The 72,089-nt window shown below is 36.8% G+C and overlaps 1 protein-coding gene across 1 annotated transcript; it reads right to left on the bottom strand.

The window, feature by feature from the left end:
• Window positions 1-37,958: 37,958 nt before the first annotated feature.
• On the bottom strand, window positions 37,959-43,314 carry LOC105031957 (uncharacterized). Its single transcript, XM_010906260.4, has 8 exons — window positions 42,464-43,314; window positions 41,210-41,954; window positions 40,948-41,070; window positions 40,567-40,638; window positions 40,417-40,482; window positions 39,921-39,959; window positions 39,191-39,842; window positions 37,959-38,339 (listed from the first exon to the last, which is right to left on the bottom strand). The coding sequence occupies exons 1-7, from the start codon at window positions 42,739-42,741 to the stop codon at window positions 39,672-39,674; spliced, it is 1,494 nt and encodes a 497-aa protein (XP_010904562.1). The 5' UTR covers window positions 42,742-43,314; the 3' UTR covers window positions 37,959-38,339; window positions 39,191-39,671.
• Between the last annotated feature and the right edge of the window lie 28,775 nt (window positions 43,315-72,089).

The raw sequence follows: 72,089 nt of genomic DNA, 5'->3' as shown, positions 1-72,089 counted from the left end.
CCTATGCATGGGGTAAAAATACGTTCTTCACTTAGAGATGTACTTAATCATTGTGCTTTTGTATCTCAACTTGAACCTAAAACTTTTGAAGAGGCTGAAAATGATCATAACTGGATTAATGCTATGCAAGAGGAACTTAATCAATTTGAAAGAAATAATGTTTGGACCTTAGTATCAAGACATAAAGATTATTCAATAATTGGAACAAAATGGGTCTTTAGAAACAAATTAGATGAGCATGGAAATGTAATTAGAAATAAAGCAAGACTGGTTGCTAAGGGATATAATCAAGAAGAAGGAATTGATTTTGATGAAACCTTTGCACCTGTTGCTAGATTAGAAGCTATTAGACTTCTACTTGCATATGCTTGCTTTATGAAATTCAAATTATTTCAAATGGATGTTAAAAGTGCATTTTTAAATGGATATATCGCTGAAGAAGTATATGTAGAACAACCCCCTGGATTTGAAAATCATGCATTTCCTAATCATGTCTTTAGATTAAATAAAGCTTTATATGGATTAAAACAAGCACCTAGAGCATGGTATGAAAGGCTAAGCAAATTTCTACTAAATAAGGATTTTTAAGAGGTAATGTAGTTACAACCCTATTCATTAAAAGAAACCAAAATGATATGCTAATTATACAAATTTATGTTGATGACATAATTTTTGGGTCTACTAATGAATACCTTTGTCAAGACTTTGCTAAGCTTATGCAGGGAGAGATCGAGATGAGCATGATGGGAGAACTCACCTTCTTCCTCGGACTCCAAATCAAACAATCAAAAGAGGGAATCTCCATCACCCAAAGCAAGTACACCAAGGAACTACTCAAAAGATTTGGAATGGAGAACTGCAAACCAATTGGCACACCAATGAGTCCCTCATGTAAGCTTGACAAGGATGATGAAGGTAAAAGCGTAGACTTAAAATACTATAGAGGTATGATTGGCTCATTATTATATCTAACTGCAAGTAGGCCTGATATCATGTTTAGTGTTTGTTCATGTGCTAGATATCAATCTAATCCTAAAGAATCTCATTTGAATGCTGTTAAAAGAATCCTTAGATACTTAAATGGTACTCAAACTCTAGGGTTATGGTACTCTAAGGACTCACAAATTAATTTATTAGGATATTCAGATGCTGATTTTGCTGGATGTAAATTAGATAGAAAAAGCACAAGTGGAACTTGCCAATTTCTTGGAGTAAATCTAATCTCATGGTTTAGCAAGAAACAAAATTCGGTGGCACTGTCTACGGCTGAGGCCGAATACATTACAGCCGGAAGTTGTTGTGCTCAAATCTTGTGGATTAAGCAACAACTCGAAGACTTTGGAATCAAACTTAATGAAACACCAATAAGATGTGACAACACAAGTGCCATAAATCTATCTAAAAATCCAATTCAACATTCAAAATCCAAACATATTGAAATAAGACATCATTTCATAAGAGAACATGCTCAAAATAAAAATATAATTCTTGAATATGTTTGCACTGAGAATCAATTAGCTGATATCTTTACAAAGGCCCTTAGTGAGGATAGATTCTGTAAAATTAGGAGAAATCTAGGAATTCTAGATCTATTTGCCTAAAATTTCTCAATTTCCAAAGAATTGATTAGAGCTCAAGTTTCAACATCTATCCTGGTCCCAAAAGATCAAATTTATCATTCTAAAAACTTATCATTGAGCAAAATTCCTTCACTCAAAATTTCAAATTTTTCTGGAATTTATTCACATTTTTCCTGATTTTTTGAACTTCATGAGTCGACCCCCATGAGTCGACTCAATGGCAAACTTGTAAATCCCACAAACTTCCCACGGGCTCATTGTTTTTAAACGGGAACCCTGTTTGTGAGACGACTCATCTTCTCATCGTCTTCCTTCCGAAAGCCATTCTTTCCAACTCTTTTTTTTGCTCCAAATCCAAGGATTTATCTCGAGGCAATTCTCCCTCCTCCTCTCCACCAAAAATTGCCTCCTTCAAAAGGATTTTCTGTGCTTTCTCGCTTTGCTTGGCGCGGTTGGAACGTGCCCTAGCACTTCACCGAACTTCCAAAATCCACTTCTTTTTTCCACTAAAATTTCTCTTTACTCTCTTGTGATCTCTCCTCCACTCAATTCAAGTCTTCTTGTCTGCTACTATAGTGGATATGGCTCCGAAGATGAAACTTCCCCAAAGAAGGAAATCAATCCGTGAGCTTGAGGAATTTGTCCGAAAGAAAAGGCATGCTCAGTCTTCCAGTGTTCCCGATCCAGTTTCAGTACCTGCTCAAGGTCCCTCTCAATCCTCCATAAGCCCCAGTGTGAATCCTCTTTCTGATAGAAAAGTAGAAACTGGGAAAAATATAGATTTTCGGTTCTTTGAGAAAGAAGGCTTTACTTTTACAAGTAAGATCAAAAATCAAGGATGGAAACTTTACTGCTCCCTTAAGGAAGTCACCTATGTTGATCTAGTTAGAGAGTTCTACCAGAACCTAAATTATGGAAATGGGTCAGTGACTTCAACTGTAAAGGGGATTGACATATGCTTGGATTCTAGGATATTGGGAGAAATACTTCAGTTGCCTAGTGAAGGATACTCATATATGGAACTCCCAATTAAAGAAGAAGGGATCAGAATTATCTTAGGAGAAGCTTTTTCAGGAAGTTTAAACAAATTGGAAGCAAAGCTATTATCCATTGAGATGAGGGTCCTGCATCAGATTGTAACAAAACTCTTCTTTCCTAGGAGTGGTAGACATGATTTACTGTCTGACAGAGATGTATGTGTCATGTTTCATATCATCACTCAGACCCCCCTAAACCTCCCTGCACTTATGATAGAGGCCATGAGAGAAATTTTGAACAGATCCAAGGCACACTTGCCTTATGGTATGGCCCTTACTAGAGTATTTAGGAGGTTTGGAGTTAGCTGTGAGGGGGAGGCACCTACCAAACTCTCACATGTGGATACTTTCAACCAACACAGCCTGCACCGAATGGGAATTACAAAGACTGTTGGTGGTTGGATCAAGGGCTCTGAAGAAAGAACTGAGGATAGAGCTGAAACAAGAGCTGAAGACAGAACTGAAGGCAGAGTAGAAGAAGAAGGTCCATCTTCTCCTGTACATGACTTCAGGGCAGCTTCACCAGATACCTAGTTCATTCCTGATACTGAGGCTGGCCCTTCTGAGTTTACTAGGATGCCCACACCAGTGTATCAGCCAGAGAGCAGAGCACCTCATTCAGAGTTCAGACTGGCTGACGATCAGATCGAGCATATTTCACAGCGTGTGGCTTCTTTGCTGTCTAGCCAGTGAAGTAGTACTTCTTTTGCACCTGGAGCTACCTCTTCTGATCAGACCATTACTCCCCACATCTCCACTGTGTTTCAAATGATATCAGATCAGTCCATCAGGATCCAGCAGCTTGAGGACACAGTCTGGAGACTTACTGGCAGAGTTCTTGACTTGCAGGGGCAAGTCCTTGCATTGGCCCATCCCCAGCCACAGGAGTCTACTATTGAGGTCACAGACCTCACTGCAGAGGCTGACAGGCTCAGAGGAGCACTAAAAGGTGGATATGAATTACTGAGGAAAGAAATCCGAGGATCGAGTGAGCATGCTACCACCCAGTTCACTGCTCTACTTCAATCTGTTTCCAGAGCACTGAACGTACTTGATTCTATCAGACTCATGGTATCAGCCCTAGCATCTCAGTGTTCTCAGCCACCCAGTTCATCTCGTTCTCCTGCTCGTGCCAGAGGCAGACAGGGTAGAGGACGCACTTCTGATCCATCATCTCCTCACCCTATATCTGATGACTCCGATCATTGACTTATCTTGATCTTTACTAGATCCTAGGTGTTAGTGTCTTGTTCTAGGATCTATACCTTGGGGCCATGTATTGACAATTAGCTGGTTGAATTTTATTTTTAAGAACTATGTATTGAAACAATTATGATATTAATGGAATCATCTTTTACCTATATTTCTACCTCTTTGTAATGATCATATTTTGGTTATATATTTTCTTCTTATTGAAATATTGTCTTCTCCTTGTTGTTGTTTGCTGTTGATAATTGCTATATTAAGGGGGAGCAAACATCTGTGAAAAACTCTAAAGAAAAAAAAAATTAAAGAATGTTTCAGAAAAAGGAAGAGTTAACTATGTTTGATAATGTCAAAAAGGGGGAGAAATTAAACAAAAATAAAAATTGAAATTAAACAAAAAGCAAAACCCTAAATTATGAGAAAAAGGGGGAGAAATTAAACAAAAACAAAGATTGAGAAATTAAACCAAACTTGAGAAATTAAACCAAACTTGAGAAATTAAACAAAAACAAGAATTGGAAGATTAAACCAAACTTGAGAAATTAAACCAAACTTGAGAAATTAAACAAAAATTGGAAGATTAAAAAAAAAAAAATTATTGAGAAACAAATATTGGAGAAATTAAACAAAACTTTAAGAAATTTGGTATCGAAATTTGGTATCAGACAGAACTTAAACAAAAAACCATCCATCAAAAGCAAAATCATAAGTACAATGCAAATAAGTATTTTTTTTATATGCTCTGATATATTTCAAAATTCAAACTTGCTCTGATACATCTTTTAAAATTTTATTCACCTTGATACATCTTAAGAAATTTGTTTTACTCTGATACACCCTACAATTTCTTTTAACTTGCTCTGATACATGATAAAATTTGATCTGATACAGTGTGAAAGTTTCTCTGATATATTATAACATTTGCTCTGATACAGTGTAAAATTTTCTCTGACATTTGCTCTAATACAGTGTGAAATTTTCTCTGATATATTATAAAATTTTCTTGCTCCGATACATTGTAAAATCTTTTCTGATAACATTATAAAAAATTATTTTTCTTGCTCTGATACATTGCAAAATTTATTTCTCTTCTCTTGCTCTGATATATCTTAAACTCAAAATGATCTAATACCCTTTTCAAATCTTTAAGAAAATGGACAAACTATTTTTGCATTTATATTACATGCCAAAAGAATCATACTCTTTCCAAGCATATACACCTATAATGGATTCTTTTGAAATTAATGCATTAACATAAATATTTTTATTCAAATATTTTATCATCATCAAAAAGGGGGAGATTGTTGCTCCTAGATTGATTTTGATGATTACAAAGCAGATTGAAGGGATACAAATAATTTTAAAATGAAAAAGTCCTTATGCTCTTCAAGGGCAAAATCGTAATTTTACTAAAATCCTGATTTGATAGTACCATTTGGTAGAACAAATGATTTATAAACTATTGGTGAAAATTTTATTGTATTTGGACTTATATTTTTGAAGTTATGAAGGTTTGAAGTGCATGAGTCGACTCATGAGTCAACTCATGGCACTATGAGCTGAATGGCACGCAAAAAATTCCCATGGCACGCTGGATTTTTGACTTGACACGACCTGTGAGTCGACTCATGAGTCGACCCACAAGGCATGAGTCGACTCATGAGTCGACCTCTGCTGATTTGAGCCGAAAAATCCAGAAATCAGACCTTCTGGTCTGTGCAACAGAAGTCGACTCATGAGTCGACTCCTGATGCATGAGTCGACCCCTACGACGGAAAATATCAGCAACGGCTATTTTTTTGCCCATTTTAATTGCCATTTATGCTTTCTAAAATTGCTCTAACGGCTCTTTATCTACCTAAATTATTTTCTCTTGCTTCTAATGCTACAAAATGCTTAAAATGGTGAAAGAAATTGCAAATTAAATAGCGGATCAAACGTGAAATCAAAAACGAGAAGAACAGAAGAGAGGATCCGAAATCTGCAAGAAAAAGCCTGAGATCAACGAAAAATCCAAAAAGAAAAAGAGAGAGGATCCACAATATACCAGAGAGATTGTGAAAGAGAAAAGCAAGATCTTTCAAGGAGAGGATCTTTCAAGCCTATTGTTCAAACTTGATCTAGAGATCTTTCAAAGCTTTCAAGAGATCTTCAATCAACAATCAACCTCTTCTCAAGCATTCAAGCGTTCATCCACTTTGAGAAAATCTGAAAAAGGGGTTCTTCATTTGAGTAAAGCTTTTATTGTTATATTCGCTCATTTAAGGAGCTGTTATTGTATTAATCTATGCTCAAAATTTTCTAACTCTTTGTGAGTTTTTGTTCTTGTTTTTGGAGGATTTTCAAAACAAGGAAAGGTTGATCCGAACCTGAAATCGGAGTGTTTTGGGTTTAATTGTACCCGGAAACAAGTGATCTAGCTTGGGATAGCTAGTGTCGGAGTATCCGACGTTTTATATTCGGGTTGAATACAAAGGATAGTGGATTGAAATTCTCAAGTAGGATCTTGGGGAGTGGATGTAGGTGCAAGGTTAGCACCGAACCACTATAAATCCTTGTGTTTGTGGTGTGCTTTATCACTTTATCTTATTTCTTTATTATATCCTTGCAATACTGCTTTAGGTAATTAATATTGATTTAAAGTCTTAGTTTTGTTCTTCATAAGTAATCTGTTGGGCTTAAAATTTTTTAGAAACCCAATTCACCCCCCCTCTTGGGTTGCATAGCTGGGCAACAGTCAATTTATTGTAAATTATCATATGAACAAGTTGGACTGTACTCTACTCAAATTGCTCAACATGTTGGTTACTAAAGAGGAGACCTTGAAGAGTTCAAGGAGCTTTACTTTTACTGTAGAGCAAGCATCTTCCTCCAAGAGAAAGTCTTCTTGAAAGAAGAAGAATAAGCCTGTAAAGAAGCAGAAGAAGAAGAACAAGCCAAAAAAGAATACTCTGAAGAAGACTGTAGATAAAGAAAAATATTTTTACCGTAATACTGATAGCCACTAAAAGAAAAATTATCTACTATACTTAGAAAGGCTGAAGACCAAGAAAAGAAACACACCTTCAGAAGGTATATCTAGTTTGCTCGTTATTGAATCTAACCTAACAATTTTCTCTACTTCTAGTTGGATATTAGACTCTGATTTAAGTGTTGGATATATATACTTGTATGAAGGGTCTGGTAGAAAGTAGAGAGTTGAGGCATGGTGAGATGATCTTTTGGATCGATAATGGAGAAAGAGTTACTATTGAAGCTATTGGAACTTACCCTATTCGATTACCATCAAGGTTTAGATTAGTTTTCAAAGATTGTTATAATGTACCTGTAGCTAGCCAGAATTTGATTTTCGTATTTATACTAGCACAGGATGAATTTGATTTCAATTTTAATAAAGACTTCTATTCAATTTATTTTTAAAATAAATTGGTTGCACATGGTCTATTAATTAATAATCTATATCACTTGTATGTTGATGCATATGTGAATGTAAACGAGCAAATAGTGAGTGCTGTAGGTCATAAAAGATCTAGAGATGATGTTAACCACAAATATATGTGGTATCTTAGGTTTGGCCATATTGAAGAGGATAGGTAAATAAATTGAAAAAGGATGGTATCCTTGGCTCATTGAATTCTGAGTCGTATCCAGTTTGTGAATCCTATCTTCAAAAAAAATGATCAAGTTATCCTTTGTAGGATATGAAAAAAGAACCACCCTTGGTACACACTGATGACATATGTGACCTATTTGATGTGCAGGTCAGGAATGGTTACCACTACTTTATTATCTTTATCGATGACTACTCACGGTATGGGTATGTATTTCTTATGAGATATAAATCTGAAGTCTTTAAAAAGTTTAAGAAATTCAAAAATGAAGTAGAAAAATAGACAGAAAAATCTTTTAAGGTTCTTCGATAAGATCGAGAAGGAAAATACCTTAGCAGAAAATTTTTAAGTTATCTCAAAAAAAATGATATAGTCTTGCAATAGACTCCTCCTAGTATACCTCAACTCAACAAAATATCTGAAAGGAAAAATAGGATCCTATTAGATATGGTCTGATCTATGATAAGCTTCACTGACTTATTCATGAATTTTTGGGGATATACCTTACCAACTACAATATAGTTATTAAATAAGATTTCATCTAAATTCATTCTTACCACACCATATAAGATATGGTATGGTAAGAAATTGAATCTCGATCATTTCAAGATTTGGAGATGTCCAGTCTATATCAAAAGATAAATGATAGACAAGTTAGAGACTAGGTCTATAAAAGCTCGCTTCATAGGATATCCTAAAGAATCAATAAGATACTATTTTTACTTTTCAGACAATCACAATGTGATTGTAAGTTGACACGTCACGTTCCTTGAAAAATAGTTTATTCAGGATGGTGGTAATGGGAGGTTGATTGAGCTCAAAGAGAAAGTCTTTAAAGAGCAACGTGCTATAAATCCTATCGAACCCATTAATACTGAGCCAGTAGATATAGTACCTCCTCCACCTCATAAGTCTAGTAGGATCTCCCATCCTCTTGAAAGGTACTTGGATATGCTTATAGAGAATGTAGAGAAAATGTTCCTTGTAGAAGATAAAGGTCATGGAGATGATCCCAAAATCTATGACGAGACAATATCTGATATCGATTTCAAGAAATGATTGAATGCTATGAAGTCAGAAATTGACTCAATGCACTCAAACCAAGTATAGAGCTTAGTGGATCGATCAGAGGATATAGTATCCATTGGGTGTAAATAGATCTACAAAAGAAAAATAGATGCAGATGGTAAGATAGAGACCTATAAAGCTAGGCTCATGGTAAGAGGTTATAGTCAGCGTCAAGGCATTGACTATCAAAATATCTTTTCACCTATGGCCATGTTTAAATCCATCCACACATTGCTTGCAATTGCAGCTTTTTATGATCATGAGATATGGCAGATGGATGTGAAAGCTGCATTCTTAAATAGATATCTTGAGAAAAATATCTATATGGAGCAGCTTTTGGGTTTCAGTTTCAGTGATGGAGATCACAAAGTCTGCAAGCTGCAAAGATCCATATATGGATTAAAGCAAGCTTCTCAGAGTTAGAACATATGTTTTAACGATGTGATCAAATCGTTTGATTTCATCAAAAATAAGGAGAAATCTTGTGTATATAAAAAAGTCAGTGCGAGTGCTGTCATATTCCTCATACTGTATGTGGATGACATCTTCTTTATTGGGAATGACATTTCTATACTGACCTCGATCAAAAGATGGTTGTCTAAAAAATTCTCCATAAAAGATCTAGATCTATAAAGATAGATCTAAAAAGATGCTTGATCTTTTATAGAAAATATACATAGAAGAAGTATCGAAGAGGTTCAGCATGAATAACTCTAAAAAGGGACTCCTACCCCTTAGGCATGGTATCAGTCTCTCCAAAAAAATATGCCCAAGCACATCTGAGGAGATTCAACGCATGAGCAGGATTCTTATGCTTCAACAATATGAAACTTCATATATGCCATATTATGTACTTGACCTGATATTGCCCTTGCTGTGAGCGTCATGAACAGATATCAGTCAAATCCAGGTGAAGAGTACTGGATAGCTATGAAGAACATCCTTAAATACTTAAGAAGAACTAAGGATTTATTCTTGATATTTGAAGAAGGATCTGAGTTGCGGATTGAAGGATACACTGATTCAGACTTTATATCTGATCCTGATGATAGAAAGTCTACATCAGGGTGTGTGTTTGTATGCAATGATGGTGATACTAATTGAAACAGTTTCAAGTAATCTATCATTGCATATTCGACAACGAAAGCTGAGTATATCACTGCCTCAGATGTTGCAAAGAAAGTCTTCTAGTATAAGAAGTTCATCGTAGAACTTGATGTAATGTCATCAAATGCCATTGCACTGTACTATAATAATAACGGTACCATAGTACTTGCTAAGAAGCTCAGGTCTCATCAGAAGTCTAAGCACATCAAGCGATGATTTCATATTATATACGATTACTTCGAGAAAAAATATATCGAGATGTGAAGAGTAGACTCTGCGGATAATATGACAGACCCACTAATAAAGTAGTTGAGCCAGCAAATGACTGAAGTCCACTTTGAGAAGATAGAACTTAGGTTGGTGGCCAATTGACTTTAGTGCAAATGAAAGATTGTTAGATGTATGTCCTAAAAATCAATATGGTAGATACATTATAATTTTTAAGATATAAATTTATACTTAAAATATTAATTTATTAATAAAATAGATAATTTTATTTTCATTCTTATGTAATATGTCTTTGAATCGTTCAAAAATTAATAACTTAAAGACACATATTCTCAAGAGTTGAGAATTTGAGATATGTATGATTAATTTCTAAATTACTCTCGATCGATGGATCATCATGAAAATAGTTATTGATCTAGTTAGATCAACATACAGATCGCTTCTTTCGAGATAGATGAGTTTTGAATCTACAGTATGGAGATACTGAATAAGAGTGCGGATGGTTGTTAGAGAACATCGATACCAAACGTGATCATACGAGAGATCATATGGATGTCTACTCACTCATCAGTTGATCTTCTCGATATTATAGTAGTGTGAATAATTTTTTGACCTACAGTGCCTCGACTGCTCATAGTGAGGTTGCTGTAGTTTGATTGTACAAAAATATGATCTCTTAACTGTTTGGATCCTTATAGTATATATTGACTATAGTATGTTCATTGTAGGAGTAGGATGTGCATCTAGATAGGATCTATCGATCTTAGTAGATAAGGAGTAGTCATATGAGATTTAAGAAGCTGAGTTCTTAAGTCTGTGGTCATAACAAGGTGATTGATGGAAAAAATTTTTATGAGTTTCACGATTTGGACTCAAGCTAATTAAATCTTGTATATGATAGATGTTGGGATTCAATGAGTTTTTCATAATCTCCATCTTATTAGAACTCACGATAGAGAAACTGAATCATATGATAACTACACCTAAAGATTCTATTTATCTATTCTATTGAATTACCATCATATGTTGCTAGGCATCACTAGTAGATTGTGAGAATTTATTAGGATTATTCTGAACTGATGATCTTTGATAGGTGTGAGTTGGAATGGTTCCAACTTATTGAAAGATATTTCAATAATATTATGATGGAGATCATGATATGTCTCACTATCAGACAGAAGAGAATATATGGATCACACATAATAGAGATTTGATTAGATCAAACGGTTGGATCATGATTAAATTATCAATATGATTGATAATTTGGATCAATTTGTAAAGTTACAAGTAGAGGATCTGCTAATAATTAGCAAGGAAGACTTAATTGCAATTGTTGCAATGCATTTTAATGAGATCAAATTAAGGTTCAAGTCCTAATTAAATTAAATCAAATTTAATTTGATTAGACTTGACCTAATTAAGTTTAATTGGATATTTGAATTTCAGATTTGTGTCCTAATTAAATTAGGATTGAGTTTGGCTCAAATTTGGCTCGAACCGTGTTCAAATTCGATTTGAATTGAACTTGAAATGAGCTGAATTGGATTAGATACTAGAGTCCCAGATTTATTGAAACTCCCTCTCCTCTCTCATGCCAGAAAGGAGGGGTGCACATGGGGATGCGCATCCCCTTCTTTGGCGCACATAATTAAGAGAGAGGACACCCAAGGTTGGCACCCCTCTTCCCTGATCTTCTCTCTCCTCCAAATAAGGCTTTATCCTTATCTAGATATGAATTTGATTTAAGAATAAGGATAATCTTATCTGGGTTGGTTAGAGGTTATGGGACACCTCTATTTAGCAGGTGTGGAAGAGAGAACGAATAAGATTTTTTCTACATAGAATTTTTCATATGTAGAAATAATTTTCTAGTGCACCCCATCTGCTTCTGTGCCTTACCCTTCTAGTACCCACCCTTTGATGCACCAATAGAGAGAGAGAAAAGTGAGAAAGAGAGAAGGTGTTCTCTCATCAAAGCCGAAATGATGGCTGGCAATGGGTTTAAGGCTCTAATTGGATCCCTGATTGATGTTGAAGATCGGTAGATCTTTTTTTGTATTTTGTTTTTGTTCCACTTCACTCTTCAAGGTCCTATAGAAATTTTTCAAAGAAATAATGATTTTACTTGTTGGAGTTCGATCTCCTTGTTTTGAAGCCAACTTCAATCTGTGTGGTCTTGAAATCTTCCCAAGTCAAAAGCTCTCACGAGCCTATGATCTTCTGGCATGTTCTATAATTTTACTATGTTTATCTTCTTGTTCAAAGTTTGAAGACCCGATCTATTGGGTTCTAAAGTAATTCTCCAAGGCTTTTCTAGTCAGATACTTCGATCGTGTCCTCGGACTTGTTTTAAGGGTTTCATTTATGGGGTCTTAGCATGGGCCAAGATGTCCCCCAGTTGTTGTTGCCTTACCCAAAGCCTTTTCGGACAGGGGCTACTCTTGGAGTCCTACTCTTTGTCAACATCAATTTTCAAAGTTTATTCTGACTTACTTGGTTAGAATCTGCCCAATTGATGTCCTCAAATCAACTCCGAGGATCTCATTTATGGAGATCCTAACTTAAGTCAGGATATCTCTGTTAGATGTATATCCTAGAAGTCAATATGACAGACACATTATAATTTTTAAGAATATAAATTTGTACTTAAAATATTGATGTATCAATAAAATGGATAATTTCATTTTTATTCTTATATAATATGTCCTTGAATTATTTAATAAATTAATACATTAAAGACACATATTCTCAAGAGTTGAGAATTTGAGACGAGTAATTAATTCTTAAATTACTTTCGATCAATGAATCATCATAGAGATGGTGATTGATCTAGTTAGATCGATGCATGGATCACTTTCTATGGTATAGACGAGTCTCGAGTCTATAGTATGGAGACATTGAGCAAGAGTGCGGGTGGTTGTTGGAGAACATCGGTACTAAGCATGATTATACGAGAGATCACTAAATGTCTACTCATTTATCAATTGATCTTCTCAATGCTGCAGTAGTGTGAATGATTGTTTGACTTATGGTGTCTCGTCTGTTCACAGTGGAGTTACTGTCGTTTGACTATACATAAACATGTTCTTTTAGCCATTTTGATCTATATAGTATATGTTGGCCGTAATAGGTTCATTGTATGAGTAGGATGCGCACCTAGATGAGATCTTTCAATTTTAGTAGATAAGTAGTCCTATGAGATTTGAGAAGTTGAGTCCTTAAGTCTATGGCCACAATAAGATGATTGATGGAAAAGAGTTTTCATGAGTTTCATAATTTAGACTCAAGCTAATTGAATCTTGCATATGATAGATGTTGGAATTTGATGAGTTTTTCATAATCTTCATCTTATCGGACCTCACGATAGCGAGACTGAATCACATGGTAACTACATCTAGAGATTTTATTTATTTTATTCTGCTGGATTACCATCACATGCTGCTAGGCATTACTAGTGGATTGTAAGAACTTACTAGGATCATTCTAGATTGATGATCCTTGATGGATGTGAATTGGAATTATTCCAATACATTAAAAAGTATTTTGATGATACTATGATAGAGATCATAGTATGTCTCACTATCAGATAGAAGAGAACTTATAGGGTCACACACAATAAGGGTTTGATTAGATCAAATAATTGGATCATGATCAAATTATTAATATAATTGATAATTTGAATCAATTTATAAAAGTTACAAGTAGAAGATCTGCTAATAGTTAGCAAAAAGGACTTAATTGTAATTGTTGCAATGCAATTTGATGAGATCAAATTGAGATTCAAGTCCTATTGAGTTAAATTAAATTTAATTTGATTAGACTTGATCTAATTAAGTTTAATTGGGTATTTGAATTTTAGATTTGAGTCCTAATTAAATTAGGATTGAATTTAGCTCGAATTTGGCTCTAATCAGATTTGAATTGGATTCGAATTGAATCTAAAATAAGCTGAATTGGATTAGATGTCAGAGTCACAGATTTACTGAAACTCTCTCTCCTCTCTCATGCTAGAAAGGAAGGGCATGCATGGGGATGCACGTCCCCTTCTTTGGCATGCATAATTGAGAGAAAAGGCACCTAAGGTGGGTGCCCCTCTTTCCTGATCTTCTCTCTCCTTTGGATAAGGCTTTATCCTTATCTAGATTTGAATTTGATTCAAAGATAAAGACAATCTTACCTGGGCAGTTAGTTGTTGGATACCTCTATTTAGCAAGTGTGGAAGAGAGTTGGAATGAGATTTTTTCTATGTAGAATTTTTTCTATGCAGAAATAATTTCTCATGTAACCCATCTACTTTTGCACCTCATCTTTCTGGCGCCCACCTCCTGGTGTGCCAACATAGAGAGAGAAAAATTAGAGTAAGAGAAAAGTGAGAAAGAGAGAAGGTGTTCTCTCATCTCGGAGTTCTTCCTCCCTTCTATTTTGCGTGAAAGGCGTTCACCCACAACTTTTCTTGTTATATCTTCTTCCTTCGATCTTATAAAGAGTCGAAGAAGGAGATTAGATCTAAGTTCAAAGAGCGAGATCTGAAAGAGAGCTAAGACCTCGATGATCTCGGACACTTCTAATCTACATCAGCCCTGTGTGAATACCTGTAGAGGTCAGATGCGTGTACGGCTTCATCAGAACTTGTAGACATCTTCAGATCTAGATCTCAAAGAAGAAAAGTAGTGCTACAGGTAGGTGGTTCAATCACTGAATTTATTTTCATATTGAAATCAGATGCATGCTTATTTTATTTTTATCATATGAACTAGATCTGTAGATGTTTAAACTAGATCTATGCATGCTTAGATTAAAAATATTTTAATCTAATCTTTTGCTATTTGTTAAGAAAAATTTTTGAAATCTGTATGTACAAAACACCTAAACCTAACAAACTCCTTATCATTGTTGGGTCATTTCCGACTGATATTTGAAGGTCTTAGTGTAAGCTAAGATATCTCCTTGATGTTTGCTTTTGAAAGTTTTAACTTGGGTCAGGATATCCCCAGTCATTGATGCCTTGCCAACTATTGTTTGAAGGTCTTAGCTTAAATCGAGATATCTTGGAGGGATCAGTCCGTTGATCTAATCATCGGGCTTCAATTTGGTGTCTGAATATCCCAGAGTCTTCGTTGCCATCGATGATTCATTTGGCTGGTGTCCGAGGTCTTGAACAAATCTGAGGTAGCTCGAAGGATCATACACCGAAGGGTCATGTCCCTTAGGATTTTGTGGAGTATTTAATGTCATTACTTCCCAATAATCATAGTTTGCTGGGATGGCTGGTTGGGAGTTTGACTGCCAGAGGGCGTGGCCCTCAAGGCCACTCCCATGGTGACACCCGTCGCACGATAATGCTTAGTTGAAGATACCTTGGCCTAGCTCCTCTATAAATGAAGCCCCTCTACTATTTGATATTGGTGTCGGTCCAACATTTTTGATGATGTGGTGGTGCTGTCTTGTCCACCATCTAGAAATCATTAGTACTTTTCTTCAAGTGGGGGAACCCCACTGTTGCTTGCTCAGCCACTGAGTGCCTCGGAGGAGCAGGTAGGCAAGAGGTTCTCTTTGGCATGGAAGATATTGAAAAAATCCATCGCTCCAGTGAGGGAGTCAGACTGGTGGTCATGGGAAGCTGCTTTGGCATTGTGCTTCATAGAAAGGTCTTAGATCTTACTAGGGGGTTGCTCCTCCTCCAGTGAGGTGGCCTCCCATCTATCCTTAGCGAAATATCCTAGAGGTGGATAGACTTTTGAGAGGGCACCTGCTACACCATCATCAATATCCTCTTCCACGGTCCATCGGCCATTGTGGGGGTTACTGCAAATTTCGTTGAGGGTTGGTCAGTCCGAGGGTATCATCGGAGCTCCCACCTTGTAGCTTTTTCTTATTGTAGCCTTTGTGTGGATGAGGTTACCTTATAATAGGCATTCTTTTCTGAATAAAATATTTTTATATTTTTCTTTCTTTGTCGTATGACTTTTGGAACCATACTTACAAGGTTTTTGTTATCATCTTTGGCCCCTGCTCAACTCACCCATAGGCGAAGAGTGCCAAATGGTCACATGGGGCCCTTGGAGGGTTGTCCACCTTCATCAATGCTGGCTACTTAGCCTTTGGTTTGTATCATACCTATAGGGCTTTGACAGAGTTAATCTGTTAATAGAATTAAACAACTTACATTAAAAAATCTTCGGAGTTCCTCATCCGAGAAACAAGTTGTTGCGTCATGGTCCTCAATTGGCTTTTCGGTAAGAGTTTCTGCTCGCCCCCATCCCCCCCCCTCCACCTCTGGGACCTTAGATCGTATTGAGGATGCCAGCCATCGGGCGGTTGTCATTGTTGTCTTCATCGGATTGACATCGGGGTGGCTCCTCAGGGGTTCGATTTTGCTACTCCCAACATACTTTTCAAGGTAGCCTCAACGAATGAGAGCCTCGATCTTATCCTTCAGCTGGAGATACTTTCCGATGTCATGACCGTGGTCATAGTGGAAGCAATAGTACTTTCATTTATTCTATTGAGTTGATAGAGTCTTCATTGATAAAAGTACTCCTTACCCTCAATCTCCATGAGGATCTGAGCTTGAGGGGCGGTCAACGGGGCATAGCTATTGTAGCACCAAGGTAGACTCTTCTCCCTTAGTGCCTTCGGCAATAGGGAGATCCTGTTTTAGTTTGGGTCGGGCACACATCCTCCTGCACACGTGCACACGTTTCCTTTTGTTGAAGGCCCGACCCTTCTTCTGCACGATCCGATCCTCTTTAGCCTACATATATTTATGAGCTCAAGCTAGGAGGTAGGCATAATCCCTCAGATATATCTTGTAGAAGGAGAAGATGAGGTGCTCGCTATGGAGGTCTCGCTTTTGAGCCGACATAGCGACGGCTTCATCCAGATGGTGTACTTCCAGTGTGGCTGTGTTGAAGCACATCACGTAGTCGCATAACGATTCTCCCTCTTCTTGGTGGAGGAAGAAGAGGCTATCTGAGATCCTCGGCTGGACTTGACTATTCCCAAAGTGAGCCATGAATTGACTTTCAAGTTGCTCGAAAGAGGAGATGGACTCTGGTTGAAATCCAGAGTACCAAGTCCACACTGCCTTCTTTAAAGTTGCTAGGAAGGTGAGATAAAGGAGGACATTTGAAGCATCTTGGAACATCATGTGGGCTTTGTAGCCCTCCAGGTGGTCGAGAGGGTCAGTGGAGCCATCGTACAGTTCCACCATCGATATTCTGAACTGACTTGGGATCGATTCTTGGAGGATGGGGCGGATAAAGGATGGCCAAGGACTGAAGTCGAAGACTTTGTTGTTCCCTCCGCCGCCCATTTGGACCTCAACGAGTCAGTGTTCGATCTCATGGATCTTCCTCTCAAGATCTCCATCCCGACGAGACTGTTCTAGTCGGAGAGTATAGCTTGATGTTGAGTCCCCACCAGAAGAAGTAGGAGATCATTACTATTATCGGCCATGGATGGACCCACAGTGGGAGGGTGGTCACCAATCGGGGGAGATCAATCGGTGCATCCCTTGAGGAGGATTCTTCAAGACTGGAGATTAGTCCTGGCACTGTGTCGAGATAGCATCGCTTGGGAAGTAAGCTAAGGTAGTTACCGATCCTTCATGGTGTGCTGTAAATATTGGACGGCATTCGTCAGGGCTTGGACCTGGCAGACCAAGTCATCAAATCATTTAGACTCTATCGTCACAGATGGCTGCTCTAATTTTGCCAATCTGTGGGAGGTGGATGATTGGATGGATCCACCACAACCACACCAAGTCAATGGTCTACAAGAAGCGATGGAGTGGCACAATATACTCTCTCAAATTGGGTTGTCAGGCCCTTCCTCTAGCACCATATCTATTATGTCAAGGCTCCAGAGATGCTGATATGATCGAAGATGGAGGGAGATCCAACATCGAAACACCAGGACAGACTCACTAAAGAAGTCTGCTCACGCTGGAGGTGGGGGCCTCTGATGGGGTACCCAGAGCTTGAGCACAGATAGAGAGAGTATGAGGGCTAAGAGTGGCTTGGATTGACTTACCAGAGCTTTTCTAAGAGTCCCCTCATTGCCTTCTTATATAGGGAGGTGGGGAGTTTGTTATTCCTAAGCCCATAGGCTGTCAAGCTCAGGCTCATAGGTGGTTAGTCGGGGGTGTTTATTACACCCACATGGCCATATTCCGAAAGTTGGTTAGAAGATTCCAACAGATTGCCCACATGATCCGATCAGTTGATGGATTGGGGCCAACCCATGGTCGAGGTGCCGTCTCGATCAAATCTATATTAGTGTGGGTCACGGGACCCTATCCTTGGCGATCGATGGGATCTTGACCTGGAGGTCGGAGTTGACTGCGGACCTCATCCCCACTTACAATGGGATATTGACCTAGAGGTCGACAGAGTCCCGACCCCAAGATCGGCTGATGTTCAAGCTGATGCGGCTATTTTGGCTTGGCTTCATGTGATGGATCCGATGGTGCCCATGGCCACCCCAGTATTTCTGTTGGCCAGAATTTTTGGAGATGAGTCTCAAGGTTCATAGCTAAGGTGGCATGACACCACAACACCTCTCTTGATAAATTCATGAGTATTCATGTTGGAATCCATGATTCCAAGACTTAGAAAGTTGAGAAGAATAATTTTTTTAAGAATCAGTAGGTTTTTACCTTCATTCCGGTGGTTGGTGACTACGATTTCCTACAGCACATGGTCAAGGACATCCGAAAGAAGAAGGTGGTGAACTAATGGCTGATGATGGCGAAGCTTGAAGGGGGAATGTTGGTCTTTAAATAGTGGAAGTGGGCTATGGGAGTCCTTCTCGACCTTGGATGCCCACCGGAGGAGTCAGGTGGAAGAATACTCCCAATGTAAGTTTTCTTCCCATCATATTCTCTCTCTCTCTCTCTCTTTGTCATGCTTTAAAATCCATGCAAATCCTTTTGGGCCCTTTTTCCTTTGTGGCTAGTTGGTCAAGTGAACCAAGCCTAGTTCAATATCGGCCCATTTGGTCTAGGGTATTACATTCTCCCTCTCTAAAAAAAAATTCATCCTCAAAATTTGTCACCTATATTTTCAAAAAGCCAGGGATTCATAGTTCTGATCTCATCCTCAAACTTTTAAATATTCTAATTATTGATGTGATTTCATCATTAAATTATTTTATAAGAAAAAGGTCAATACCACGAGAGTTGGTCTAAATCACAATCATTCTTCTCTTATAATCAAATCAATATCTTAATTTTAGATAAGAATATTAAGTTTCTTACCAAAAATATTAACTACTTTTGATTTAATTACCAAAGATTATAATCAAACTCTAATCTACTCTCAGTAGATGAACATTGAATATATATATAAAAGATCAATAAACAATCTTACAGTCATTCTAAGAGATAAAGGAGTATAGCTTCAAGGAGAAAGAAATCTACACCAAAATACTCAAAGTCCAAAATCAAGAATTTGATAGTCCACTAGCCCTAAACTCAAGATGCAAAAATTTTCTTAGCATGGTAAACAGGGGATTTGCTAGTGAAAATCACATAACGATATCAAAAATAATCGAGAATCAAAAATAATTATCTTTTGCATTATTAATGAAATTCTCTACAAAAAAATGGAATCAGATTATCTATCATAAACTTTCTAATTCAAATAATTAATATTGTTGATCAGCTCAAAATAATTATATCATCATATTTTTTGCTACGCACTCTAATTTAAGCAATCAAAGTTTATGGATTTACAAAATAACTTCAACCAAATACTGCTTTATATTGCAGACAGAAAAGATCCAAATTTCAAATTTCAAGTAAATTAAAGATAAACTTTTAATTCTCATCCCTAATTTGCCTTGAGCACATCCATCTTGATTAACCCTTGAGCTAATTGCCATATTTGTAACCATTATATAAGATAGCTATTATAACATAAATATGAATTAAGTCTTGATTTCTTATCAATCAATTGGACAATTCCAATCAAAAACCTTCCATGATAATCATGCAAGCCTCTCAAAATCAAATTCCTCATACAATATTAGATTTTAACAATGATCTCAATAATAATGCCAAAAGAATCTTTAAATCAACTCATAAAACCAAAACTATGAATTAAAGTTTCATACACCACAATCATTGATAGACATAAATAAAATCTATTATTTGGATCCAAAGATGGTAATTAAAATTATTACTGGTTCCATAAAGATGAATACTATACAACCTCAAAACAAAATCAATTTCTTCAATGAGAAACATACTTATTTGCAACATTTCTAAATATATTTTCCTCCTACGTATGTGCCTATTTATACATGATCCGCATATCAGGTTTAACCTTGAAAAATATTCCAGTCAGATGTCAACAAATATTTTGTTAGTTCAAACCCTAAACAACCTTTTATGAATGAACCTTACCTTACCACTTAATAATAAATTTCAAAACTAAGCATACTATGATATCATATTTAGGCTTCCAAACCCATCTACATGAATACATGATCACATCATACAATAATCTCTTGCATTTTATGAAGAGCAAAATCCAACTAATCATAACATGACCCATAGAATGCCCATCATATATCAAATCCTATGAATCATAATTTCCTAATGAACTTTTCATACATAATCACACGGGTTAACTAAAAATAATAAAAAAAACTTATACTACAATCATCATAATTCTGCATCCCAATATCCGTGGTGTCTACCCACCTATACTTATTCTATATTTACTTCTATATATCCTAATTTATCCACTTATACTCTAGTATCATATTTATGGTCATGCTCCCAATTTAAGATCATATGCCAAGGGTTGCAATGACCACCACATACTCATAAGAAACTCTCTCCATAAGCATGCAAGATAGCTCATCATGACATCATAAAATAAAAAATAAAATAAATAATTAACTAAATTTAAAATTTAACTAACCAAAATTAACTTTAATCTCTTACAAAAGTTTAATGATAATCAAAAGATCTAACATCAATTAAATCTCAAATAATAATTCTATAAAATATAATAATAAATATAAATCTAAACTATATTGATATTATCAAATCTTGCTTCTAAACTTATTTTCAAAGTAGTTACCATGTTCGAAACTAAGTATCTATTTTTGAATCTAAAAAAAAAAGAGATAATGAGCTTGACAGTCTGATAAATAATGAATATCTTAACTAGATATTTCATATAATAACATAAGATATAATAATCAAGTACAAAAAAATATTAATTAGGATATTACATAATCAATTTTGTTTCAAAATACAACTCTAGTAAAACTAATATCTTCTAATATATATATATATATATATATATATATATATATATATATATATATATATATATATATATATATATATATATATATATATATATATGTATAATCATAAATCCAATCTAGAACGAATCCAATATGACTCAATAGTCTTTAATTATGACCACACTTATATCATATGACCAGATCGAAATAGAAATAATAAGCTCAATAATAATCAGAGTACCAATATATAACTATCATTAGCAGCATCTAGAATATTAATGCATAACCTCCATTGGTAGGATCCAAAAAATCATTGCATAATTCTTACTGGTAGGGTCCAGAAAATTAATTTCTAATCTTTATTTGTAGGGTTCAAAATATAGCTAGACTGAAAGCTCAAACATGATGCATACAAAAATACTTTTGCAAGATAACATATATATAATAATCTCAATCAATATATATGTAATAAATAAAAAATCTCAAAATTGCAAGTTACTCTCCATTCAAAATATAATTTCATAATTCACACATAAATCAATAACTAATATGCTGTTAAAATAAAAGTATTTAAATAAAAAATCTTGAAAAGATACTTCATTACTTATCTTTGTAGATATAATAAACGGACAATTCAATTAATCTTCAGAGGTCTTTCAGAATCTAATATCCAAAATTATATTTTTATCACAATTTAGCCATCAATATTTTAAGAATAACAATCATAAGTTTCAATACCATCACAAGACCGATTATTCCGATCGATTCGACCATGCTAATATCATCTAATCATACTTGAACTAGGGTACAGATGATTCAATAGAAAATATGAATGATCAAATCTAGTAATATTCGGTCTGCCAATATGGGTATCGCATGTTCTGTTCGATGGCCATGGGTTAGAATCTTTTCATTAGAATCTATCAAATCATTGAAAAAAATCTTTTACTAGATCCAAGAGAAACAATCCAGAGACAAACTATATACAAACAGAGAAAGTGGAGAGAACCTAGAGAGAGAAGAGGGCAGAAGAGAAGAGAGAGAATATTTTTTTTTTTTTATTGTTCTTCTTTCTTTTCTTTTGTTTTCTTTTCTTTCTTCCTAGTTTCTTGGCCAATAAAATAGGGTATCTATGTTCGATCCTCTCAAGGACAGAGGAGAAGGCTTGGTCGGTGGTGCTGGGGCTTCACTATCTAAAGATCGGTGGCCAAGCATGGTGACAGTACAGTGGTGGAACGGCGGTTGGATGGTGCTCGAATAATAGGAAAAGAAGAAGAAAACATGACTCGACCTTTTAACTTGTGAAATAATGATATCCGGTGACCAACGACTTCGACCACGACTGCAAGCCAATGTGGGTGATTGGTCAAGTATTTCGGTGACAAAAACTGGTGATGGAAATGGTTGGAAAAAGGAGACACGAAGCCAAAAATTAGATTAGAAAACAAGGGAAATAGACGACCCCTCTCTTCGTGAAATCCAATGACCAATCATGCCGAAATCCATGATTCAAGACTTAGAAAGTTGGGAAGAAGAATCAATTTAAGAATCAGTAGGTCCATACCTTCATCTCAATGGTTGGTGACCATGATTTCCAGTGGTACATGGTGAAGAATGTCCGGAAGAAGAAGGAAAGGGAGGTTTTTCCGGTGATGAACTGACAACCAATGATGGCAAAGCTTAAAGGGGGGACGGTGGTCTTTGAATAGGAGGAAGGAGGCTTTGGGAACCCTTCTCGGCCTTGGATTCCCACTGAAGAAGTCGGGAAATGGGAGTCTTCTTCCCACTATATTCTCTTTCTCTCTCCTTTTTTTTTTTTTTTGTTCATGCTTTAAAATCCATGCAAATTCTTTGGGGCCCTTTTCCTTGGTTGTTGGCCAGTCAAGTGGACCAGACCCAATTCAATGTCGGCCTGTTTGATCCAAGGTATTACAAAATAACTCCCAAAATACTTGCGATAACAATTATCATTCTAAGTTTTAAATGGGATACTTTCACAAATACCTACTAGAGTACATCATTCACGAGCATAAATGAGAATAGACTTCTTTTTAGGCTTAATCCACGGACACCCAGTGTTACATGAAGCCAACTTTTATTTTTAAAAAAGATTTTAATAAAATTCTGGTAACTAGAAAGATGCTAGAGATGTTGTTTCATCTATTTTGTCCTTCTAAATTTTTAATTAAGCTCCACATATGAAAAATAGAAAGGTAATTTTTTCAAGATTTTGTAGGTGGAAAACTTCTCAACAAAAACATACAAGGGACTTGTAGTACTTGGGACAACATTTGAGCAACTCATCAATGTGCATCAAAATTAATACACATTATTGAGTTCTGTGAATCCTAACCAGCAAGTCTTTGGTACTGAATTCAGCTTAATTGTGCCTTAATTTCAAAGTAGTTGGAGCTAGCTACGTGAATTTTTTTCTTTCATTCTGCTTGGTTTAGGGCTATACTTTCTAAAGGTATTAAAATATCAAGTTCTTGCTTATCATTCATCTCATATGACTTTTAATCTATCTTTATCTCTTTATTATTTTGCATATATCAAATCACTCCATGCTAGTGCATCTCTTACTCTATATTTAGACATGGACAATGGATCGAACCATCCATTACATGGCTCGGCTTAGCACGAAACGGGTCATGCCAGGCATGGCCCGTTAGCTACAATAACGAGTCATGCCAGGCACTACCCATTGAAAGAGGCTGGGCTGGGCTGGACTGAGGACTTACGACCGACGGCCTAGGCCCAGCATGGCCCATTAGGGCTGGGCTGGCATGGCTCACGGGCCATCACGGCATGACCCAGCCCGCGTGCTAGGCCCGATCCAAGTCCGGCCCGGTCCTTTTTTTTTAATTTAAAAAATATAATTTTTTTATAAATGATAAAAGAGTTAAGGAGTAAAATTAAAAATAGATATGAAATTTTTTTTGTAAAATAAAAAATCATCTTGTAATGGTGGAAATTTTGGTGCGGACCCTATCAATTTATTAATAATAATCAAAATGATACAAGGGAGGGAGGGGGCCTAGGCCTGAGCTCTGAATACAATGAGGAAGAGAGAAGAAATTGAGATAACTCACCTCAATAATTAAAAATAAATCTAAAAAATATAAATATAAAAAATTAATAATTAAAAATCTTACTGATCGTTAGTAGTGTTTGTGTCATCGTCATCATCGGATGTTGTATTATGTTTATCTTTATCTTGAAGTCTAGTATCAAATTAGTTTTTGAAGTAGAGCAGTATCTCAATTATTTTACCGATCATCCTACTCTTTTCATCCAGAACTTGTCGACCTGCACTAAAACAGATTCCAATGCTACTTTGGATATCGGCACAACTAAGATATCACGTGCAATGACGGATATTATAGGATATTAATTTTTAATATTTTTCCACCATGCTAACATATCAAGATTTTTTATTTGATTTTCATCATATGCAGATTGAAGATCATTTTGTAAATAAAATTCAAGTTCACTACTTAAAAATGAAGATGAAGATGAACTTGAAGAAGTATGTGTATATCTCTCATGTACAATGAATGAGAAAACAGATGATGAACGAGAAGTACTAGAAGAAGAGATAGAGGTTTGTGAATGAGAAGCACTAGATCCATGAATCTTATCATCATATAAAGCATAAATATCATAAAAAAGTTAGTTTACTTCTGCTTTAGCGGGTTCAATATTTTGATTCATATTACAATATGCATCAAATAAAATCAAAACATCACTTAATTTAATACGTAGATCAAATACAGTAGCTAAGTTATATATAGAATATATTCTGTCTCAATACTCATTCTATTTAGATTCTATTTTATTAATAATAGGCTCTAAAATATCATCATATCTATGTTATACAAATTTTTAGCTAATAAGATATGCTTATTGTAAAAATGAACAAGAGGTTGGATAATAAATATCAGAAAAAATTTTAGTGGCATTATAAAAATTAATTAATTTTTTTAAAAAATTTATTTTTATTCCAATCAGTTTCAGTCAATGAAAAACCTAATCCATGATCATTAATATATGTACCTAATAAATTTTTATATAGATATGCATCATATATTATTGTATATGTTAGTTCCAACGAGTAACTACATCAATTTAAATTTTTTAAAATATTTATCATTATCTATATATATTTACTTAAATTTTTAAAATCTTGCTCTTAAAATTTGAATAAAAAAACTATATTTCAAATTTTCAGAATAACATCTTGAACCATATATATGCTAGATTGAATAGAGAGGTTTAAAATATGATATACACATCTAATATATAATAAATTCTTATTTAGAATGGGATGCAATGAGGCTTTCAATAATCTAACAACAGAATTATTATTAAATATATTATCAAAAATAATAAATATAATTTTATTATTAATACCATATGTACATACAATTTGATAAATAATATTATAAATTTATTATTTAGAATGTGAAAAATCACAAGCATGAAAAGCAAAAAATATATTTATTTAATAACCAATTGTTATCAACATAATGAGCAGTAACAGTAATAAAATAATAATTATCAACAGATGCTGTCCAAAAATTAGAAGTTAATGATACTTTAGAATTTAGGACAGAGAGAGTTCCAATTAAACTTTATTTCATTGCGAAAAAAAATAGTCATAGCTACTTTTCTAAATATACGTCTACTAGTTCTTCTGTAAGCGAGTTGTAGGGCTAACTAAACATACTCTTCAAAATTAAAAGACTTACACAAGTTAAAAGGTAATTCATCTTTTAACTATCTATTGGATCAATACTTTTTTTTTTATTTTCATGATTATATGCAAAACTATCTACAAGACTACCCTCTTGTAAATTAAGGATGCTTTGAAGACGAGCTTCACTCATCATATGGCTCTCTTGACGTCTCTTCTGTTGGAAAATGTGTCTCAAAATCAATCGTTAGACGATTGTGCTCATCTTATAAATTATATATAAATTTTTATTAATAAAAATTATTTGATATTTTTATTATAAATTGACCATCTTTGAACTTCTGTATTGTAATTAAGTCCTTAGGACTATTATTAATCGACAAAAGAAGATTTATCATTAAGTCCTTAAAAATATTCGTGACCAAACGATATGCGAATAGGATGATAGTGATATCAATGTAGGTCATTGTGTGCCATATGAGTTGTTATCCTCTTACCAAGGAGTGTGGAAAACTATTATGCATGCAGATGGAATGTAGGAGTAATTCGCATCGAACGTGACCATGTGCCAATACTCTGCTATCAAGAGTAGCTTATGAAGGGTATGGGTATAAGTGTCCTTCTGATCTGAGACCACTACGATGACTTATAAGCAACTCACTGTACTTTAGTACTGGACCATCTGAGTTTTTAACTTAGTAATGGAAGGATACTGGGTGTAGTTAAGTACTTATCAAATCGGTGTGTGAGTCAAGATGAAATTGACTCCTCTAAATTGATAGGAGATATGTATCAGTGTATTTCAATTTAGCAAAATCATAACCAGGATAATCCATGAGATGGATTTGAAAAATTGAAATACAATGTGGTCAACTTAATTAGAGTTGACAGTTAAACCCTAAGTCACCTTGAGCATTTGGGTCAAAGGGATGAATTATACAGTAACCATACGCCAGTAGGTTCTAGAAGGTTGCTTTGCAACACTTCGATCCATCCGATCGTTGGTCATCATTGCTAGATGATTACATCGATTGGTATAGAAAGTTATTTCTATCTACCGACTTAGGTTCGAACCTATAGGATCACACACATTAGAAGATTTGATCAGATCTGATGGCTGAAGAGTCCAATTAGATTGTGACTCTGGTAAAGAGTTCTACTTGGACTAGAACTCTGTGGGAGAGTCTCACTGGGACTGAGACTCTACCATTTATGAAGAATTAATTAGTAATTAGATTACTCATTGACTCAATTTGATTAAGTAAAGAGCTTTGAAATAAGTCTAATTGAATTAGATTCAGTTTGACTCAGATTGAGATTGATATGATCAAACTCGATTATAAAAAAAATTTGATCATGATTCGATCAGCATTTGGACTCGACTAATTCCTAATTGGGTTAGAAATTTGATGAGATATTTAGATTTTTAATTAGATTAGGTTCATTTCTATCAGTGATTTCAATCCAAATTTGATTTGGATTAGAATTGAATAGAAATAAGAGTCCAAGTCAGACTAGGACTCTATCCTTATCTTTTGCACACATCTGGATCCATGCCAATTTCTCCATACCTAATTGGATTTGGGTTATGATTTTTGGTGTCATGAGAGAAGATCCAATAAGGGTGGTCAGCTATAGTGGATGAGTCATAATATTTTCTCTTTCCTAATTCGAATGCGATCCGAATTAGAGATAAGATGTAGACTAGAAAAAAAATTTTGTATATAGTATATTGTTGGAGTTATATTATTTTTTTTTATTTTTTTAAAGAATTTTTGGCATGTGAGACTCTAAATTCCTTCTCCATGTCATACTAATTTTTTTAGAATTTTTTGGGACACCAAAAGAAGGTTTTGGTGTTGATTCATGGCTCCCTTTCTTGAAAAGTCTCAATTCCTAGTCTATAAAAAGGGGACCCCTCTCTTGGACGTCCCATAATCAATTCTCTTATGGATTTTTTATTTTTAGAGCCTCTTCTCCTCCTCCTTGCTTCCTCCTCTAGATCTCCTATCACTTTGGAGTATCCAAGATGCTTGTAGAAGAAGGAAGAGATCAGTTGTCGAAGTTGTTCGCAAACTAGTATCTCCGAGCCCCTGATCTGCACCAGTCTTTGCATAGATTTTTCTATTGAGGCCAGATGACTTCGTGTGGCTGCGAGTGACCTGAGGAACACCTTCTCCAACCATTGGATTAGAGGAGATCAAGATCAAATTTGTTTGGTAACAATCTTTAACTTGTTTTGATTCCTATGGTAGATCTAATAGTTAGATCTAGAATTTCAGCATCGATGAGATCGATTTAATTTTTATTTTCAGATCTAAAATATATATTTTTCATATCAAAGATCTGGATGTGGTAGTCTAAAATTAGATCTTATACATATGATTAAGATTAAATTATTTAATCTATTATTTTTACTGCATAAAATTTTAAAATTGCATGTACTGCACTATCGTAAATTTTTTTTAACTGGTATCAGAGCCAGGTTGTTTTGATATGAATTAATATGACTTTAGATCTAATTTTTTATTATTAGATCTAATTATTTATAATTTAGATTAGATTTAAATTAGTTTATTTTTAGATCTGATTATTATTTATTTAGATTAGATGTTCTGAGTAGCAAAGTACTCATATTGGATAATCACCAGGTTGTCCAGTCATAGGAGCAAGTAGAGTTTCATGACCCTCTCCTCTCATTTAATGGAGTGCTCTTTATGGTGTGTAGGGGTGCCATTGTGAGGTCCCATGAAGAAAAAAGTGAAAAGAGAAAACTTACTTTTTTATAAAATCCTAGATCTTGAAACCCTAGATGTTGTTGTATGTGATGCAAGTTGCGAAGATAGTTAGTTACATCTAATCTTATTTAGTCAAAATTATTTTGATCTAAAATTATAAAAAATTTAGATTTGATCTAAAAGATTTTATGACTTGATGTAAAAAGTTTACATGAAAAATTATTTTCGAAATATTAACCATGTTGATACAAAACTTAATTGAGAATTAAGTATCAAACTGATTAAATCTAGAATTGTGATTTAGATTTAATGAACATGGAAGCTCATAGGTCTTCTTTATTAGGTTAGACCTAAGGTTAGAATCAAAGAATTGATTGACCATGTAGAAAAATTGATTAAGTCTAACTAAATATTGAATTAGATTAATCAAAATTTTGCTAGTACAATAGTTGTAGATGGTCAAGTTCATGTCTTTGATTAAACCAAATGGATCTTGATTGTGGCTCAGTGGTTGAATCTGAATCATTAGGTTGGTCAAATTGAAACTAGTTAACTAATTGGTGTCTAAGGTAAGTTTAACATTTCGATCGATGATTTTTAATTGGGAGCGGCTTACCTGACCATTTTGATGGTGTCTAAAACAAGCTTAGCAGACCTTCCCACCGATCTCACTTATTTGGCCAATTTGGTGAACTAGATTTTGATTAGATCACTAAGTGATTCGAATTAGCCCATGCCATTAAGGTTGATCAGTGTGACTGATCTAGGTGCCAGTTCAATCAGCATGACCTAATCTGATTCAGTGACTTGGTGAAGTCAGTGAGAGGATTATGGTCTACTGATTGATTTTTTCTTCTCTTCTCTTTTCTCTGAATCGATTAAATCATCTATATTATTAGGTCCTTAAAATGAGCTGGTTATGGTGATAACTAAATCATAGCCTCCCATTAAGGTGAGTGATAATGGGTTTATTATTTCTGATTAACATTGCAGGTGCCATCCATCTGATGTTCTTTCTAAATGATGAAATTATCATTCATCATATATGACTCTGATAAACTATCTGATAATAGTTTGGTTGATCGAGCCATCCTCGAGCCTGATCACTCATTAGGTAGAATCACTGAGTAGGTTCATGTTAATGATTTGATGAAATCAAAACTTTCAGTGGAGGCCCATCGCCTACTGAAATAAAATATGGGGCTAAATTAAATACTAGAAGTTGTTTGGAGAAATAATTGGTTGAGAACCTACCCATAGATGCATATGGGTTGACCAAGCCATCCTCGGGCCTATATGTAGTCTGTGTGGATTCTAGTATCTGCTAAAAAATTAAGGTAATTCTTCGAATTGGAGATAGAGGCTATCAATTCGCATAAAATAATGGGAGGACCTTTAGACTAAAGTTCAAATCTTTAGGATTAATAAATTTATATACTAATTAGGCTTCGTACTTTCTTTGTATGTACAGATATGGCCTCAAACTTGTCGCTTCGATCATTATTAGACAGTGAGAAGCTTACCGGACTAAATTTCGATAATTGACATCGAAAGTTAAAGATTGTCCTAGAGTACGAGTGGATCTTTTATGTGATAACGGATTTGGCATCTGAGGAGCCTGCTCCTAACATCTGAGGAGCAGTCTGAGGTACTTATTTGAAGTGGCTCAACAATCGTACCATAGTTCGTTGCATCATGTAGGCCTCCATGAACGATGAGTTCAGCTAAAAGTTTGAAGAAGCTCAGCCAGAGGAAATACTTTAAGTGTTGAGGGATTCCTTTGGTACTCCTGATGACGTTGAGCGGCATAAGACTAGTTGTGCCATTTTCAATATCCAGATGAGGGAGGGTGCATCTGTTACCGATCATATATTATACATAATCGAGCAGATTGAAAAATTGAGCAAATTCGGCTTTCCTTTTCATGAACAGCTAGAAAAAGATGTGATCCTGAACTCTCTATCCAAGTCCTACCTGCCATTCCTCAGTCATTTCAGAATGATGAAGTCTGTAGTCAACTACCATGGTCTGTTGGGGTTGCTACAGACTTTTGAAAAAAATCATCAGCTCTATAAGGAGACAGTGAATCTAGTGGAAGAATCTTCTTCGGATAGTTGTCATCTCTTTAAGAAAGAAAAAAAGAAGAAGAATAAGAAGGTGCCTGGTGTTAGGAGTCAGTCTCAAAAATTCAAATTCAAGGCTGATCAAAGTCAGACAGAGTGCTTCTTTTGCAAGAAGCAAGGTCACTGGAAGAAGAACTGTCCTTAGTATATCGCTTTTCTTGACCCGAACAGGCCAAAGAAGAAGAAGCAATCAGTTGCTGGACAAGGTACTTATGTAATAACACCTTGTAACTTTTCTCTTATAGATACAATGACCTGTGTATTGGATACTAAAAGTCCTATTCATATTTGCAATTCATTGGAGGATCTTCAGGTCACTAGGAGATTTGGAGATAGCGAGAGATTCCTAAATGATGGAAATGGAAGATCAGTTTCAGTTCTAGCTTTAGGAATCATCAAGCTTGTATTCGAGTCTCAGTATATTATTCTTAATGAGTGTCATTACTGTCCTAGTTTTCTTTTAAATATTATTTCTGTAGACCTTTTGGCCAATTCAAATTATAAAATATCAATAAAAAAAATTTTGGAATATCATTTTGAATAGTGTTATAATTTTACGTGGACGTTGAACAATGGTATCTATATTGTATCTAGGCCTAATGTAATGTACATTTCAAATAAACATCCTAGAATAGATGATATCATAGATGCCTACCTTTGGCATTATAGGTTAGGTCATATCAACAAGAACAGGATAAACAGGTTGGTTCAAAAAAAAATTCTTGATAAACACGATTATGAATCGTTACCTACCTGTGAGTCATGTTTGTTTGAAAAGATGACCAAGTCACCTTTTACTGAAAAAGATGAATGAGCCAGTGATGTGCTGGGCCTGATACATACCGATGTATGTGGACCCATGAGCACATATGCTAGAGGAGGGTATAGCTACTTCATCATGTTCACAGACGACCTATCTAGATATGGGTACATCTACTTGATGAAATACAAATCTGAATCATTTGAAATGTTCAAACAGTTTCGTAATGAAATAGAGAAATAAATTTAAAAAAATATTAAAATTCTTCGGTCTGACCGAGGAGGTGAATACCTTTTCAATAAATTTCTGGCATATGTAGGAGAGAATGAGATTCTCTCTCAATGGACCCCTCTAGGGATACACAGCATAATGGTATCTCAGAAAGAAGGAATCGAACCTTGTTGGACGTAGTTCGGTCCATGATGGGGTTTACAACTCTGTCGATCTTCTTTTGGAGATATGTACTTGAAATAGCCTATTTTGTGCTCAATAATATTTCAAGCAAGTCAGTTAGTAAGACAGCATATGAGATATGGTCAGGATGTAGGCCGAACCACTCTTACTTTAGGGTCTGGAGGTGTCCAGCTTATGTTAAATGATTATAAACTGACAAGCTCAGTCCTAAGTCCGATAAGTATAATTTCGTAGGGTACCCCAAGAAAATGAAGGGATATTACTTTTATCTGCCTGCTGAACAAAAGATGTTTGTCAGCAGTAAGGCATATTTTTTGAAAAAAAAAATCTTAGTGAAGGAATAAGTGCCTCTAAAATCGAGCTTGACAAAGTTCGACAGGTAGAAGAATCGACACCAATGATTGAATCTGAACTAGATTTGATGAGATCAAACCTGGAGCCTAATGAACAAACATCCTTAAAGTGATCCGATAGAGTACCACGTTAGCCGGACAGATACTTAGGTTTCTTAGTCCGGGACAGAGATCCTGTCATCTCGATGAGAACGATGAGGATCCGATCACCTACATGGATGCAATACAGAGATCCGACTCTGATAAATGGCTTGAAGCCATGAGATCTGAAATGGAGTTTATGAAGGTCAACAATGTACGGACATTAGTTGAGCCAACTGAAGGGATAAAGCCCATAGGGTGTAAGTGGGTCTTCAAGAGGAAGAAGGACGCAGACAGGAAGGTGGAGACCTATAAAGCCCATTTGGTTGCCAAGGGTTATCATCAGCGTTATGGTATTGACTATGACAAGATATTTTCTCCTGTGGTAATGCTCAAATCCATTCAGATCATGCTTGCAATAGCAATATATCTGGACTATAAAGTCTGATAAATGGATGTGAAGATAGCTTTCCTAAATGGAGAGCTGAACGAAGAGGTGTATATAATACAATCTGAAGGGTTCATATCCACAGATGAGTCCAAGGTGTGCAAGCTTCAGAGATCCATTTATGGATTGAAGTAAGCATCTCAGAGTTGGAACATACGTTTTGATAAGGTGATCAGAACGTATGACTTTGTTAGGAATGGAGAGAAATCCTGCATATATAAGTGGGCAAATGGTTTGATAATTATATTTCTTGTGTTGTATGTGGATGATATTCTCTTAATCGGAAATGATATCTCTGTATTACAGGGAATAAAAGTTTGACTGTCATCACAATTCTCCATGAAGGATCTAAGAAAAGCTGCCTACATCCTAGAATAAAGATCTATAAAGATAGATCTAAAAGGCTGCTCAGACTTTTTCAATCCACGTACATAGATACCATGCTGAAATGGTTCAGCATGGAAAATTTAAAAAAGACTATCTTTCGATAGATCAAAAAATTTCTCTTTCGAAAGGAGAATGTCTGACAACTCCTCAAGAGAGAGAGCGCATGAGTAGAGTTCCATATGCTTTAGTAATGGGTTCTATTATGTACGTCATGACATGTACGAGACCAGATGTGACATACTCATTAGGGGTAGTAAGTAGATACCAGTCTGATCTAGGAGAAAACTACTGGAAGATCGTAAAGATCATTCTTAAGTATTTAAGAAATACTAGGGACCAATGACTTGTGTATGATGAAACTGACTTGAAACTTGTAGGGTTCACCGACTCCAGCTTTCAGTCAGACCATGATGATAGTAAGAGTATGTCGAATTATATTTTTATCTTAAATAGTGAAGCAATCTGCTAGAAAATTTCAAACAGAATACTATAGCAGACTCTGTTTGCGAAGCAGAGTATATCACGTATCCGATGCTGCCAAGGAAGCTGTATGGTTGCAGAAGTTCATCAGTGAGCTCGGAGTGGCACCCTCCATTGATAGTCCTATCTTGTTATACTGCGACAATACTGGAGCCATTGCTCAAGCTAAGGAGTCAAGATCCTATCAGCGCATCAAACATATTCTACGTCTTATCACTTTATTGAGAGATTGTGGATCGAGGTGACGTCGACCTTCAAAAAATCGATGGAAGGGAGAATCTGGCGACCCATTTATTAAAGCTCTCAGAATCAAGAAGTTCGATGATCATAAATCGAAGATGGATATACGATACTGTACCGATTGGCTTTAGTCCAAGTGAGAGTTGTTGAAAAATATGTCCCAAAGCCAATCGTTAGACGATTGTGCTCATCTTGTAAATTGTGTATGAATTTTTATTAATAAAAATTATTTGATATTTTCATTATAAATTGATCATTTTTGAACTCCTGTGTTGAAATGAAGTCCTTAGGACTATTATTTATCGACAAAAGAGGATTTGTCGTTAAGTCCTTAAAAATATTCACGACCAAACGATATGCTATTACTAGAACAATAGCGATATCAAGTATAGGTCTTGTGTGTCATACAAATTGATTGTCCTCTTACCTAAAGAGTATGGAGACACTGTTATGGCATGCAGATGGAATGTAGGAGTCCATTCGCATCGAACGTGATCATGTACCGAGCACTCTGCTGTCAAGAGTAGCTTGTGAAGGGTACGGTTATAAGTGTCCCTCCGACTTAAGACCATTATGGTGACTTGTAAGAAACTCATTGTACTTTACTATTGGACCATCTGAGTTTTTAACTTAGTGACAGAAGGATACTGGGTGCAGTCAAGTACTTATAAAGTTGGTATGTGAGTCAAGATGGAATTGATCCCTCTGAATTGATAAGAGATATGCATCATGTATTTTAATTTAGCAAAACCTTGGCCAGGATTATCCATGAGATAGATTTGAAAGGTTGAAATACAATGTGGTCGACTTAATTAGGGTTGACAGTTAAATCCTAAGTCACCTTGAGCATTTGGATCAAAGAGATGAATTATACGGTAACCATACATCAGTAGGTTCTAGAAGGTTGCTTTGCAACACTTCGACCCATCCGGTCATCGGGTTATCATTGTTAGATGGTTACATCGATTGGTATAGGAAGTTATTTCTATGCTACTAATTTAGGTTCGAACCTATGGGGTCACATACATTAGAAGATTTGATCAGATCTAATGGCTGAAGAGTCCAATTGGATCGTGACTCTAGTAAAGAGTTCTACTTAGACTAGGACTTTATGGGAGAGTCTCACTGGGACTGGGACTCTACCATTTATGGAGAATTAATTAGTAATTTAATTATTAATTGACTCAATTTGATTGAATAAAGAGCTTTGGAACAAGTTTAATTGAATTAGATTCAGTTCGACTCAGATTGTGATTGATATGATCAAATCCGATTATAAGAAAAATTTGATCCTGATTCGATCAGGGTCTGGACTCGACTAATTTCTAATTGGATTAAAAATTTGATGAGATATTTAAATTTTTAATTAGATTAGGTTCATTTCTATCAGTGGTTTCAATCCAAATTTGATTTGGATTAGAATTGAATTAGAAATGAAGATGCCAAGTCAGACTAGGACTCTATCCTTATCTTTTGCGCCACATCTGGATCCATGCCAATTTCTCCATGCCTAATTGAATTTGGATTATGATTTTTGATGTCATGAGAGAGGATCCAATAAGGGTGGTCAGCTATAGCTGATGAGTCATAATATTATCTCTTGCCTAATTCGAATGCGATCCGAATTAGAGATAAGATGCAGACTAGGAAAGGATTTTTCATATATGGTATATTGTTGGAGCCATATTATTATTTTTTCTATTTTTTTTGAAGAATTCTTTGGTGTGTGAGACTTTAAATTCTTCTCCATATCCTAATGATTTTTTTGAATTTTTTGGAATGCCAAAAGGAGGTTTTGGTACTGATTCATGGCTCCCTTTCTTGGAAAGTCCCAATTCCTAGTCTATAAAAAGGGAACCCCTCTCTTGGATATCCCATAATCAATTCTCTTGTAAATTTTTTATTTTCAAAGCCTCTTTTCCTCCTTCTCTCTTCCTCCTCCAGATCTTCTATCACTTTGAAGTGTTCAAGATGCTTGTAGAACAAGAAAGAGATCAGTTGTCAAAGTTGTTCGCAGACTAGCATCTCCGAGCCCCTGATCTGCGCCAGTCTTCGCGTGGATTTTTCTATAGAGGTCAGACGACTTCGTGTGGCTGCGAGTAACTTGAGGAACATCTTCTCCAATCATTGGACTAGAAGAGATCAAGATCAAAATTTGTTTGGTAATAATCTCTAACTTGTTTTGATTCCTATGATAGATCTAATAGTTAGATCTAGAATTTTAGCATCGATGAGATCGATGTGATTTTTATTTTTAGATCTAAAATATATATTTTTCATATCAAAAATCCTGATGTGGTAGTTTAAGATTAGATCTTATATATATAATTAGGATTAAATTATTTAATCTATTATTTCCACTGCACAAAATTTTAAAATTATATGTACTGCACTACCGTAAATTTTTTTCATCTTCAAATGGCCAGTTCCTCCACTACTAGCACAACTATACAATTTGGTACATTTTTTACATTTTGCTTTTAAAACTCCATCTACCATAACTCTTTCAAAGTCATTCCATACGGCACTAGTCCTCTTACGGGAAGAAGAAGCAGAACCTTTATCTTCAATATTGGTTGCAGAGGGAGCAGAAATAGTAATTTTTTCTCCCTCTAAAATCGAGGGAATGCCTAAATGACTCTCATCAAAAATACTATGTCTAAATATGAGTTATGCAAATAAAAAAAATTATCGAACAAAGAAATTGAGTAAAGGTAGGTCGTAGACGGAGACTTATGAGCTTTCTCTTGTGCTTCTCACTCCTCCTCAAGACCTCAACAATTACTTTAAGGCTCCAATAGATGGACTAATCCTTCTTTTGTATAACCTTGAACACTTGCTAATTGCTAAATATTGAACACTTGCTAAATATTGCTAGAAAAAAATAGTAGTAGTGGAGAAAGAGCGGCGAGTTGATTTGATGTGATGAAAATAGAAGAGGAGGGGTGTATTTATAAGAATCCAATATTTTTATTTTTCCAAAATACCCTCAAAGTAGCCATTTTATGACTGTTGGGGAGGTTAAAATGGTAAAAAATCCAAAAATAACCGTTATCAATCCAAAAAAAAAAAAAATTAGCCATTACGGCTAGGCGTGGTCCGTAACAGCATTAAAAGATCGTGCCAGGCATGGCCCGTAATGGTGCTAAACGGGCCATATCTGGTATGGCTCGTTTGGACTGATTTTTTTTTTTTTAAATGGACCGCCCATTAGGCCCGCTGGCCTGATAGGCCACGGATCGTGCCTAGCACTGGCCGCCAGACTCCGGGCCTAGGGCCGTGCTAGGCCGAGGTTCGAGGTAAATGGGCCATGTCTAGCACAGTTTATTTGGACCGTGACCCGATGAGCCTGAGCCAGGCATACCAGGCACGGCCCAGTACCCATATCTATCTATATTGTATATATATGTCCAGACTATCTAAGTCATCATTTTCTTAAATTATTCTATATTGGTGCTACTTTCATCAAGTGAATTCATTTCTTCTTCTATCAATTTGTTATGTTACCACACATCTATCTAAACATTCTTAATTCAGCCATACTCATCTTTTGTACATATTATTGTCCAGCTATTCAATATTCTACATAAAACATTATTGGTCGTATAATTGTCCTATAATATTTTTTTCAACTTGGAATGTATTCTACAATCATATTATCATATTTTAGTTGCACTTCTCCATTTTATTTTACTCAACTACTGTATATGGATAACCATCTCTTCAATCTTCCCATTTTTATGAATAATTGATTCTAAATACTGAAAATAATATAAATTATCAATTAGATGAAGTTTCATGAGCTTTGATCTATGGAAAAGAATAATAAGAATGAAATTTCCATCATCTCTCCTTCAGAAAGACAACTAATGGATAATGAAAATATAGAGATTGGAAACTTGGGAATTTGGATTCTTGCAAATATTTGACACAAAGGTTAAAATCAATGTGTTCCATTTTTTCTTTTTCTTTCTTTTTTTTTTTTGTTGGAAAATAGTAGGAAAACATACAACATATTTCATTATGATACATGAAATGAGCAAGAGGGAAATTTCATTATGATATATGAACAGTAGGTAGGCCGGGAGGGAGGGAGGGGGGGTTGGGTGTGGGTGGGGTGGTGGAGAAAGAGAGGAAGAGAAGAGGAACAACCCTCAGCCCATACCCTCTGCAACAAACAAGAACCAGGATCTCTCCTGAACCCTACATTCTCGTAGCCAAAGGAGAAAACAAGAAAAATACAAGGATATTTGAAAAACATCAGCTGGTGGCTGCCTGAATGTTGTCGTTGTGAGAGCCTGCTGGGAGCAGTTGAACTGCTAGTGAATTTTGTTTCTTGTTTAGAGGAATAGCTAAAGAAATATAGACCCATAGTTAGATTGGGTTTTCATGGAATCTTTGGGATATTCTGATTAGACTTTATTAAGCTGTGCATGAACTGTGCTGAAGCTCTTTTACTTGAACTGACCACCACAAGCGTATTCCACATAATTATACGTGCTTTGTCTGAGAAAACCCTGCAGGCGTCAAAGACCTTAATTTCTCAAACAGATAATGACTAGGAATAAACTTGTAATGATGATAACTAAGATGCCTTATCATGAACAATTAATTCCAGAACCGGATGGAATGTTGTTGCTGCAATTATAAGGTATGTGAATGACTTCTAATTTCATTCTATAATATAAAAAGTTTCCATGAAATGAACACCAATAACCTACAAAAACAAAGTACACATTCACTAGGGTTTGCAAGATAGAAAAAAATCCTTAATCAAGACTTAATTCACCCATCAATGGGTTTGCATTACTATTAATGCATTGTACATAGAAGCAACCTAACAAACTATCAAAAGGGAGAATATTGTAATCGTAACCTAGGATAAGGTTTTTTTTTTTTTTTTTCTTTTCCTTTTTTGCATCGCTAGCACTTCAAGCAAAGAGAAGGAGAAGAATATTAAAGGGCACAGCTAGGAGGGGCAGTTGAAGAGACTTGCAATTGTTGGGCGTGGCAAATCCATCAACATGACAACCTTCTTAATGGATGATATAGTGACAGACGAGAAAGAATTGGTGTTAGCCAACTTACGCCGAAAATCATCACTGTTACTAAAAGATATTTATCCAAAAACTTATTAGGCCATCGATAATAATTTTTTTGAGTGGCTAGGATTCATCAATGTATGGATAAAACCACAGAAATTTTAGATATCGTTGTGATGGTGGTTGACAAATATATCATTAACCTGATGGCATTTTCTTCCCACAGCTAAGATGCAAGATTCTTTTCTCTTCATATGGTCGGTCTTAGAATGATTGATGTATGTGATCAAACAAGATAATGCATATATATAAAAAAAAAGGCTTACCTATACGAGCTTGTATATTTTCTAGACATTTTCTAGGCACATGAACCACAGAGCCCTGAAAAAACCGAGGTCCCACTGAGTTGGTGCCAGAGGCAAACCAAAGTGCTCGCTTGAGTGCTCATAAAGTGGCAGCACGGCAAAGTACATCCAAAAGCATCTGTTACACCATTTGGCCCGTAGCTCATGCTTGAGATATACAAAAATGGCAGAGATGGTTAGGGTTTAAGAAGTCAATTCTCCCAGGTGGGTGTTCCTTCAGTACAGTAAAATTTTGATACAATCAGATGTTAATCTCATACAAATATCACATTTCGTACACCAATTGATATTTCAACCATATCAAAACCAAAATATTTTATAGGCAGCATTTTTAAACCGCCACCAGTTCTTCTATCAGTACTTTCTTTTAGCAGAAGTAGTTGTGCCAGAACTTCTCATCACTGCTTAAACTATGAAATCAGAGGTAGAAAGACTTCATTCTTCATCTGTATAGACAACTTCTATATGGCGGCGTCCAGTAATCCGGTCCATTGTTATCTCTGTAGGCTTGGGGGGTGCAGGAAATAGGAACTAGGCAAAGCCCTCTACTCCTCAGATCAAGCTTTGGCTCAGACTTGTCCTTCCTCTCCAAGCCTCCCCATGTATTGTGATCCTGAAACCAATATATTTATTGATCCATAGTAATATGTACTAATCTTAAGTCTCAACAGTGGATTAAATCTTTCAGTACCTTGCAAGCTCCTGACTTCATGTATGGGTCACTGAGCAACTGCATGAGTATCATAAAGAGTTATCATAAATTGTTTGGAGGAGACAATGCCTTCAAGTAGCATCAAAAATGGTGCTAACAATAGCAGAAAAATTAGTAAGCCCCTTCATGTATACTTATAATGAATGAGCTAGAAACCTAAACAATATAAAGTTTTATTTTAGTCCCAAATTCAATTACTGGAGCAGTCATAGCTTGCTAACATCCAGCTTCTTATCAACAGTTGAAGCGGGAATGGAGTCAAATTAACGCTTATAATTAGCTTGACACCTTCAATTATAACCAGGTATTGTGTTACTGTAACATGCTGGGAAACACTTGCACATGAATGTAATAAAGCAGCAGGGTAGTGAGAAACAGAACTATAGTTGCCATGGTAACTACTAAAAACACGCTTCACTGCTTGCACTTCAATCGTCACTAGGTACTGGAAATTAAAGGCAGTCGACAGTGTTACCTGTACTTGCTCCTGCAAAAATCTGATATAATTGATTGCCTCATATAGTACTGATGCAGTATCAGTCTGAAATCGAAAAAAAAGATAAATTTAGAAAATTTGATGTTGTTTGGCAGGGAATAAACACATTTTAATACATCTGTAAAATACCTTTCCAAAAGGTGACACAATTTGTTGGAGTGCAGTGATTTTATCTCCCAACTTTACTTTAGGTGCCTGCAACTGGATGGAGAAAATTACTTTTTATTTTTCTACTGTACTGATTGAGTTTTTAAACAATATGGTTTGTTTCTTTTTTTTCTTTTGCTTTTGAAAATAATGTTCAGAGTGCCACCATCCCCAGTCGAACTGGATTTCTCCCTAGTGCAAGCACTTAGAGAAGGGCCAGCATTTAAGAAGAGGCATGATCTCCATTGGCTCTATTCAATTACCTTCCACTTTAATTAAATGAATGTGGAAACTAGGAAATGAAATGAAGAAATACGAATCAGTTAACATTTCTTCTACCGGACTTGGATATTTACAGCTTACCTTGAGAGATGATGTAGTCGAGTTCTCATGTTTAGATTTCTTGAACAGAGTTTCTGAACTGTCATCTGATCTTTTCTTTTTCCCTTCACTTGTTGTTGCACTGCTTCTCCCATTTCCTCTCGTCTACAAGTAACAAATTGAACTCTTATTTTTCACCCATAATGAAAAAAAAGAAAAAATACTAAAGAACTGTTGAGATGCTGTAAATTATCAATCAGCATATCGATAATAATTTGAATAACGAAATATTGATGGCACTTACTGATGAATTATCGAAGACTTGCTTCTTATTATCAGATGAATCTGAGACTTTTATATAAGACTTGGAGGCTCTTAAGTCCACTGCTGGCTTGTTCAAAGAGTCAGTAAAAGAGATAAGGTCTGACAAATTCCTCGTGTTAGACCATGGCACGTCTGTCATCCCACTGCAGAATTTGTTGTTGAGGCCCATAAGTAAATTGCTGACACCAGTCTGGTATCCAATATTGTTAGTACTAAACGGCCTTAGAAATGAAGGCATGGAAGCTCCCATGTCCTGATGATGTTGGCTTTCTTCTTTCGTATCATGGTCATAACATGGAACGTAGCCTGTATTCGTCTCTCCTCCCATTCCACTGCCAGGATATGATGGCGAATGAGGAATCTCGTGCTTGATATGAGAAATATTTGACGTGGAGTACTGAGCTAAAGAGGGATTAATTGAAACGTTGCACGTCGATGGTGGATTGAGCTGTGGATTTGGAGGAGCGATGGACCAGTTGCTAACCAAATCCGATAAGTTTGTCATTCTTTCAGGCCCCATGATGCTTCCATGATAGCTTGTCAACTGTTTATCCAAGCTGTTGAGGGAAGATTGTTGCGTGAACTCCCAACTACTGTCCATCTTCTTGAGGTAATCACAGGCTGGGTCGAATATCTCTGTCGTCATGCTCTTGGAGGTCAGCACCTCGAGGAAGTTCTCTCCATTTTCATGATTGTTGTGCAGGTCTCCACCAGTTCCAACATTTCTGAAAGGCCAAGTTATCAAGCTTACCTCTAAGATATATACTTATGGTGCTTAACATTTAATGATCATATGAACAAGAAGTAACTGATTCCTGAGTTCTATAATTGGTTAAAATTTGATATATCCACATTTAACGATCAGGTAGGAAAGTTTGATTTGCTTAACTATTACCTGAACTACTTCAAAAAGCATAATAACTAATGAAATATTAAAAGAAATATATAAAGATCTTTTTGGAGAAAAGATACAAAGGTATCATCATATTACAGTTTTCGCTGTATGCACCTAGGTTAGCCTCTCCTCTATTTTTGCTGCTAATTGCTGGAGACTTCTTTAGATCTCCATCTGTTTGCACCAACAGAATTTTTATCTATATTATTCTCCCTTAAGTTTGAACCACTAGTTACATAGTTAGATCCTTCTTATTAAAAAAAAAAAAAAGACAAAAAAAAAATCATAGATTCCTTATCCACTAAGTTCAATCAATACAAGGCTATAAACTGTACTCACAACAGAACTTGGCTCCACAAGTTGTTCTCAACTGGTTCGCCGGAGAGATTGGCAGAGGACGAGTCCATGGTGAGGCCCGAATGGTTGGAGGTGTTGGTGAACGACGTGGTGGTGTTGGAGATGTCCTCGTCACAAGAGGAGTTGGAATGGTGGTTCGGAGGCTGCCACCGGCTCATGGTGTTCCAAGAGGAGAGAGGGTTCGTATGAACCTCCCACCAGTTGTTGGGCGCCGTAGAGGAGCTAGCAACCGAGGCCTCAGACCCTTCTTGAGCTGCCATGCTAGAATGCACCGAGAGAAGGGATTTCTTTGGCTTTTGATGGGGTGAAGAGGGTTTTTATTGAGGATATGTCCGTTGGCATGACATCAGTATGCGGCCATTTAAAAATTTAAATCAAGAGAAGAGAGCAGGGGGGGTGGGGGGGACAACAAAGCATGCAGAGCCTCGTGTTCTTTCCACTGAGGTCGTGGGCAATTATTATAGGGAGGCCATGGGGCCTTGAAGGGCGTTAGGGTTTGGGCTTGTGGCTGGAGGTGGTAGGTCTCTCTCTCTCTCTCTCTCGCGTTTCTTTATAAACATTACATTATTTGAGGACGAAAATAATGGCAAAGAGAAGGTATGCTTTCTAATATCAAAACTAGGAGGAGCTAAGATTTCATTATGTTCATTATATGCTTGAAAAATTGTAGTACTTGAACAGACTTTAGACTTGCATTTTGCTTTGATAACAGCTATACATTATTATTATCATCATCATAATTGCTATTATCTTCTTAGTCCCTTGTTCCAAAAGAAATGACATCCTAGGTAAGTCTGCACCAAAGTGGTCCCGTGTTGATTCGTTTAATACCTTGGAGTGCTCACCTTTTACTGTTGACAGCGAAAGCTTCCGTTCTTCACTGAAACCGAAGATGATCCCTGAATGCTTCTCTTGCAAGCACTGTAGCTGTCCACGCGTGCTCATGCTTGTTTGTTTATGGTAATCTTCCACCTATTATATATATCAGTGGTGAAAATAGTTAGGTATCTTCTTTAGAATTTGCAACACTGCAAATATTCTCTGAAATGAATGCAATTCTTCTTTTTGTTCATTCATGATTCTCGTGTCATGTAACAACGTTCAAAGGTGATTTGAGTTGGTGAATCATTACAGTCTAGAATTTAAATGTGTTTAACTGATATATCAAAATTTTAAATATAATCCTCTATTACCATGTTTCTGAGAACGTAAATCAAAAAAATTAATAGATGTTTAAGATCATAACATAAACTTATACCCCTCCCTAAGTAGTGTCAGTAAAACCAAAGACAAAAACAGTGAAGGACAAGCTTGGTGTTGGTGGTGTTGGTGGGAGTAGAAACTTCAAGGATGCAATTGATTGCTTCCATGTTGCTTTTCCACACATGTTCTAGGAATGGTCTTCAATAAGATTGTGTGGAAAGAGATGTCTGGGAGTGCTGAAGGGAAAATACCATCCAAAGTCTACAGAAAAAATGTGGGCGGATAGTGACTTGATAGCTGGAAAGGGTGGAGAATTTTGTGATGGAACTTTCTGTTTAGGGTTGAAAACCAGTTAGGGACTAAGCTAATAGAAGTCGGAAGCACAGAGATCCAGAGATTCATGGGAGAAACGAGCAAATAATGTACAGTGCAATGCAACGATATCTCTAGATTGAGGATTTAACACATAAGAACCAAGACTAGGGTTCCATAAATCACTACAGAAGAATCATGGTGTTAGATTCCTGAAGCTTCATAAGGCAACAAAAATGAAGTATTTGGAAATCAATAAGCTCGGTTGATATGGACTGAAAAGAAAGATAGTACCAGTCCAACTTTAAATCACATTCCTGTTTCCCACTAACCATAGCATCAAAATCAAACAATATGTAGAAAGACTAATTCAACCAGCTCTCATTAGAATCTAGTTTTAGTCTTTTCTGATACCTAATGCCACCAAATACGACGAGCACACGTGAGAGGGGAGTTGGTGGTGGCTCTATGTCATGGTTTTGCTTCCATATGCCAATAAACAGTGAAAACCATCAAGGGGAGCAAAGATTAGTGCACCAAGGTAGTAATCTCCTCCCTTAGGCCCATGCCAGCGACATCACTATTGAAAGCAGGATCTTAATGCCGCATAAGCTTCAACAGTGTCCTGATGTAGAGGGACATGCGCATGCAGTCATACTTCTTCCTAATCTATCATAAACATGTCTTCACAAAGATCGAACCGCCTCACCTAATCAGTCTTAATCCATATAGCCATAGGTTTCAAGTGATCAACACAACTAAGGTACCTATATCTCATGTTAATTATCAAGAGAAACCATGTCAACACAAAAAATGATAACCTGATATGTGCACCAATTCTGAGCTTCCACTTTAATTATGTTCTCTCTACTCTTATGCTTCTTTCTAAAAGCCAGAGTTGCTTGCTTAAACCATGGCCTAGTAGGTGTGTGCAGTAATTGGATGGTGGCTCCCCACCTCAACCCTAGGCTGTGACATCTACCTCCACTAGCTGGAAATCCCTATGGGACACTTGCAGGGCTCTTTCCTTCTCCTGAAGTACCTTTCGGGCCCGTCATCAGGCACCGCTGCACGCAGGTCATCTTCCCATCTGATCCACATCCATTAGTGTTTGTATTAAGAATTTGAAAAATAAAAGTGATGCTCTAATAATCCTATTAATTTAATGAACTCCATGGGATGAGAATGAGATTGGCTACCTTTAATTAGGTCAAGGAAAGGCACTCCATAACAAAAAGAATGTTGTGACACAGACGGCAATCCCCTTCCCTCTCTCTCTCTCTCTCTTCTTTTCTTTTACTTTTACGAAATGCTCAACACCTCTAGGCCTATAATCTCTAGGCTTCAAACATATAACCTGCTTTAGTTCTGTGCCACCAGGAAATCTAATAATGTGAGCACCGCCAATAGCACCATAACATGGAGCTGACGAGGTTGTCCAAGACCAATCTTTGACGTGCATGTACGGCATACCACGGGTCGGTAGAGTCAAATTCGATCTGTCTAACAATTGTTCCATTGTACGATCACGGATGGTAACATTCCATTAATCCTACCGAGTTTTTTTTTTTTTTTTTTTGGGTGTTCCATTCCTACGAAGTTGGCACATGACAAGTGTCATCAATATCATCTCTAGCTCATTCATTCATTCATTGAAGCTGTGTCTTTAACAAGAGAAGGAACCCGCACGCCTTCTTTTGTTTTTTTTTTTAGTTTTTTAATCAATGCTGATATAAACAAAAGACTAATGAGGCCATTATCTCACTTAGTGGAAGCCCTTGTCGTTTAGTTACAGGAAAGGTCTTGCAGGGTCAATGACAGGTGGACAAGTGTCTAAATGAAGGCGAGGGACCCACCTTTCGAGGGAGGACAAGACAAAAGAGGATTCGTGCAATAAGCACGCGAACCTTTCCAAAATAAAGAAGCAAAGCATTGAGGAGAGGAGGAATGTGTTTACTTAATCACCGGCAAGCTAAGGAAAGCTTTATTTAATCCATGTTGACCCTGCTTTTGTCAATCACCACCTATAGAACCACATTGGTAGGGAGAGGCTAAAGGCAAAGGAATTCCACCTTCTAATCATCTCTCTCTCTCTCTCTCTCTTCTATCTTTTTAAAGACAAGGCCAAGTTGAGATGTAAGGTCTGCCCACTTCCCACTAAGGTTGGTGGGCGTGGACCCTAGATGGGTGAGGGAAATGGTTTCTTGCGGAACCGGGGTTAGGGTTTGGAAACTTGGAGGGGGGGCATGTGTCCAGTATTTGGTGGAGGACATGTTGGATGGGATGTGTGAAAGGGTCCTAAGGTTTTACAATGGAAAGATGATGAGAGATGGTTCTAGGGGAGGAAGGCCATGGTTATGTCAACGCGTCAGGGTCATTTGGTTGACAGAGGGTCCTCATGATCTATAGTGCACTGGGGTGGATGGAAGGGTGGAGTCAAAAGGTCAGTAATGTCTTATGGAATGTGTGTAATACTGTCATGGTTAGTACTTGATATCATGGTAGACTCTGGCATCTTTTCTCCAAGGATCTACATACATTGGATAGTGAAAAAGTTATGCAGAACCATCCCGTGGATGTCATATTTTAGGTTGAGGCCCAACGCATGCTGAGCTGAAGAGCATCATCACCATGTTCATAACCCCAACACGTGATATGTTTTTCTTGGGAAAAAAAGAGCTGCGAGAGACCCCTGCTTATGCGTGCACGTAAAGAATTAATACTGACTTTAAACCACATCACTTCATGTAGGTACATCGAACGCTGGAAGGAAAAGTGCAACAATATGTGCGGATTTCTTCATGTGTGCACTCATAAATTTGGTGTGGATATTGCACCTATGCCGCACGTTGCAGCCCAAAAGGCAAAAAAAAAAAAAAAAAAGGAAATCTAGAATAGGGATATATATACGTGGACAAAATTGACAGCCATGGAATAAGATGGTGTCAAACGGCACATAGGCTGCGAATGGGTTAAAAATGTTCCACTTCACAGAAAGAGACACACAGCCTTACTTTTCAAGAGAAGATGGGAAATACCAGAATAATGCAGTTGGTATAAGGTGGAGTCCCTCTCCGATCGAGGGTTTGCACCGCCATGGTAGATAGCGATACATTCATATACGCATTGCAATGGTTGTAATACCTCGGCCACTGGCCCAGGCCCAACTCCTCAGGCCCGCCATTAAGGTGGCGCCCGGTGTTTATCTGTTCCACTGTTGCTCCCGACTTCATGCCTTAAGACCCCACTGCCGTGAACTCCTTCCCGCTCTCCTCTTCCCTTCTTCCACACCCCGTTCCCACCTCAACATGGTTCCGGACACCCTCCCGAAACCTTCCTGCCGTTCCGCCGCCTCTTTCTTCTCCTTCATTGTCGCATCTCTCCCTCACGCTCTCCCATGCACTCTTTCTCTCACACTCAAATGTTCTCTTCCACTCCTACGCCCTCTCTCTTCCACGCTCTCCCTCTCCTCCTGTATCCTTCTTCTTTCTCTCCCTCTCCCTCTATATCTCTCCTTCCCACCTGTGTGAATTAGAGGGTAGAATGGGTCTTCCCCCTTGCGCTCTCTCCCACTCTATCTCATACTCCCTCACATCCTCTCTCACTGCAACAAAAATAGACATTAGTGGTATTTTTAGGTACCGCTGTAGATCAGATAGAATGCTGTAAATATTTTTATCAGTATTTTTTTGATATTTTCTTATATATCATCTTAAAATAATATCGATAATTAATTATCAATATTTACAAAAAAATATTAATAAAAATTTTTATTTTAGCGGCATATATAAATATCTTGAAAGTTTCAATTCATTATATGTAAGTACTTTTAAAATTTTAATATTTTATTTTTTATATACCGATAAAAATTATCAAAAACTAAACAAGTTCTTAATCACAAAACTACAACTTGAATTATTATATATTAAAATAGTTTATTTAACTTATTAATATACGTTTATCAAAAAAAAATATTAATATACATTCATGTCATTAAATAAGTATGCTAAAAATATATTGTAAGAAATTTAATCTTGAATGCGAAATAATCATACCTCCCGCATTGTTATTCAATCCACAAATGAATCAATCTGTAGTCATCTACAATCTGCAACCACATAAGAACGAATCCTAAATGCTCCTTGCTGTCGTGAGTAGTGCCTTGATTTTTTTAACCCTAATCCTGGTATATCTAATGAGAAAATCTCACTAGCTCTCGGATGAGTAGGGAATCAAGTCCATAAAATCTTTTATAATGTACCTCAGCCATCAAAAATAGTATCTGAATTAGTCATAATAACTAGAGATAAACTTTATCCACGATGGTTGTATAGAGCTCAACTTTATCAAACCATCTAATATATCCCTATCACTTTATTGGATTTTATCTATAGTCAGAGTCTAGATCAATTAAAATATATAAAATAAATCTCGATGCATGTTAGTGTGGCCACATCTGAATGGATTTAAATAAATAAACTATAACATTCTTCCACTTGGCCCAATCTAACACAAGAATCTTCATTTTAATATTTTTTGATATTTTAAAAAATTTTAATAAAATCTTATCTAAATCTGATAATTGAAAAACTGATATGGCATATTTTAAAAAAAAATAATTCTTTCATAGGATATATACTATATACTTGATTATAAAATAATCATCAGTATAAATCATGATGGCAAATGTGTCATCAATCAACACATGACCTTCGAGTCGAGGTGAAGATTATTGAGATTTTGGCACCTCGAATTCAATCCACAGAAAAAAATTCAGATGTGCAGAAATCCAGCATGCAGCATACGATGCGAGGAGCCCGAAAATGCGGCCTGAAGGTAGGCCCACAGGCCTGGCCTGTGGCCCAGGCCGCTACAGCGAGTGCGGGTGCGCAGACGCACACGACCTAGTGTGGGAGTGCAAGTGTGGGGTTTTGAATCACGGTCCATGGTGGACCACGGGAGCAGACGGGGTCCACACATCCATCATGGACCACCCCAGTCCAAATGCGAAAAATCATAGTGCACGAGACTCGGGGGCATGTGCAGGCGATGTGGCATGTGAGGGCAGCTGGTTCATGGCCCATGTAATCCATTCACACGGTCTACATGCAGTTTTGCATGATCGAATGGCCAAGAGCGCGATGTGCACGATCGGACGGTCGTGGAGGCTTTGTGAACTTCGATCGGTACTATGCTTGGGTTATAAAGTTTTGTTAGGACTCTATTTCATGTCTTTTTAAAGGCCTAACGGCCTATGGAGCCAGGAGGCATCAATAGTAGCAGCAGAGGAGCGGGCATCAAGAGCAGCTTGGCGTGCGCATCTGCAAAAGCAGTCAAGAGTATCCTAGAACGACCGTGGGAGTGGCCATGAGTGTAGAGGCAGAGGCTAAGGTATGATATAGTGGCTGGAGCATCACAGAAAGCATCCAGGGGCATCGAGGATCCTGGCTCGACAGAATGATGAGAGGGTCTCCTTGAAGAATTTTGTGAGAGCTTTTGTGAGGATTGTACTTCTTGTTGAGAGAGAGATTGGTGTATGAGAGTTGAGAATATGTGATCTCCTCTTGTACTTATTATTTTCTCTCATAGTGAAGCTTGCATACCCCATGAGGTAAGTCTTGAACTGATCCACATATTTCATTGTGTCTTTTATTTTATCTCTTCTTTCTTTCTGTTGCGATTTCAACACCGTCATCGATAATGAGATCTTGGATGGGAGGATTTGTATTCCACACTCGTAAGGGATCTTTCTCAATAAGTGGTATCAAAGCTGTAATAATTGGTATCAAAGCCAAGTGTACCAACACATCAGATTGTCCGGATTGGATGGTGTTGATCGAGATTGAAGAAAATGAAAAAGTCAGGCTCAATCAAGATGGAGATCAACCGTAAAAGGTTGATCGATGCTCTCTTATGCAAGAAGAAGCGATCTACCATGAAAGATGCTAGTGGGAGCCCAGTGCGAGATGGAGCTTCATGTAGAGATGGATCGGACATGAGATAGGAAACTCAGGAGGATGATATGCAACATCACCAAGAGATTACCTTGAGCAGATCTCAGGTCATGCAGGATGGAGATGGGATCGAGTGATCTGGCTCGACTCTCATGTTTGTCCATCCATGAGTAGCCAGGTATATGCCCCAAGACATAGAGACAAGAAGATCCAAAAGCTCTCAAAGTCAGATGGAGATCGAATGTCGAGTCGAGATAGAGATTATTGAGATTTTGGTACCTCGAATTCAATCCACAGAAAAAAAATCCTTATGTGGGGAAGTCCAGCATGTAGCGCACAATGCGAAGAGCCCAAATATGCACTCTGAAGGTAAGCCCACAGGCCTGGCCTACGGCCCAGGCCACTACAGTGAGCGCGAGCATGATGCGCACAGCCCAGCAAGGGCGCACGGCCTAGAACGTGCACAAGAGCATGTGCATGGGATTTTGAATCGCGATCCATGGTGGACCATGGGAGGAGATGTGGTCCATGCATCCGCCATGGACCGCCCTAGTCCAAATGCGAAAAATCATAGTGCACGGGACTCGGGGGCGTGCGCGGGTGATGTGGCATGCAAAGGGAGGCTAGTTAATGGCCCTGCTATTAGGATCTTCCTTGATCTTCCCTTGAAGCGTGGTGATCTTGAAACCAGCACTAAGGCTTGTGGAGGCTGTTGTGCCACGTTCTCAGTGTGTGGAGTACCTCCCACCAGGAGATCAATGAAAAAAATTTTTGAAAGGGATGAAACACGTTGAAGAAGAACAGCCTTTCTGGTTGCAGCAGCCTTGTAAATTCTGTCGGCAAGATTTCTTTCTTCAATTTGAACCCCTTCTCCACTAGATCTGAAATTATTTTTTGAGACCTGAAGTACACTTGATAAAGCCTCCAAAACTAAAAAAATTAGGATCTGAAACTCCTCTTGGGCGGCCAAGAGGGGGCGCTCAATATAGGGGCGTGCAAAAGACGCAGCGCTGGTTTCTTTCTTTCCTTTTTGGGTTGGCAGCCAAGAAACCCTAGGTTTCTTGGTTCGAAGGCATGGAGAAGACTAGAGAGAGGGGGAAAAAAAGGAAGAGAGAGAGAGTTCTAAGAAAAAATGATTTGATTGATTGAACCCTTCTTACAAACCCTAAATACAAAGGTATTTATACAAGGTCAATGTGACCCAACCACAATTTTCTTAGCTAACTTGATATGAGATTTATGCTAAACCAAACTCATGTACATCCATAATTTGAATAAATCTCATCTATCTAGGACTCAAATCTAGCTTAAAACAAGTTAACCCCTTGAGGCTCAAGTCTCCTGAACCTCAAGATCCGAAAGGCTGACAGTCTTTCATCTTAGGACCCAAACTAATCCTAGAAACCCTATGAGCACCTCATGGACTTTGGACCTTGGCCTTAGCCTTGGTCCCTAAGCCTTGGAGCATCACATGAGGCCCAACAATCTCCATCTTAGTGCCCCAAGGCCTCAGCCAACTCCATCCTGTCCATCAAGCACATCAATGTCACACATCTTCAAAAGCTATCCTGTGGAAGAACATTCGTCAGTGCATCCACTGGATTCTCCTTGGTGTGGACCTTCACTATCTCCACCTCGCCTTCTTCCACAATCTCTCTGATTCGGTGACATCCAAAGTCGATGTGCTTCGTCATCGCATGGTAGATTGAGTTCTGTGCAAGTAACAGTGCACTCTGACTATCACAGTGCACCTTGACGACCTCCTATACAAGATCCATCTCCAACGCCAAACCTTCAGCCATAGGACCTCCTTCACTGCTCCGTAACGTCAATATACACTGCCTCAATGGTCGATAAGCCGTGATGGACTGCAAGTATGATCTCCATGAAACTAGACTTCCAATAGGCTGAATACAAAATCTATCGTAAATCGTCGAGTATCCATATCTCCACCAAAATCAGCATCACAAACCCTCCTATCAGCTCCTGAGCCTCCTTGGACGTGTTGGAGAGTCCTTCAGCACCTCCTCACTGTCTGTAGCAGATGCCGACTCCAACAGTACCCACCAAGTACCTAAAGATCTCTTTCAGTGCTCGTCAGTACTCCCTACCAGGCTGTGCCATGAACCTGCTGATCTGACTCACTATGTGGGTGATATCCGACCTACAACACACCATGATGTATATAAGGCTTTCAACACCAGAGGCATACGGCACTCTCTCCATCTCCTGAGCCTCCACCTCAATCTGTGGCGATATCATCTTCGAGAGTCTAAAGTGTCCGATGAGTGCAGCTCTGTCGGTTTCACTTCTTTATCTCGAACCTCTTCAGGACCTTCTTGATGTAGCCTCCTGAGATAAGTATCACCTCCTTGGCTCGATCTTTAAAAATTTTCATGCCTAAGATCTTCCTCGCAGGCCCCAAATTTTCATCTCGAACTCTCGAGACAAAGCTGCCTTCAGTTCCTGCACAACCTTCCTACTCTTGCATGCTATAAGCATGTCATCCACATACAAGAGTAGAAATATCCTAGACCCATCCTCCAAAGATCGAACATAAACACAAGAGTCATACTCGCACCAAAAAGCCCAATGCTCCTCACATAAGAATCAAATCACTTGTACCATTGCCTCGGCGACTGCTTCAGCCCATACAGTGATTTCTACTGCAAACAGACCTTTTCTTCTATTTCTGGCTCTTGGAACCTCAGTGGCTGCTCCATATAGATACTCTCCTCCAGATGTCCATGGAGGAATGCTGTCTTGACATCCATCTACTCCAGCTTCAAGTCCTGAGCTACTACGATGCTCAGCAACATCCTGATGGAAGTATGTCTAACGACAGGAGAGAAAACCTCGCTGAAGTCGATGCCTTCTTTCTATGAGTATCCTTTGGCCACTAGTCTCACCTTGTACTTGATACCTTCCTGCTTTGAAGGCCCCTTCTTGAATTGATAAACTATTTGCAACCAATGGGTTTTCTCCCCTATGGCAACTATACCAGTCACCACGTCTCGTTCTTATGGAGAGACAGCATCTCCTCGAACATTGCTTGGACTCACCTCTCTCTGTCCTGGCACTTCATGACCTCTTCGTAAGTATAAGGATCCCCATTCACTATCACCAGAGCATATGACAACATCTCCTTGAAGCCATATCGTTCCGGTTACCTGACATTCCTTTTGGGCTTGTGCAATGTAACCCCGATGTCCATCCTAGGTCTAGCTTGCTCCTGCTGGACCTCTTGGCTTCTATCACCCATCCGAGCTCTCTCCACCTGTGGAGACACATCTAAAGAGTGCTCCACCTGAATATCAAGTTCTCCTGATGCACCTGCAATAGGCAAAAGAGAATAGGATGTAAGTTGTCCAGCGCTGCCTACCGGACCTCTTGCTGCTCCTCCATGCCATCTCACCTTTGGAGAACTGAATTTTCATCGAAGGTGACATCCCTACTAATGACAACCTTCTTCTTAAGGATTCCACAGCTGGTATCCCTTAATTTCTCATGGATACTTCAAGAACACCATCTTTCGTGACCTGGCGTCCAACTTGATCCGCTCACCAGCACCGATGTGCACATATGCGCCGTGCACCCAATTACCCTTAGATGGCTCAGCCCAATCCTCTTTCCAGACCATTTTCCTCTGAAATACCACCATCTAATCTTATGTGAGATGATCAATTCACCAAATAGCAGGCTGCATCCACTGTATCAACCTAGAACACCTTAGGAAGCCCTGCCTACAGCCTCATACACCGTGCCTTTTTTAAAAAGATTCTGTTGATCCTCTGTCACCCCATTTGCTGAGGAGTCTCTCTCACTGAGAAGTGCCTTTTGATGCTACACTTCTCACAAAAAATATGAAACTCCTGTTGGTGTACTCTCGACCATTATCGGATCGCAGACACTTCAAGCTCCGATCTGTCTCCTTTTCACCTCAGCTTTCCATACCTTTATTTGGTGAAGACTTCTGATTTCTCCTTCATGAAGTAGATCATATCTTCCTCAAGAAATCATCTATAAAGGTCAAAAAGTATCTCACCTCGTTTCTGGCTGAAACCGGGGCCAGTCCCCACACATCAGTGTGGACTAGTTCCAGTGGGGCTGCACTACGGACTGAACTGCTGGCAAACTGCACTCTCCTCTATTTTTCATCTGGCATGGCTCATATATCTCTGAAATACCTCCATCCAAATCTGGAATCAGACCATGCTTGCTCAACTCCTTCATCCCACGATCACCCATGTGGCCTAGACAGTAGTGCCACAACCGATGAGCACCCTGCTGATCCTATGCTGCAGCTGCTACATCAGATTCTTCGATCATCATAGATTCTTTCAATCTGTAAGGTTATTCTCTATCTTTCTACCTCTCATCACCACCACGGCTCTATGGAGATGTTCAAGACTCTACTTCTAGCACGACTGTTGAAGCTGAAGTCACTCCGCTCTAAATAGCCCAGTGATACCAGATTCTTCTTCAAATCTGAGATGTGCTTCACATTTGTGAGAGTCTGCACCATCCTATCAAATATCCTCACCCGAATGCTTCCTATACCAGCAACCTTGCATGAGTGATTATCTCCAAGTGTCACAGTCTCCTCATCAATCTTGGTGTATGTCACGAACCATGATCAGTTTGGGTGTAGTGATACGAACAGGCTGAATCCAAAGTCCATGCATCTGTATCGTCTGTGACCATCAAACACCACCAAAAGGTCATCCTCCACCTCCTGATCAGCCACCATACTCGATGCATCAGATCCTCCTTTATCTTCCTTCTTGCTTTTCCATTGCGGGTAATCTCGCTTGAAGTGTCTGATCTCATTGCACTTGTAGTACCGAGCCTCTTTCTTGCTTCTGCTCTTTTGAGACATTGATCGTCCCCTTGACTTGCCTCTTTCTTTTCCTCTTTCTGACCTCTCCCCCACAGCCAAGCCCTCCTAGGAGCTCCATCCTTGTCATCTTTTCTCGTTGTTCATTGGAGCATAGCACCAAGACCATGTCTTCATACTCCAGAGTCTCCTTGCCATACAACAGCATCGTCACCAATGGATCATAGGAAGAGGGCAGCGAGCATAGCAATAATAGAGATCTATCTTCCTCCTCCATCTTCACCCGATGTTCAGCAACTCATTGCATATCTGGTCGAACCTCTAGATGTGACCCAAGATATCTCCACCTTCCTGCATCCGAAGGCTATACAATCTCTTCTTCAACATCAGCTTGTTGCACATATTTTTTTTTATGTACATCGTATGCAACTTCGACCACAAATCCTTCGGATCTTCTCCTCTAATACAGAATAGAGGGCCGCATCCGTCAAACATCCTCTAATCGCCGAACAAGCCTTCTTCTCCAGAGACATCCATTGACGATCCGACATCCCTTCAGGCTTCTCTAACGCCTGATCTAGATCTGCCTGAGCCAAAAGATCTTCAACCCTAATTTTTTCACATAGAAAAATTTTCTTTCCCATCAAACTTCTCAAAATTAACCTTCATGTTGCTTGCCATGGCTGGATCCAAGCCAAATCACAACAGAAAATCTAAGGAATTTGAGAAATACCTTGACAGGGATCTTGCTAAAATTTCAGTCTTTGAAAATCTTCACCTTCTGGCATCTCGTTCTCCCTCCACGCAATACGGCTCTGATACCACTTATTGTGCCATATTCTCAGGTGTGTGGAGTACCTTCCACCAGGAGATCAATGAAGAAAACTTCCTAGAAGGGGATGAAACACATTGAAGAAGAACAGCCTTTCTAGTTGCAGTAGCCTTGTAAATTCTGTCGGTAGGATTTCTTTCTTCGATTTGAACCCCTTCTCCATTAGATCTGAAATCTACCTTTTGAGACCTAGAAGTACACTTGTTGAAGCCTTCAAAATCAAAAAAAATTAGGACCTGAAACTCTTCTTGGGTGGCTAAGAGGGGGCGCTCAAAACAGGGGTGTGTAAAAGAGGCAGCGCTGGTTCCTTTTTTTCCTTTTTGGGTTGGCAGCCAAGAAACCCTAGGTTTCTTGGTTCTAGGGCATGGAGAAGACCAGAGAGAGAGGGGGAAAGGAAGGAAGAGAGAGAGAATTTTGAGAGAAAATGATTTGATTGATTGAACCCTTCTTACAAACCATAAATACAAAGGTATTTATACAAGTCAATGTGACCCAATCACAAAACTCCCTTGGCTAACTTGATATGAGATTTATGCTAATCCAAACCCATACACCCATGATTTGAATAAATCTCATCTATATAAGATTTAAATCTAGCCCAAAATAAGTTAGCCCCTTGAGGCTCAAGTCTCCTGAACCTCAAGACCTGAAAGGCTGATAACCTTTCGTCTTAGGACCCAAACTAGTCCTAGAAACCCCATGAGCACCTCATGGACTTTGGCCTTAGCCTTAGTCTCCTGAGCCTTGGGAGCACTACATGAGGCCCAATAGAGGCATGGAAACACCAAAAAGTTGCAGTAGAAATTTAAGCGACAGTAATTTATAGATCTCCTATTCCAATCCTTCTAGGATTAATTTGGGATAGCAACCACCACTCAAGGAGGATGTGGAGATCAGGAACTACAGCCTCAAATCAGATTTGGGCATCCCATTATCCAAGAACAACAAAGATTTTATGAAGGAAGGCAGCAAGACTTGAAAATCTAGTCCAACTAGGAGAAGAACCTTGGGCGGCAATGGTGTTTCTTCTTCCTTACTATGGACGGCAACTAAGGTTTGGAGAAGGCTACTAGGGCTTACAAGAAAGAGATAAGAGAGAGTGGTTTCAGGGAGAAAGAGTGTCAATTAATTTCATTCCACCATACACCAATTATATGAGTGTATATATATACATGGTCAACATGATCCAAATCCAAAACTCTCCTAGGCTAAACCACATGTGATTGCACTCACCCAAGCCCAATTACACCTTTTATTTGTATGCACTCACTCACCTTGGATTCAATCCTATCCCAATGATGGATTAGCCCCTCAAGGCCCAAATCACCTGAGCCTCAAGACTCTCAAGGCCTTAAACCCTGGACCTCAAGACTGTGAAGGCTGACAGCCTTCATCATAGAGCCCAAGTCGACCCTAGAACCCCATGAACACCTCATGGATCATAAACCTTAACCTTTTTCTTAACCAATTGAGGCTCAGAAGCACCACACCAGGTCCTACAATCTTCACCTTAATACTTCAAAATCGCTGCAAAATCAGCATGATCCTTCAGACCCATCAGTGCCACACATGAGAGGAAACTGTCTCACGGAAGAGTCTTCGTAAGTGCATCCGACTAGTTCTCCTTCGTATTAACTTTAACCAGCTTCACCTCACCTTCTTCCATCAATTTTCTGATCTTATGTTACCTTACATCTATATGCTTTGTGCGTGCATGATAGACTGGGTTCTAAACCAACTGCAGAGCACTCTGACTATCACTGTGCAGCATCATTGTACTCTGCTTCACCCCCATCTCCATAATGAGTCTCTTCAACAAAAGAGCCTCCTTGGGAGCCTCTGTAATCCTTATATACTAGGCCTCCATAGTAGACAAGGTCGTGATAGGTTGAAGGGTTGATCTCCAAAAAACAACTCCACTAAACATGCAAGAAACATAACCTATAGTAGACCTCTTTGTATCCAGATTACCTATAAAGTTAGCATCAACATCCAATGGATCTAAAAACTCACTTGGAACATTGGAGTTCCTCCTAGGTCCATCTTACTGCCCAAAAATCTAATCAAGCCTTCGAGTTCCTTGAAGATACTGCAAGATCCACTTCAGTGCCTTCTAGTACTTCTTTTCAGGGTTTGCTAGGTACCTGCTTACCTGGCTCACTACATGTGCTGTGTATGGCCTACAACACACTATAGCATACATCACGCTGTCCACAGTATAGCATATAGAACTCTCTTCATGTACTCTTTTCTTCCTCTGTTTGGGAGCACTGCTACTTCAAAAGAGACATGTGACTTGCCAAAGATGTTCCAACTGGTTTGGCCTTATTCATCCCAAACATTTTCAATAACTTCTAAATGTATCCTCCCTGTGATAAGTGGAGAATATCCTTACTTCTATCTCTATAAATTTTCATGCCAAGAATCTTCCTGGTTGGACTCAAATCCTTCATTTCAAACTCAGCTAACAGTGCTGATTTCAGCTCACTCACAGCATCAACACTCCTACTTGCAATAAACATATCATCCACATATAAAAATAAATACAATGCATCATCCTCATCCACATCCTTCATATACATGTAGCTATCATATTCACATCTAAAAAATTCAAGACTCAAAACAAAAGAATCAAACCTTTTGTACCACTAATGGGGAGACTACTTCAAGCCGTAGAGAGATCTCTTGAGTAGACAGACCTTTTCCTCCAATCTAGTCTATGTGAAACTAATTGGTTGCTTCATATAGATCCTCTCCTCTAAGTTTTCATGTAAGAACACCATCTTCATATCCATCTACTTCAATTTTATTTCATGTTGAACTACAAACGACAGCAACATCCGGATTGAAATATGATGCACTACCGAAGAGAATACTTCTATGTAGTTCACTCCCTCTCTCTGTGAGTATCCCTTTGTGATGAGCCTTGCTTTATATTTGACTCCACATTACTCTGAAGATTCCTCCATCCATATGAACACCCATTTTGAACCAATAGCTCGAGCATCACTAATAGATCCACTAGCTGTCATATCCTGCTCTTGTCCGATGACTCCATCTCTTCTATCACGGCCTGCATTTATGACTCCCGATCTGAACTCTCCATGGCCTCCTCAAAAGTCTTTGGATCTCCATTGGTAGTGATGAGAGCATAAGAGATGGTCTTATCAATTCCATACTGCATAGGTTTGAGAATAGTGCGCTTCAGCTTGTGCAGCGCCACTCCCCTTGCACTGTCCTACAAGTCTGATGTCTGTGGCTCCAATTACACCTCCTCCCAGACAAATGGCCCTCCTCACTGGTCCTTCACATGTGTGGGAATATGCCTACCAAACTCTACCTCAAAAGGAAGACATTTAGTAGTGAAAATTGAAAGCACATCACCTAGTTGCGATTGCTATCCACTGCTGTCCTATTTAGCCTTTTCAGCTCTATCTACACTTTCTGGCCTCTTCAGAATGCTCTTCTCATCAAAGATTATGTTCCTACTGAGGATGCACTTCTAAAAATGAGGATCCCACAGCAAGTAACCATTGACTCCATATGGAATCCTGATGAAGATCATCTTCTATGATTTAGGATCTAGTTTGCTTCTTTTGGTTGCCTCCATCAATGCATTAGCTGGACAACCAAAAATCTTCACGTGGCCATGCTCCACCTTCTTCCCGCTCCAAATCTCTTTTGGAAGTCCTCCATTAAGCTTGCGATTAAGGGATCTATTAATAGAAAAATAAGAGAAAGTTATCATATCACCCCAAAAAGATTTGGAAAGTGATGCTTACAACCTCAAGCTTCTGGCCTTCTCTTTTAATGTTCGGTTCATCCTTTCGGCTACAGCATTCTGTTGGAGAGTCATCTTCACTGTGAAATGATATTTGATCCCATTCTCTTTATAGTAGCTTCTGAATTCTATGTTGATATACTTTCCTCCATTGTCAGATCTTAGGCACTTCACTAGCTTTCCTGTCTTCTTTTCCACTTCAGCTCTCCAAGCTTTGAACCGGGCAAATACTTTTGATTTTTTCATGATCAGATACATCCATACCTTCCTAAAAAAGTCATCAATGAAGGTCGCAAAGTACTTAGCCCCACCTTTAACTGAAATAGGAGCCGGTCTCTATACATCTGAGTGAACTAGCTCAAGTATGCCTTCACTTCGCTTGGTACTACTGACAAATTTTATCCTATGATGTTTGCCATAAATACAAGGCTCACATAGGTCATTTTCCTCCTTCTTAAGTGCTAGAGTCAGATCTCTTTTGCTGAGTTATATGAGCCTCATGTTGCTTATGTGCCCCATTCGATAGTGCCACAGTTGATATACCAACTGTTCCTCTTGTGCTGCCGCAAGCACCTTCGCACTATTCGTCACCACTGAGCCCTCCATCCTATAGAAGTTATTACTCAATCTTCTCTCTCTCATCACCACCAATGCCTCCTTTGGTTATCTTTAAACATCCGCTGTCCGGTTGGCTACCAAATGTATAACCATGCTTCTCCAGGTAGCCCAAAGAAATCAGATTCTTCTTCAGCTCCGGGGTGTGTTTGACATTGGTCAGTGTCCTTATGACCCTATCATATATTCTCACCCTTATGATCCCAACATCAGAAATCTTATAAGGGTGATCATCACCAAGCTTACACTCCCTCCATCGATTTTGTTATAGGATGCAAACCATGAGGCGTAGTGGGGAGAACAAGCTGAATCTAGTGTCTAATGGCTATCATACTCTCTAGTCCCATTTGAAACTACTAGTAAATCATCTTCACTGTCTTCAGATCTACCTATGTTGGCCGAACCACCCTTTGAAAAGTCTTTTCCTTTCTCATTTTTCAAAAGTGGATAATTCCTCTTCAGGTAACTAGCTTAATGACACTTGTAGCACTTTCATGCTTTCTGCCTGCCCCGAGACTGAGATCTACCTTTGGACTTATCTTTAACCTTTTCCTTAGGTCTCCCTTTCCTCTCATTCACAGCAACAACCTTTGAGTTAGAACTCCCCTTATGTATCTTTTCTCTTTGCTCATTCGATAAGAGAATACCAACAACCTCTTCAAAATTCAGAGTTTCCTTCCCATACACTAAGATTGTTATAGACCATCATATGAACCTGAAAGTGAACACAACAATAAAAGAGCCCTATGCTCTTCATCTATCCTCACATCAAGGCTCATAACATCCGAGCACACTTAATTGAATTTCTGGATATGCATGATGAGGTCTCCTCCTTCAGACATCCTCAAGCTATATAACTATTTTTTCAACCACAGCTTGTTTGTCATGTTCTTGCCCATGTATGTGTTCTCTAACCTCTCCCAAAGCCCCTTCACCGTGGTTTCTATACAAATCTCTGGTAAGACTTGATCAGCTAAGCACATCCTAATGGTGCTAAAGGCTATCTCCTCTAACTCCTCCCAATCTTCAACACTAATTTTCTCAGGTCTTTTCCTTACCAAGATCTTGTAAATCCTCTACTGAACCAGCAAGTCCTTCACTCTTTGCTGCCATACGGTGAAGTTCTCCCTACCATCATACTTCTTAAAATCTGCCTTTAGGTTACTAGGTGCCATACCAAACAGAACACAAAGAAAATAGGACAAAAGCAAAATTTATTTTAATAAAAAATCTGTTTTACACCTTACCAAGATCCAGGCTAGATTTCGATCTTTCCTCCACCAAATCAACCGATCATGCTCTGATACCAGATGTTGAGATCTTCCTTGATCTTTCCTTAGAGAGTGGCAATCTTGGAACCAACACCAAGGCTTGTGAAGCATAGAAACATCAAGAAGTTGGAGCAGAAATCTGGGCAGCAGCAATTTATAGATCTCCTATTGATCTCCTATTCAATCCTTCTAGGATTGATTTGGGACAGCGACCACCTCTCAAGGAGGATGTGGAGATCAGGAACTACAGCCTCAAATCAAGTTTGGGCATCCCCTTGTCCAAGAACAATAAGGATTTTATGAAGGAAGGCGGCAAGAGTTGAAAACCTAGTCCAACTAGGAGAAGAACCTTGACGGCAATGGTGTTTCTTCTTCCTTGCTATGGGTGGTGGGTAAGGTTTGGAGAAGGCTCCTAGGGAATCCAAGAAAGAGAGGAGAGAGAGTGGTTTTAGGAGAAAGAGTGTCAATTGATTTCATTCCACCATACACCAATTACATGAGTGTATATATATACATGGTCAACATGACCCAAACCCAAAATTCTCCTAGGTTAAACCACATGTGATTGCACTCACCCAAGCCCAATTACACCCTTGACTTTTGTACACTCACTCACCTTGGACTCAATCTTAGCCCAATGATGGATTAGACCCTCTAGGCCCAAATCATTTAGGCCTCAAGATTCTCAAGGCCCTAAACCCTGAACCTCAAGATCGTGAAGGCTGATAGCCTTCACCCTAGGGCTTAAGCCGACCCTAGTACCCCATGAACACCTCATGGATCATAAATCTTGGCCTTTTCTTGGCCAACTGAGATTTGGGAGCACCACATTAGGTCCTACATGTGCGGTCCATTCACATGGCCTACATGCAGTTTTGCATGATCGGTGGCCAGGAGCACGATATGCACGATCGAACGATCGTGGAGGTTTTATGGACTTTGATCAATACTATGCTTGGATTATAAGTTTTGTTAGGACTCTATTTCAGATTCTTTTAAAGACCTGACGACCTGTGGAGCTAGGGGGCATTAATAGCAATGGCAGAGGAGTGGGCATCAGAAGCAGCTTAGCGTGCGTAGCTGCAGAGGCAGCCGAGACTATCCTGGAACAGTCGTGGGAGTAGCCATGAGTGTAGGAACAGAGGCTGAGGCATGATATAGCAGCTGAGAGCATCAAAGAAAGCATCCAGAGGCATTGAGGATCTTAGCTCGATAGGCCTGTGACAGGATCTTCTTGAAGGATTTTGCAAGAGTTTTTGTGAGGTTGTGCTTCTTATTGAGAGAGAGGTTAGTGTATGAAAGTCAAAAGTATGTGATCTTCTCTTATACTTGTGTCACACCTCCGACCCGAGATGGTGAGCCGAAGGTCATGACAACCACCGCATACTCATAGAAAACTCTCCCCACAAGTATGCAAGGCATCTTATCATGCTATCATAAAACAACAGCAGAATAATTAGTCAATAATTTAAATAAAAAATATAATAATCTAAATTTTAACTTTAATATCTCAATAAATTTAATAATATTCAATAGCCTTACATCAAATTCAATAAGACTTTCAATCTAAAATAAAAGTATGGAAGTTCTGCTTCTAATCACTCTTTCATTCATATCTTGTATCATCTTAATTTTTCAACATCTGTAAAAATAATAAAATAGAAGGTAATGAGCTAGATAGCTCAGTAAACAATAATCACTTTAAATAATTTTATCAGATATTAAAATAAATAATTATTTATACAAAATAAGCATATAGAGTTAATCAATTCGAAATCAATTTCAATTATGCAATATAATTCATGCTAAATTCTTTTTTTTTCAAAAATTTAAGTTTCTTTCAAGATTTTAATTCCTTTCATTTTAATTTTTTTTCATCAACCATAAGCTATGACCATATTTTTTCTGTGACAGAGTCATAAACTGTATATCATCTTCGGTGAGCTATGAATCATCTAGCAGCAAAGTCCTTCGAATCACTGGTCTCACTAGCAGTTTGTCGCTGATCTCACTAGCAACATAAACTCTCAAGATAAATCAATTGCTAATGTATTTACCCCCATTGGTGGAGTCCTTTACATAGTCAGATTGTCAGTTCATATTATTCTTATATCAAAATTTTTCATAAATTATATCTCTTATTCTAGTTCGATAAGACAATACATAATCATATGGTATCGAAATCAATCAATATAATGCATAATGAAATCAATATATTCAATCATGCTTCATCATATTATTTTAAAATAAGATATTTTTCATAACAAAATATCATTTATCAAATTTATACATCATTTCATAAATCATGTTAGAAAAATATATTATAATTTATCAATAAATCTAGAAAAAATAAATATTACTACGTTATATGCATTCTAACAAATTCATATAATTTTAAAAATATCTTTCCAAAATCTTCATTCATAGATTATATTATAATATAATATCCAATTATCAGGTATCCACAACCCTATACAAGATCAAGTCTAATAATCAGAAAGAATACAAATACATATTCAACGGTTTAGATTGGTTCAATTATCTAATTTTTTTCTAATTTTTTTGATTAAGATCCAGTTAGAACATAAATGGTTCAGAGAATGACTATTTAGGTCAAATCAAATTCGAAGTGATAGGATTAGAAATCTTTCATTGAGTTCATAACTCAAGTGGAGAGAAAAAATTAGAGAGAGAATTCACAAAGTACAATTTGAATTAATTAGGTGACATAGTCTAATATCTTGATTGATCTAATCAAGATGATCTGATCAAGTCATTATTAAACTAGTATATAGATGATTCAAAATAAAATTATGGATGATCAAATTTAAGGGCTCATGGTCTGGTCAAGGTACTGGCATACTGTTCGATGATCATGGATCAGGATGCTTTTACTAGAGTCATCCAAACTCATCATCACTCTTCTCATAATTCTAGAAAATCCTAGGAGAGAAACTAATCTAGAGAGAGAAAATTTTAGAGAGACAAAGTGGAGAGACAAAGAGAAGAAAGAAAGAGGATAGAGGAGAGAGAGTCTTTTGCTTTTTTTTTCCTTCTCTTTTTTTTCTTTCCTTTCTTTTCTTTTTCTTTTTTTTTTCTTTTTCTCTTTCTTCCTTCTTCTTCTTCCTTCATTTAAACAAATAGGGGACTGTGGTCATCCTTTTTGTTCTTTGGATCGGAAGCCCCGTTTGGCATGGGGGTGGCCAATGGCTATCGGGGCTATGATGGTGCAGCCCAAGAAATCCAGACCGGTGGTCGGCGGTGACCACCGGCATTGGAAAATCAAAAAGAAAGAGAGGTGGAAACAACTCGAAACAAGGGACGATTTTTCTCAAAAGAAATCCGACGATTGCCAACCAAAAATTGAGATTTAAAAGCAAAAATAAATTAACTTCTAGATTAGAGGATCTTACCTCTTTATCCGTGGTATTTGGCCCAAATTTTTGAAGAATCCGAGAGGGAAGATGGATTTTCTTTCAACCAAAAATGGTGATCGACAGTGGGGTTTCACAAGGGAGACTTGGCCTCTTTTATAGAGGACCGAGGGGAGGAGTCTGACTCTCCCAGCTTCCATCTCCGTCGGGAAGCCATGCACAAGAGGACTCACACTGGGAAGAAGCCATGTGCAAGATGACTCATGCTGGGAGTCCAATTCCCCCACACAGCATGCACAGAGCACGTTCTGTCCATTTTTTTTTTTGCTGTCGCTTTGAGATTGGTGTGGGATATTACATTCTTCTCCTCTAAAAAAATTTCATCTCAAAATCTTCTATGAAAGATTTTTAAACTTTAAGATTTCACAATCATTATCTTATTTCCATGTTTCTACATATTCAACTCATAGATTTGTCCTAAGGGTTAGATCTTATCATAAGAATAAGGTTTTCTACTTCATGACTTGATTCTTCTTATAGATGATCAAAATCAAATTCATCTCTTATAATGGAAGAAAATCATCAACATCTTAATTTTAAATAAGATTTTAAGTTTCTCCATCAAAACATCATCAACTCTTAATTAATCGATCCATCATAACATTAGATTGCAAATGACTCAAATCTAACTCTTTTAGAACAATCTTCAATATCGATCGATAACCTCAGACTTTTCAATCCAGATAGAAAAATAATATTGATAAAAAAAGTTCAAACTTCAGATTTTGAAGGAGATCTATACTAAAATACTTTTTATTTAAGATTGAGAATCGATGGCCTACTAACTTTAGATTCATATGCTAAAACTTAACTCAGCACAAGATAAGAGAACATACTAATATAATTCATACATGATATCTAAATTAGTCAAAAATCAAAAATATATTTTCTCATCTGTGCTTGCAAAAGTTGAGAATTTACCATTCTAGTCTCATTCTCAAATTTTTGATATTTTAAATTTGCAATATAACTTCATCATTAAATTGTCTCACAAGAGAAAGGTCAATGCCACAATATTGATCAGTATCAAAGATATTATTTCTAGTAATCAAAATTAATATCTTAATTCCAAATAAGAATATCATATTTTTTTTGCTAAAAATATCAATTGCTCATGATTTAATCGATCTATCACAAGATCATGAATAACTTTACTCTTAATAGATGAATGTTTAAGGATAAAAAAAAATTAAAATCAAAATCTAAGATCGATAATTAATCTCAATTTTTTCTCATAGATAGAGAAATATAAACTTCAATTCTAAAAGAAAAAAAATCTATTGTTAAATATTTTAATCGAAGATCAAGAACCAATGGTCCAATCATCTAAGACTCAGGATGATAAAAAGTTAGCTCAACATATAATAGGAGAGCTCGCCAGTGAAAATCACACCAAGACATCTAACTTAGTCAACAATTTAAGCCATTTTCCTTTTCTTGACAATAAGGTCATCCCATAAGGGAAAAATTAAATTGAGTATTTTGTCATAAAATTTTTCAAACTAAGAGAACATAATTTCATCTTGTAAATGATTCAAGCCACCACACTTCCACTATGGACTCTGATCTTGACCATCAAATTCTTTGGATACATTAATAACTTTCAATCAAACACTACTATATAGTAAAAATATTCAAAATTTAAATTTAAGGTAACTCAAGAGAACTTTTTAATTATTGTCCCTAATATGCACCAAACAACTCCATCCAAATTAACCCTTGAGTCAATTGACACAATCAAAACCATCATATAAGTAGTTATTATAATTTAATATAATTAAATTTTGATTCTCTTGTCAATTCATTTAAACAATTTCATATCAAACTCTAGTGAGTAAAAATACTTAGATAAATTTTCTCAATCGATTCAATCAAGTTCTAAGGTCTTTCATCAAACACATTAGAAAAATTTAACTCACTCATCTCTTGTAATGTTTCTTTTATTAAGACCTTTAGCATTTATCAAAAACCTTTCATAATAATCATACAAGCCACTTAAAGTCATATTCTCTATTCAATATTAGATTTATTAGGGACTTCAATAACAATGGTAAAAGAACTTTAGATCAATTCATAATCTCAAAATTTCCAAATTAAAGTTTTACATTACATCTCATAATCTTCAGTAGATATAACTAAAATCTTTTATCTTAATTTCAAGATGGCAAATCAAGTTCCACCAAATGAATATTCGTCAATCTCAAATCAAATTAAATTAATTTCTTCAATTAACAATAGATTTATTAAAATTTGATAGATGTCCCAAAATCTCAAATAGTGATAACTAGATCTTTTATCTCAATCCAAAGACAGTAATTAAGAATTTTATTAGCAACCTCAACCATGATGGCAGAAGATCTCTTGATCAATTTAGATACATAATACTTGAATTGAAGTATATATATATATATATCATATGATATAAATAATATCTATCATTTGGATCCAAGATGATAGTTAAAAATTCTGCCCAAATGAATATTCAACTATCCCATAATTAATCTCTTCAATATAAAATAAACTTCTTTGCAACATTCCTCAAATATATTTTTTTTTGTTTCTACATGCAAACTTCATACAAGATCAATATTTTGATATAAACTTCAAAGAACATTGCAATCAAATATCATGAAAGGTCTTCTTAATCCAACTTGAAGTAATACTTTTATGAATAAATCTTCATCTTGTCACTGAATAATTAATTTCAAAATTAAGAGCAATATCACAGTATTCTGTCATATCAAATTTGAGGTTAAAATTTACTTGAATAACTATTGATCAAATTAAGAATTATAATACACAATAAGCTTTCATGACCAATCCTCATGCAATTACTTTAGATCAAATCCAGTAAATCATAACATGATCCATAGATTGTTCGTTATATTCTAAACTCTATATATTATAATCTCTTATGATCTTTTCATACATAATCATAATATTTAATCAAAAATCATAAAGATACCTCATACTACAATCATCATAGATCTACACCATAATTTCTCTAGTATCTATCCACTTACACTCATCCTATATTTGATTGTATATATCATAGTTCATCTACTAATGCTCTGATACTACTTAATTGTCATACCCTTGACCTGAGATGATAAGCCAAAGGTCACGGCAATCGTTGCATACTCATAGGGAACTCTCTCCACAGGCATGCAAGGCATCTTATTATACTATCATAAAATAACAGTGGAATAATTAGTCAATAATTTAAATCAAAAATATAACAATCCAAATTCTAACTTTAATATCTCAATAAATTCAATAATATTGAATAAGATTTACATCAAATTCAATAAGACTTTCAATCTAAAATAAAAGTATGAATGTTCTGCTTCTAATCACTCTTTAATTCATATCTTGTATCATCTTAATTTTTCAACATCTATAAAAATAATAAAATAGGAGATAATAAGCTAGATAGTCTAGTAAGCAATGATCACTTTAAATAGATTTCATCAGGTATTAAAGTAAATAATTATTTATAGAAAATAAATATATAAAGTTTATCAATTTGAAATCAATTTCAATTATGCAATATAATTCATGCTATATTTATTTCTTTTTCAAAAATTGAATTTCTTTGAGATTTTAATTTCTTTTATAATTAAGTTTTTTTCATCAACTATGAGCTACGATCATATTTTTTCTATGGTAGGATCATAACACTGCGTATCATCTTACGGTGAGCTGTGAATCATCCAGCAGTAAAGTCTTTCAGAACTGTTGGTCTCACTGATGGTTTATCACTGGTCTCACTGACGATATAAATTCTCAGAATAAATCAATTGCCAACGTATTTGCCCTCATTAATGGGTTCTTTACATAGTTAGGTTGTCAGTTCATATCATTCTTATATCAAAATTTTTCATAAATTATATCTCTTATTCTAGTTTGATAAAAAAATATATAATCATATCATATCAAAATCAATCGATATAATGCATAATGAAATCAATACGCTCAATCATGCTTCATCATATCATTTCAAAATAAGATATTTTTCATAATAAAATATCATTCATCAACTTCATGTATCATTTCATAAATCATGTTAGAAAAATATATTATAATTTATTATAAAATTTAAAAAAAAATAAAATATTACTTACCTCATACGTATTCCAACAAATCCATATAATTTTAAAAATATCTTTCTAAAATCTTTAGTTCATAGATCATATCATAATATCTGATTATCAGGTATCACAATCCTATACAAGATCAAGTCTAATAATCAGAAAGAATATGAATACCATATTCAATGATTTAGATTAATTCGATCATCTAATTTCTTTTGATTAAGATCCAATTAGGATATAAATGGTTCAGAGAATGACTATTTAGGTCAAATCAGATTCGAAGTGATGGGGCTGGAAATCTTTCATTGAGTTCATAAATCAAATGGAGAGAGAAAATTAAAGGAGAGAGAATTCATAAGGTACAATTCAAATTGATTAGATGACATAGTCCAATATCTCAATTGATCTAATCAAGATGATCTAATCAAGTCATTATTAAATTAGTATACCGATGATTCAAAATAAAATCATGGATGATCAAATCTAACGGCTCATAGTTTGGTTAAGGTACTGGCATGCTGTCTTACGACCATGGATCAGGATGCTTTCACTAAAGTCATTCAAACTCATCATCATTCTTCTAATAATTTTAAAAAATCTTAGGAGAGAGAAATAATCTAGAGAAAAAAAATTAGAGAGAGAAAGTAGAGAGAGAAAGAGAGGAAAGAAAGAAGATAGAGAAGAGAGAATCCTTTGTATTTTTTCCTTCTCTTTTTTCTTTCCTTTCTTTTATTTTTCTTTTTTTTCTTTTTCTCTTTCTTCTTCTTCTTCTTCCTTCGTTTAAACAAAATAGGGGACCATGGTTATCCTTTTTGTTCTTTGGACTGGAAGCCCCGTCCAGCATGAGGGTGGCCAGTGGCTGTTGGGGCTGTGACGATGCAGATCAAGAAATCCAAACTGACAGTTGGCGGTGACCGTCGATGTCAGAAAATCAAAAAGAAAGAGGGATGGAAACAACACGAAATAGAAGATGATTTTTCTCAAAAAAATCCGATGATTATCGGTCAAAAATTAGGATTTAAAGGCAAAAATAAATTAACTTCTAGATTAGAGGATCTTACCTCTTTATCCAGCAGTATTAGGATCAGATTTCTGAAGAATCTGAGAGGGGAAGATGGATTTTCTTTCAACAAAAAATAGTGATCGACAGTGGGGTTTCACAAGGGAGACTTGGCCTCTTTTTATAGAGGATCGAGGGGAGGAGTCTGACTCCTCCCCAGCTTCCATCTCCATGGGAAGCCATGCGCAAGAGGACTTACGCTGGGAGGAAGCCATGCACAAGATGACTCACGTTGGGAGTCCAATGTGCACGTGCTGTCCAAATTATTTTTTGCTATCGTTTTGAGATTGGTGCAAGATATTATAACTTATTATTTTCTCTCATAGTGAAGCTTGCATGCCTCGTAGAGGTAAGTCTTGGATTGATCCATATATTTGATTATATTCTTTATTTTATATCTTCTTTCTTTCTGTTGTGGTGTCGACACCATCACCGCATTGAGATCTTGGATAGGGGAATCCATATTCCGTACTCGTGATATCAGAGCTATAGCAGATCTTCCATGTATCACAATATTAATGATACCTCCTAACCAAGTTCTTTATATAAAATTTTATTTTATGAATAGATGAAATCTTATGCTTATTCCTTGATCATCTTTATATCACATCATAAATAGCTGATCAGCATAAAATAAATCAAACTTTATCATGAAATACAATATGATGGCTTTATACATAATATCCAATATATATCATAAAAAAAGATGTATCCCACATGACCCATTTGATCCTCAAAATCTCAAGAATGAGTGCTTTATTCAGCAAATCTATAATTATCAGCTTTTCTTTAATATATTCCACAAACACTGTATGCTCCTTTATTCTTTCATGAAGAGCAAAGTATTTGATATCTGTAGGCTTGCAAGCGTCTGCATTCTTCATATTATTGAAGAATCTTATTATAGAATTATCATAATATATCTTTATCAATCTACTAATAGAGTCAATAACTCTAAGTTCTCTGATAAAATTTTGCGACCTTATAACTTGTAAGAAAATCTCACATAGGCTACGTACTCTGCTTCTATAGTGGATGTAGTAAATAAAATTTTATTTTACATTAATCTATGATATAGCATCTTTTGTAAATAAAAAAATATATCAGTAATAGATTTTTTACTATTGATGCATCCAACAAAGTGTGAATCCTAATAGCTTATTACTTTATCGTGATCAGATCATCTGTATATGAGCATGTAAACTTTTATACCCTACAGATAACATATGACTTTCTTTGTAGCTTTTCTATGCTCTAATTCTAGATCATGTTAATAATGTTCAAACATCGATGCAACAAAATCAATATTTGAATTCATATAAACATGTGCATAGACTCCCAACATCAGATGCATAGGTTATAAACTTTATTTTCTCTATCTTTATCTTAATTCTTAGATATTAAGCTTTATTAAATTTATCATCCTTTACAATATGAGCACCTCTAGAGGAATATATTTTCATCCTAATTTTTTATCCTATAAAGATGTAAGTTCTTTAAGATAGTCCAAGTAGCCCTAATGATCCATCTCTGTAAATCTAAATGTCAATAACATAAACGGCTTCACCTATATCTTACATCTCAAAATCTTGAGATAAAAACTATTTTGTTTCCTTAAGTGAATCAAAATCACTATTGGTAGGCAAAATATTATCTACATAATATCAAAATTATGAACCCACTCCCACTGACCTTTGAATATATATATTAATCGATAGTATTTTTTTTTTAGACCCAAATAAAGTGATTATCCCATTAAAATCGAGATACCATAGTTTGGAAGCTTTTTTAAGTCAATAACTTAATTTCTTTAATCTACAAATCATATGCACTTTTCCACTGATTACAAAAGTCCTTGAGTTATTCTGGATTACTATCAAGAAAGATTGTTCTTACATCCATCCAATGTAGCTCTGGATCAAAAATAAGCTACTATGGTCATGACAATCCTAAAAAAAGAATAGTCGATGTCTTTCTTTTGAGTAAACTTCCTTACCATAAGTCTGACTTTATATCATTTGACCTTCTAATGTGATTCCTTTTAGTTATATAGACTCTTTTTGTAACCTATTGGTCACACCTTTCAGGTAGGTCAACTTATTTTTAGACATAATTGTTATCCATAGGCTCCATTTTTTCTTTTATGGTGTTCAACCATTGTAAGGAGTTCTCACCTTTTATGGCTTGTAAGAATATTTCAAGATCATATCCTTTT

This window comes from Elaeis guineensis, chromosome 4 (genome assembly GCF_000442705.2).
Source record: "Elaeis guineensis isolate ETL-2024a chromosome 4, EG11, whole genome shotgun sequence".
Classification (NCBI taxonomy): Eukaryota; Viridiplantae; Streptophyta; class Magnoliopsida; order Arecales; family Arecaceae; genus Elaeis; species Elaeis guineensis.
Note: the sequence above shows the minus strand (reverse complement) of the source record. Positions and strands in the feature narration are given on the sequence as shown.

Excerpts from the sequence above, each read along its gene's own strand:
- LOC105031957 (XM_010906260.4), bottom strand. The coding sequence starts at position 42,741 with ATGGCAGCTCAAGAAGGGTCTGAGGCCTCGGTTGCTAGCTCCTCTACG. Across the intron at positions 41,071-41,209 it reads AAGTCTTCGATAATTCATCA|ACGAGAGGAAATGGGAGAAG; the intron begins GTAAGTGCCATC and ends TGTTACTTGTAG. Across the intron at positions 40,639-40,947 it reads CGACTACATCATCTCTCAAG|TTGCAGGCACCTAAAGTAAA; the intron begins GTAAGCTGTAAA and ends TTCTCCATCCAG.